This window comes from Helianthus annuus, chromosome 13, assembly GCF_002127325.2.
Source record: "Helianthus annuus cultivar XRQ/B chromosome 13, HanXRQr2.0-SUNRISE, whole genome shotgun sequence".
In the NCBI taxonomy this organism is placed as follows: Eukaryota; Viridiplantae; Streptophyta; class Magnoliopsida; order Asterales; family Asteraceae; genus Helianthus; species Helianthus annuus.
In genome coordinates this window covers 90687951-90760039 of record NC_035445.2, presented here as the reverse complement: position 1 = coordinate 90760039, position 72089 = coordinate 90687951, and the positions used below count along the sequence as shown (strand labels likewise).

Sequence of the window (72089 nt, the reverse complement as noted above, 5' to 3'; positions counted from 1 at the left end):
GTACTGAATCATCATCAACCGGATTTTGAACGGCATCCGTCATAATTTCTTCAATGCTTTGAACCTCATAACATTCATTATTTTCACCTGAGTAATCCAACAACTCATTCACATCCATTTTGTGCCGATAATGCATTCTCGTAATCAAGTTCTCAAGCTCATGAATGTCTTCTCCAGAATTTATATTGTTTAAATCATCTGAGCCGGTTGGATTAGCCGAACGAATTTTACAGTGTCGAAAGCAATTTGCTATGGACTCTTGTTTCACATTTCTCCAAGTCGAGACGGCCAAATTGATGGCATCTAATTTATTAATTTATCGATATAATAATATATCGCTAAATTAAAAAAATATCCCGGTCTCAACATTCTTAATTTATAGAGGTTTTACTGTATTTTGGATCGATGGTTTTCATAATGAAATAACAAATTTGTAAAATGTTTATTTTACATATTCATATAATTATATATATATATGGAACCCATTAAGTGGAAGTTACCTTTGAAATCAATCTCCACCGTCGGATCATGCTGAGATTAAATCTCAGCCACTTAAACTCACAAAATTAACCGCTATTGTGGCGGTTCAGAGCGGTTATTAGCGGTTTCCTTAATGGGTGGTTAGCTCCACATTTTCCTACCCATTATCTCCACAACTTTGGTGGTTATCTCCTAATGGGTGGTTAGCCCAACTTTTCAGCAAGTAGTGGGGATAGCGGTCTATGTAACTTCCAAGCATAATGTGTATAAAATACGTAGGGAGCATGAAAACGTATTTCATTTTGTTGGTCACATAACCAAGACAAACACTGCAGATTTCTCACAAGACATATTTCGTGCTATGCAGTACCTATTTTCAATAGCAGAGTTTGCATGCAAGGTAACTCTGATTTTCTACATGGTGCGGAATTTAAGTGTATGATCCAAAAGTGACAAAATACATATTATATATATTGTATTAGCAACTTAAGAAACTTTCCATTTCCGCTTTCTAACAATGATTCTGAAGCCAAGCAGGACTGGCTTATAGTTAGTCCGATCAGAGAAACACTCCCAAGCGTTGAGATCCTTTATTACGGCCAATGTTTCAGCCCTACAAATCTCAGTTTGAGAGAGATTAGCGAAGAGGTGACCTTTTTTTATGTAATTTTACAATACCAATGCATCAAATTATACGATTTTAGAGTTGCATGCATGCATGAGTGTATTTTTATTTTGTTGATTTTATTATATAATTGAAACCCCTCCACTTGATGTATCACATTTTAGCTTTCTAAAAAAGCTTTTGTAGCCAAGCAGGACCAACACATCAGCCTGATCAAGAAAGAACAAAAGGTTTGTTCTACTTTAACAATACTGGAAAATGTTTGTTTTACTTTTAACACTACGGGTAAAAGTTTAGACATGCTGAATATTTATATTTCTTTTCATAAGTTTCAGACTAACACTAACAGGAACAAAATGGGGCAACGAGGGAAGTTGGGGTTGCAACTGCCCTTTAGCATATCTATATAATACGCGAATAGTGTTTTAAAAAAATATTTTTTCTCAACAGAACTTGCGGAGCACTTCAACTTATAGAAGTGAAGAACATTTTCGAAGTTGACGATTACTAAAGCCAAGGTAAGATAAACTAAACAGTAGAGATGGAGACGTACATGTTTCATTGTTGTAATATAGTTATGCTTTTTTTTCATCTCATCCGAGTGACATGGAACAAAAGTAGCAAAGGATAAGTGGAAATGGATACATTTACATGGAGCAAAAGTAGATTCGAATGAAACCACAAACTAACTTGCCAAGGTAATTTATTTTATTAAATATTCTACTAACCTACTTCATTAAATGTAATCAACAATGAATTTTGTTTTCTTGTAGGATGTGTATTTTTATGTTTATTTTATTTTTTAGAAAGACAGTCTCATAGTTGAAAATTAGTTTTTTATGGACCAGTCGGGGTTAACATCAACATATAAACTTGACTAGGTAAATGACCCTATTACTTATTGTTTAATTTATATTATTAAGTAGTAATCAATTCTTTTACTTTTTTTTGGTTTCCATGTAAGATAAACAGGTTAAATCCAATGCACGATGAGCAACAGGTAAAGTTTATCTTTCATATAAATAAAGACACACTGTGACAGGGCTGAGATATCGACAATATTGATAATTTTGCATAATTTTTTTATCATTCCATTTTTTGTCTTTCATGCAAGATGATCGAGATTTTAAACACTAAGAATGCTGACATGATGGTAGAGTTATGTTTACTCAACTGGTCCTTATTAACCGAGTTAGTTATTTAGAGGTTGCTAGAAACATACCCACTACACCCACTTTCTCCTAAATTAGTTGAGTTAGTATTTGCAAGTAAAGAACCATTTTATTAAGAAAATTCAAAAACCTTCAAAAGTAAATAACTTTTTTAAAAGACACGCTCTATCTACATGTTTTCTAATGTAATAACAAAAACATTAAAAGTTATATGTATACTTAATAGTCTTATATAAAAGTTGCACTAATAAAAAAAGTATACTTAATACCAAAATGGCTTGCGAGTCAATCTGCAACTCCAAATTCTTCAACTTTATATCATAATCACCCACTAAATTCACATCTGATTCCATTTTTATTTCCATGCAGGGTTGGCATTGCTCAACGGCATAGATTTTGGTAAGATTAGAAAACCAATCATTTGAGTAAATTCAGAAGCACATTTGTCCTTTTTACAACTCATCCTATATTTGCCATGTATTTAAATACCCTCGTATAAAGACTTTTGAGAATGCTTCATCAAGGGTGAACTTATCTTGGCACGGTGGGATATATTATCACATAAGAACATTTAAACCATGCCACATGTTGCCCCCTTACTACCATATATTAGTGTTGATACTTTGACAAATGGGCACCATGCATCAAGTCAACAAGTCAAAAAAGGCCATCTTTGAGGTTAAAGAGGACGATCCAAAAGCCGAAAAAATTGAGGGAGTAAACCATGTTTGACTGTTACAAAACTTTCCCACATTGTTGCCTACCGTTTACTTTTGCATTAAAATGACATCATTTCATGTTTTTTCACTCTATCACTTTTATTTTATATTGTTGTGTGGTTGTACACTATTCACGTTCGTTTTCCTTTTATAAATTAAAAATGGTGCTTTTGTTTATAATGTTGTTTAGACTTGTGTCCACTTAATGTGGGTGTTTGGGATTCCTTATTTTGAGCTCCTTTTTGTAGTGTTTGGATAATGGGTTTTGAGAATGAGTTTTAGTGGTTTGAAAAGAAGAAAAGAAGAAAAGGAAAAGTTAGACGGTTGCAACCTTTTCAAAAAAGGATATGGAAAAGAAGAAAAGGAGAAGCGTTCCCAAACACTCTCAATATATATTAGCTTTGTTTGTTACGTTGTTAGCGTAAGCCGTCCAACAGACGGGTATTAAACTAGTTATTGATGTTTAAAGTTAAAATAATTCGCTTGAATGTTTAACTAATCATGAGAGATGTATGTTATCACATACAAAAATAATAAATAAATAAATAAATAAATAAGAGGACCCACTTTACCACTTTTACGTGAAAAAACATCTCCTCTAATGTTAGATTCATATAAGAGGATCCAATCTTAATGAAACATCAATCTTACAACAACAAACACAAAATAAAGGATAAAAAGGTAAAATTAGAAAACTGTTTATAAAATAAAAATAAGATCAAAGTAAACTAATTTAAAAAATATTTAAATTTGTGACTTTATTGAATAACCGGTAATAACATGGGCACGCACAGCGGCACAGATATAGATAGATTTTGTACATATTTTCAACCTTCTGCTCTTATGTCATGAACAAATCTAGCCATGATTGTCGGTCCAAATCATACAATTTAAACCGCGTACTGAGGCTCTATGTCTTAAAAAAGTTTCTAAATGAGACCATCCGTAATGTTTAGTGCTTTCTAAAAGACATTTTTTCACAACATTTCTTTAAAAAATGTGTAATGGTTAAACGTCCATTAATGTAGTGGTGAAGTATAGAAGGGGCGGGGAGGGGTGTTTAGGTTTTTGGTAGTGATGTAGTGGGTTTAGTTTTAGGTTATTAGACACTTGTCACTCTATAAATCCTTCTTACACTTCTTACAATTAGAAGACTTTGTAGAATAACTTGACCCTATACTAGAAATGTCTCTCCCTTTTTATGCCTTATAATGCCTAATGGCGCGGTATTGAAGGCGTTATCGAGTTAATTAACTTTTCTCTTTAACAATAATCTGATTTATTCTAACTCTACACCGTTGTCCACTGCAAGATCGGAATCCTTGACCAATTGAAGAGAAAACATTTTATATGCCTGAATACCGCTAGACTAAAGGATATTACATGAGAATAATCAAGTTTTGAATTAACTAATATAACTCATTTATTATAAAAAAAAAAAAAAAAAAAAAAAAAAAAAGCTAATCCAAACACAACCTATTAATTAAACCAATTTACATATATATATATAGTGTATAGAAACAAAGCACAAAACATTCTTATAATCATATTTGAACTCTTTTAATAAAAGATTAATCATATAATACAATAAATCAATTATTTTTTTATACTCGGTATAGGTTGACCTTTTCTCTCGGTTACACAAGATCTAACCTATAGGCCTCACAAACAGAAGCTCCAGAAAAAAAAAATGTGCTAATACTAATACAACTCATTAACAACAGTATTTACATAAATTTCGACTAACTTATTAAAAATGCATTCTAAAACATTTTATGCATGTTTTAGAAACACAATTTAAACGCAGTCCATCAAATTTTATGCAAAAACTGCTGTCGTGTTTGACTCTCCGTTTCAATAGCAGATAGGGTCTGGCTAAACGTACCCCTCTAGTGAACGCACCCCCACATGAGAGGGAAATTTATTTTTTAAAGGTGGTCCCCTCATATTTTGTGAGAGAGGGTACGTTTAGCAGCACCCTAGCAGATAGCATTTCCCGTGTTCAAGCGTTGAACTAGTCATGTGATTGGTCAATCGAACAAAATTCGATCGATCCATAGTGAAGCAACTCCTCGATCATTTGTTCGATGTGATGATCCTCGAGTTTCGCAAGAAACTGTTGCTGCTGCTGATGATGTTGATGATGAGGATGACAATGTTGATAATGTTGATGATGATGATGATGGGTGGTGTTAATATCCGCCTCAGGTTGTTGGTGTTGCATCAGCACCATTGGCTTTGTGTCGGGTGAAGACTCGACAACATGAGTCGAACACATTCGTTTCGAGTTCATCATTTGTTGTTGTTGGATTGAAGGTTTGGTCATTTGAAGTGAAGCCATGTAGCATCTATGCAGTTTTGCTGTCAAAGTTGCGGAGAGTAGTTTGGAAGAAGAAGATTGTGACATATTAGGATTGTATGGAAAGTTTGTTCGCGCACGTGGCCCGCACATGAGCCTCGCAGCCTCGTCATAGGCTCGGGCCGCGTCTTCAGCCGTCTCGAATGTCCCTAACCAAATTCTCGTTTTCCTGTTTTGGGAAAAAAAATTTGCCAATTAGTAAATGTTTGAATCTTTGATGTACAATTTATAATGTGTTAAGTACAATAGGAAAAACATTGTTTTGGGGGGGGGGGGGTGGGGGGGCTTACAACAAAGGATGGCGAATTTCGGACACCCAGGAACCCCAATGCCTTTGGCGGACGCCGCGGTACCGCTGTTGTGTTCTAGCCATTTGCGCGCTAAAGTGTTTGATAAAATGCCTCAAGAATTCAAAAAGGTTGAAATGAGAAAGATTGGAGATTTGGTTGTTCAACAAAAAGGGGGAAGGAGAATGAAGGCTGTGATGGGTGGTTTATAAGAGGGAAGTGAGGCTCAATCAAGCATTATATATATTTATACCAATTAATCAATTATGACACTCGAACAAAATTTATAGGCTGATAGGAATCTTTGCTTAGTAGTTACTAGTGTCACGCATTTATTCTCACCAAAGTGATACGGGTTCGAGTCTTTTAAAATAGACAATGAATAAATTTTAAAAGTAGATTTTAGATAGTGTCTCTTCGTCATTTAAAAAGTACAAAATTTATAACATTAATTATAAAGAATAGTGTCCATTTATAACATGAGGGAGACGAATTAATTAATGTAAAAAACATTGTTTTTCAAACTTACTTTTTAATTTTTTATGATAAGAAGTGTTTTTTATCCCATGATGGGTTATTGTTTTCATTTTTAACAATTAAACATGTCATAGTTTTTTTACAATTAAATAATGATAGTAATGTTTAATATCAACTTTTAAACATTGATTCAAAAGGATAAAAAAATATATTAGTTAATATCATAGGTTTACTCTATTTTTTTATAAAAAGTGTTTCTAAAATAAAAGGTGTTGATTTTTTTCTAAAAGGTCTGAATCATTTAATTACCTCATGGCCTCCTGGCAACCAAAGAGTGGGGCCATTTAGGAGTGTTGACAAGAAATTGGCAAATGACTTGGTTTACTTTATCTATTGTTTAACAGTTGGCTAATTGACATGATTAGTTGAATTTTTATATTACTACAAAAAGAAAACAAATCTAAAGTGGCTAAATTCAATTCACAGCATTTCTTTCTTTGTATAATTTTGCTAGAAGACAAAACTCAGAATGTGTCAAGATATATACTCTGCTCAAGAACATAAAACACTTTATTCAACACATATATTTCGAAAGTGAAAGGAAAATTAAAAAGATCAACATACTTTTATGCTGATCTATAAAACTAATGATTTATATATAAATTAACTAGGGTGTTTTTGTTATCTTTTTATCTTTCCGGGACTTTAATATTCGACTCCTCACACAATTGATTTTGCTTGTTTTACCCACTAAGAATTCACGGCTTTGTTTTTTCTTATCAAGATGAAAGCTTCACATAATGTCACTCATCCTTAGATCACTCCACTCGAGTATAATTAATTGTAGAGTTCTTCTTTCCATTAAAGGAAGGCATTCAAAATGTGTTGATGTTATTTAAGAGAGGTTAGAGAATTTGAGGTGTTGGACGTTATTGGGTAAATTTAAAAAAATATATATATATATATATATATATTTGTGTGGTGTAGTTAACTCACAACACCCGGTTAATGGACAATTTAGTTAATGGCACTGTGATCAATTGGCGCTGATGTGGCGGTAGTTTTTTCTCAGTTTATGGAAAAGTTGGTTAATCGATAACACATGGTCTTATGAATCAAGTATCTCATATGTTTAAGGCAGATGTGAGATTTGCCTAAAATGTTATATTTTTTTATATTTATTTGGTATATATAAAAGCATATATGTATTTAACTTATGAAATTTAATATATTGGGTTTCTTGATAAAAGAAGTTGAATACTTGTCTTTCAGACTTAATTACGTTTGATTTACTAAATTAGTTGAAATTGTAAAATACAATAACATACTTTTACAAATGTACCGATTTATATAACCTATCTTTTTGTAAACCCTATGTCATTGCATTTACACAAATATCCCACAACTTGATTGTAAAAGTGTTATAATCTAATGATTAAAGTTGTGTTTACCTCTAATCTCAGTTCATTACCTTTTAATTTGTTAAACACATATTGTAAATAATGAATACATAGATTTAAGACAACAAAAAAATGTTACATAAGCATTATGCTTATTAAAATGTTTTATAAGTATACATCATTTTCCTTTAGACCTTTTTTACATTGTCACGTCTACTATTTATATTTAATCTTGTATACAAATTATATTTTTGCAACTTTTGGTATTATATTCTCTTGAAAGAAACATATATATATATATATATATATATATATATATATATATATATATATATATATCACTACCAGAAGAAGGAACAATTTTCTACAGAAATTTCCTACACAATTTTTTTCGTCAAAGATTACTACACTTTTATGACGAATTTCCTACAAAAAAAAAAATCAAGATTTTGTTACAAATTTTCGATGCATCCATGACGGAAAATAAGAAAACCCTAATTAATTGACAGTTGCGTAACAAATCTATCGGAAATAACCTACAAAACCAAAAAATAAGGGAAATTGATATCGTTTCCTACACATTTATGACGAAAAATAAGAAAACCCCAATTAATTGACAGTTGCGTTATAAATCTGTAGGAAATAATATACAAAAGGTTAATTATTTTTTTTTCGAATAAATATTTATATGAGCCAAAAAAATAACGTACATCACGTACGACAGACAATTACGCACGTTCATTTAAAAATCACGCACGTTATAAACTAAAAAACCCAAATCACGCATGTTGGAAAACATTAATCACGCATGATGAAAACATTAATCACGCACGTTGTCGTACGTGATGTACGTTAAGCCGTAATGTATTTTACACTTTTCATATATATATATCTATACTATATTAATAAGCATATCTGAAGGGCAGAAATGGTCATTTGTCCATTTACAACACTTGGAAGCATATTGTACAATGCTGCAAAGCACAAATTAATTTCAACAAATTTCAAACATCCTGAAATCTCACTTGGGCGGGATTTAGATGAGCGGGCCTTTCAAATTCAAAATCAAAATGCTTCAGATCTATTAAATTCTCTTTTGCAAACCCTAGATTCCCAGACTTTCTTTTTCCCCTTTCATACACACACACCTTACAGAGTGAAAGAGAGCTCACAGAGAGAGATACGGGAGCCATTCAATGGTTCCGACGGTCTCTACAATTGCCATTCATAACCAAGTTTTGGTTCAAATTCACCCTTCTAACCTAAATCACAACCCCTGACCCTCATTTTCATCAAGCGCGGCTCTTCACCAAACCCTAACGTTCTTCACCAGAGCCACCGCCTACCTCACCCCGCTGCACAATTCTCTCCGTCATCATCATGACCACCGCCTCTCTCACCACCAAACACGAAGACAGCGGTGATTCACACGACTGGGTTCTGATTGGAGTTTCAAGGGTATGTTTTTGAGTTTTCTTTAGCCCTGTATTGATGTTTATCAGCTATAGTTTGATGTTTATTGTGATATTTTGCTTAGACAACATATATTGAACCGATTTGGAGTTGCTACGGTTTCGGTATGAAAAATCAAGAATCTCTTCTTAAAATCAAATCTATAGAAGCAAGAAGCTTCATGATTCTGGTCGAGGTAAGCCATGAAGCTTGATCTTGTAAAAACAAGGGTTCTAGGATTTAATGTGCTTTTATGTTTTTTGTGGTCTATTGGGTTCTGGGTAGGTTTTGTTTGATGTTGTTATCTAGGGTTTTTTTTTATATTTATGAATCTTTAAGTTGCTGATGAACATATGGTTCATAGTTCTTTAGTTATTTTTATCTTTTTGGAAGGTAGTTAATGTCTCTGATTTTTGTTTATAAGTTGTTTCTTTATAGTTTTCGTGGTTAATATTAACAATAGTTATGACTTTCACAATTGAGTGATTAACATTGTTTCTTGAATGGTAAGCTGATAATTTTTTTTGTCGTGTGCAATGAATCTCAAAATCACCTCTTGCTTGATTTTATGTTTGTTGGAAAAGGTGAACATTGCAACCATGGAGAGGTTATGGTTTTTGGTGTCAAGAAAGCTCGACATACCGGATTATTGGTGAGTAAAGAGCTATTTAGTATGGTATAGTTGTCAATCTCATAATTTTATTATTCTTAAATCTTAATGATGTTACCCTTGTAGGTATCTTTAAAGTCAGAGACGAGGGCTCTGGTATTGAAGAAATCAGTTCCCCTGCGACGATTGTTGTGGATAAATAATCAGTCAAGAGGTATGGTTTTCTTAACATTGTAATATTCGATTCTGATAAATGTAATCCCACTTTGCAAATTACCGCCGTGCGACACATATTCAATGATGACTTGACGTTGGGGCGCTGCTGCTACCAAAACGAAATATTTTAAAGGTTTATATCGCAACAAGTTAACCGTTAGTTTCATCAAATTTATTTTTAAAATTTATAATTTTATTTTACAGTTTTGGAATTGAGATAATTTGCATGAAATAGTTAGCTAGATAGAAGCAAAAGTTTGTCTGTACCCAAATCAGTTTTACAAGTAGTTAAGGTAAAAACAGGTTAACATAACTTGTTTTTGATTTGATGTTGAATAATTTTTATTTTTGTTTGTGCAAGGAGCCAAGGGGGTTTGGATTTGTGCAGTTTGTAGATCCCGCTGATGCTGCAGAAGCAAAATACCAGATGGATGGCCAGGTTTTTTGAGGGAGAGAATTGACAGTTGTTTTTGCTCTCGAAAGAAACCAACTGATATGAGAATGAGAGAGCGGAGGTAAGTTATTGACTGCAAAATTGAGATAATGGGTCAGAAGGGTTTCAGGTTGAAAAAAGTTTTTTTTTTGTGTGTGTGTGTGTTTGTGTGCAATGGGTCAGGTTGGGTTGACAGGTTAACATATTTTTAATTTAATTTCTATACATAGTTAACAAGGTTCGAACTCTACACAGTTTCGACAGACTGACCTGTTTTTTATAAATATTTCACACGGACGAACCAAACGGGTCAAAATCACATTTCCTTAAAAAAACTAAACCTACTGAAAAAAATTATAAGTTTTCAGGTAATATTTATGTTGATATGATCATGTTTATGTTGATATGATCGTGATATTTTTCTGTACGCCCTTCGCTTCCGGTCCCCAGCCCCTCTATAGGTAAACTGTGAACTCTTCATTTTTGTTATGTAACTAGAGAATTGAGTAGCCATATTGTAGCGAGTCATTCCCTTTTGCTGAATATTTACTCTACACTTCTAATTTGATTTTGTTCCAACTTATTTTGCTCCCAAATGTGTGGATTTTGAAATTTAACCTGACCCTTTGTTGTTGCTGGTTTAGAATCAACTGATAAGTTTAAATTGTTGAAATTTACATGTCTGGTGATGTTGATTATAAGTATCATTGATTCTTTGATTTGGTATCACAGCTCTTGAGGCTAGGGAAGATCAAGGATAGTCGAGATGGAGTAACAAGGAGGTAACCTGAAGTCGACCTTCATTAATAGAGTGAAGATGTATACGGTGGCGGGACCACTCGCTGGCCACTTGGCTACCACCGAATAAGCTTAGACCTCTTCGCAAAGGCAAAAGTACGGATTGTGTTGATTGTTTTCATTTTCTTTAGTAAAAATGAAAGGTTTACTAGATAAATATGCTTATATGTAAAACAGTTGAGAAAGATGCAGAAATAAAGCTTATTATTTTGTAGTACATTGACACGCACCTCACGTGCGTGATGGACGCCTTAGATTTTGGGACCAAAACGCCTTCCATTTATTGAAACCAAGCTCCATCCACATTAACTGTGGAACTACAATCTTTTACATAGTTCATGCTTCTACATATATAAAAATTATAAAGTATAGCATCATCATACAGATATGTTATTGCTGAGTATATATGATTTTTTTTTTAAAAAATCTGAATAGTATGGTTGGTCTGCAAAACCTATAAAACCAGGCAAAGTAGTGATCTTAGATCTGCACTTCTTCTAGATGTGACCATGGTATAAAACAGTCAGGAATCATTTTGTATGTGCGCCTCATAGGGCTGAGGCGTTATGAAAAGTTGCGCCTCAAGGGGTTTTGATGAAATTGATGATGAAATTAGTTCGTATTTTATTTTTATAAGATATATAATTTTTAGATTTATTTTTTTAATTCAGCCCGGGGCTTACGTCTCGGTGTGAGGTGAAGGCAAAACGCCTCGAGGCACGATTCCGTACTTGTAAACTTTGCTTGTGACCCATTTCATTTAGTTTTTTTTTAATTGACCCATTCGAGCTGTTAGCGATAAGCCATAAAGGTTCGTTTCATTGAGCTTTATACGATCACAATTTTCTTATATTTATGTAATGTGTTATGTGAATGCAGAGATGATGAGTTTGATCTTGATCCTGAAAACATAATGCTCATGGAAGCCATCTGGTTGTCTTTTCAGGTACTTAAAAAGAGTATAATTTACACGTTTGTTGTTGTTTAAAGTCGTAAATTTCTTAAATTGCCACATCTTGTTCATTTTAAGATTAGAGTTAATTACCAAAATCGTCCCTGAGGTTTGGGCAGGTTTGCCATTTTCGTCCAAAATGACACTTTTGTACCAAATTGCCCCCAATGTTTGTAACTTTTTGCCATTTTCATCCAAACCACTAACTTAGTTTATTTTTTCTGTTAAGTTGAGGATATTTGGATGATACTGACAAATATAAAACCACAGGGACGATTTTGGCAATTTTCTCAAACTCTTTTAAATTTCTTTTATTTAATTATTTTTGTTACATATATAATAAAAAAGAATATAGATGCAATTTTTATATGAAAAAAATAATAGTTTTGTCACATAATTTTTATAAATTTTCATCCAACCACTAACTAAGTTAATTTTTCTATTAAGGCGAAGGATGTTTATAAACTAAGACAGAAATTAATTTCCAATTTTTATATAGACCAGTTTTATAAAAATAAAATCTACTTAAACCTCTAGATTTTATAAAACTAAAATGCTGGTGACCTTATTGAAAAATTTCAAATAAAAAAAATCTTATCATATATACCAAGTTTGTAATTCATTTTCTACTCTTTTAAATTCGCTCCTAAGGAAAAACGAAAGCCAGTCCCCCCCCCCCCCCTATCAAACAACGTATGGTTACCAAAACTTGAAATTACCCACCAAATTGTAATTATAATGCTATGAACCAAAAGTTTCTTTACTCAAGCCACTCCGAATAAGTATTAGTTAGTTACTCTCATAATCTTAATTAAATAAATATTTTATTTTTACCAACATATTTCCTAGGTGCTCAACACATTTAAAAAGTATGTAACGTTTTACAATTTTTTTTCTATTTCTACAACTGATAAATACTAAAAGTTGTAATCGATTGTTATGTGTTGCACACCAATAACGTTTTCTCTTTATAAAACTGATTTATATAAAGAAGCTGTAAATTAATTTCTGTCTTATTTTATAAAGTTTAAAACATCCTTCACCTTAACAAAAGAAAATGAGTTAGTGATTTGGATGAAAAGTTATAAAAATTATGTGACAAAACTATTAATTTTTTTTCTTCTAAAAAGTCCATGTATATTCCTGTTTATTATATATGTAACAAAAATAATTAAATAAAAGAAATTAAAAAGGGTTTGTCTAAATTGCCAAAATCGTCCATGTGGTTTTATATTTGCAAGTTTCATCCAAATATTCTTAACTTAACAGAAAAAATAAACTAAGTTAGTGGTTTGGATGAAAATGGCAAAAAGTTACAAACGTTGGGGGCAATTTGGTACAAAAGTGTCATTTTGGGCGAAAATGGCAAACGTGTCCAAACCTCAGGGACGATTTTGGCAATTAACTCTTAAGATTATTATTTAAGTGTGTTCATGGTTGTAGGAGGATAACAAGCACAGACATGATAACCCTAATTACCGGTATTACATGCTACTATTCTTCGGCAGCAGTCCAGTACTCTCTTTTAAGAGCGATTGCCTTTTTTTACTATGCACGTGCATTTTGCCTAATACTACCATCATGTTTATATTTCCAGGTCATAAGAGGCTAATAGCGTTACCTTCGGTTTGCGGTTTTCCCATGGCCGGCCCATTGGCACCACGAGGGTCAAGGTTTATATACTCCATTGATTACCTATTGACTATTTTTGTGGTATATTGTGGTTCTTCTGCTGGTCGAAGACCTGGTCCCCCTATAATCATATGGATTTCGGTATCAAGGTGTTGTTGAAGGCCCAAATTTGGGTTTTCGTTTATCTGCAAATTGGTCGCACACCAGGGCCCGCCACGTCAACATAGGCCCTGGTTTATGGTGTCACTTGAAGGCCCATTATTAAGTAATGAAGTTCATTGTGAAGGTCTATACGAGTGTTATAAAATTCATTTTTGAAGGCCCATGTATGGGTAAAGCTGTTGTTTGAAGGCCCGGGCTCGGTTGGATCGGGTCAGCCTGTTGAATCGGGTCTTGATTCGCTGAGACACTCGGCTGGTTATCAGTATTTGCATTCAGTTTTATAAGTTTAGTGTTCACCTATGTTTCTTGGTCTATTTATAAGAAATATTTGTTGCAGGAAAATATAGAGCTCCTCAGAGATGGTTATGAAAGTAATGTCATTGGGGAACCCAACCCTGATGCTCCTGTAACTAAATTTCTAATTACTGGAGTTTCTTGTATAATTACTATAGTATTTTGACATCATTGTATATCTTATTTTTTTATAGATAATTAATTTGCATAAACTGCATAAGCACTTTTAATATAGTTTTTTGACATCATTATATATTAGTTTTAATTTTTTAGAACCAAATGAAATGGTCAATTTTAAATCACCTTGATTTTGATGGTGTAAATCATTTTTTGTCAGACATAAATAGAGTTAAATGAGGTGATGATTTCTAAAACTAACGTAAATTAAAGGAATGCATTTGCCATGGAAATGGATTAATAATGAATGCTCATTTTGGAAGTTGTTATCTTTTGTGCTGAATTGAACAAAGTAGATTATAGCTTTTGGTAGATATGATATGTGATTTGATGATCCTTGTGTTATAGTCTATTTAATTATGTTTTTCCTTGTTTTGATGATCATAAAAATTACTAACAATAATACTAATACACTACCAGTAACATAGAAGTCTGACACATTTGTATGTGTATTGTGTAGAAAAATTGAGACGAGGTAGAAGAAAGTGACACTTAATGAGATGAGATGTTTTTATAATCAAACAAGAATGTAATTCTTTTAATAAACTATGTTATATAGAATGTTTTATATCTAAGAAATTCTATGAATTTTTTTTTGAAACAATTCTTTGTTATGAGTTGATGAACCCGCATGTGGCAGTTATTGCACCTGAACCCATGTGTGGAATTTGGTTGATTCGTTTTTTAGTGCTGTAAAATAAAAAATCATCTCGCCTTTTGCGCCTGAACACTGGTTCGCCTCGCCGAAGCGCGCGCCTTTTTGCGCCTGGACAATGTTTTTTCAAAAAAAAAAAAAAAACCATTTGCGCAAGGCTACCACAGAACAGGTTCAAACCTTTGGTCGGGTCGCCGGGGTTTTGATAAATGGGTCTTTGGTTTTCATAAAGCAAGTCGCTGAAGTTGTGAGTTAATTTATTTTTATACTACATACTTTATTGTGTTTAGGAGCATGGAATTCAGATTCTAAATGGGTCACGTGTGAGCAGTTTGGTCAACGAGCCAACCCTTAAGAGTCCGGACACAATTAGTTTAGACTCAACCCAAAGAAACCACATCTGATATAATTAAGATAGTGCCTAATAAGAACAGTTACAATCATTGTAGATGTTGGCCAGATTGTCATGGCTAAACAAAGAAAAGGGATACCACCATTTTGTTTTGGTTCTTCAATACACGACTGTTGCAAGTCAACACTTGCATAAGAAAATTTTAACTTTTAGAATTTTGTAGTATATAACTTTGAATGTTAAATATAGTTCAGAAATTAAAGGCGGATTGGTTTGATTAGTTTTGAGCTTATGGTTGTGCTTTTGTTGGTTTGGCGCACTTTAGTTTGTTTATATTCTTTTAAACTCTTTAAATCTCCATGACCGGTTTTGAAGCAACTTAACTGAAAATTTAGATTTTAGTTATGACCCAACAAAACCGAATCTTCTCATGCACACCCTTAGAATTACTAACAAATGTTGTGTTTTCCTTTGCATCGTGAATTGGTTTTGGTTATGGCTCAAACCCGAACCACCCCGTACATAGCCCTAAACTCACCAACCTAAGTGATATGTTTCCCGCCGCATCGCGCGAGTAAACGACTAGTATATATATATATATATATATATATATATATATATATATATATATATTTAAAACAGTATTTTAGCTAACAAAAAACAATATTTTTGGTAGATAAAATATATAAATAATGTTATGGTTCGCTTAAGTTACTCTAGTGTTCAAAGGAAATCTAGGGTCATCATCTACTAGATCCTGCATGTGAGCATATCTCGTAGCATATAGATGTTCATGTTTCAAGCCCCCCATGAGTCTAAAAAACTCCCCAAAAACATCAAAAGTCAAGCAACTTGTTTTAACTTCATCTTCCATCCATTATTTAACTACTCCATTTTAATTCAATCGTTATTCAAGTTGGTTATTATATTATGAAATGTTGTTGCTACAAACTTACGGATATGTCTTTCAAACAATATTTAATTAAAAAACAAGTTATCATATAATTCAACATCAAAATAAAATCCAAAGTATCACAAGAAACCAGACTATATATAAATACAATTTTTTTAAATAGTATATTTTTCATTGTTTGGTAAAATATTGTCTCCAAATAGATTTAAATATAAGAAGACCGTGTAAGAAGTGAAGGGAATTTTTATTTTTTATTTTTTTTTTGAATTTTTTTTAAATATAAGATTTAAACCAGACGATATGTTATTATGTGTAAAGATCAAATACAAATGGATCTTAACATACAAAATATCCTTAATGTAAGAAGTGAAGGATTTTTTTTTTTTTTTGAAATTTCTTATCCCTACTACTTAAAAATGACGTTTAATTGCTAATGTAAAAAAAAATCATGATTTTACAGTAGTAGAGTAATTTTGTATATAATTACTCTACAAAATTACTCTACTGTTGTAAAATCATGATTTTTTTTTAATCTGGGATTAAAATACGTGATTAATAAGTAGGGAAATAAAATTTCAAAAAAAAAAAAAAGAATTCCTTCCTTTAGTTCTTACGCTAAGGATATTTTGTATGGTAAAACTCGTTGTACAATAACTTAACCCATGTTAATATAATGTAAACATGATTATTATCTCAGTATGTTCCCCCACACATTTAAGGGTGAGCAAAAAAACCGAATTAACCGACTCATAACCAACTTAACTGACAAATTCGAACCACAAAAACGAACCAAATTAAAAACAAGTGGGTCAGTTAATTGTTTTTTTAAACCGAAAGTAGTGGGTTGGTGATGGTTATAGATTATATTTTTTAATATGTAATATATTAATATATAGAAAGGTATAATAACAATTAATTATGTGGTAAAAAAAATAAGTTATTTTTAGCTAGACGTAACTTCATGGTTAACCGCCCATAACCGACCCATTATAATCTTCAAAACCGATAAACCAAAACCGCTATAACAGATCGATTATGGTTATGATTATCCATTGACTGACATCGTGGTTATGATTATGGTTTTTTTTTGCCATAACTGACTCAAACTGACCAATGCACACCCCTACCAAATTAACTGAATGGAATTTGGTTAACAAATTGGTATATAATCTGTCTACTACTAGCGATGAGTTTCTAACAAAATTTCTAAAACCTTAAACACTAGAGATTATCATTCACTTTTTAAAAACGAACTCTTGCTAATATGGTATATCCTAGAGGGTCAGGGGTTTTCCACTAGTGATTTGTTAAAAAAAGAAAAGAAAAAACGAACTCTTGAATATGTCAAGATCAATAAACCGACCTATTACTTTTTACATGTTTACTAATGAAGGGTTTTTGCTACTTTAAGAATTAGTTTTATTAAATATATTTAAAAAATAGTGTGGTTGTTGATCGAACTTCATTAGTTATTAGATCCCGCTGAAAAAACCTTTGGTTTCCTCTAAATAGGACGTATTTATATCTCAGCGTCTAGTGATGTATTGTTTTTGCAAAACTAATGCAAACCCGTTAAAAGGAATGTCCCAATCAAAGAATTGATATTTGCTTGTTTATGATTTGGTGTGATTTGATAAAAGAATTTATAATATGTTTTGGGAAGTTTTATGAACGGTAGAAACTACATCTTCATTGGTTTGTATCGTAGCTACAACTTTTATGTGTGGATGTCCTTGAAATTCCCTTATCAATACAAGTTTTTTGTCCCACCTTAATTTTGTTGTTCGCGTTACTATATTGTTTTGTCTTAAAAAAAAATTATCTACTTTAAAATCATATAGCATGTTATGATTTACTACTTTTTCTGTTTACCCTTAATTACTTTTATATGTTCACTTATATCCCCTAGAAAGTAAATAGAAAGATAGAATTAGTAAGAGAATAATTGTCTTATTTACATATATCTTTAGTTTACTTTTATTAAGGTGTACTAGTATTAAACCACTGCGTTGCAGCGATTGTTGTAAAACTGTGTCAAGTATTACCAACGCTATACCACTGTCAGCGACCATCAACACCGGAAAAGCTCGTAAAAAAATTAAATAAAAACGAAAAAAATAACGCCGAGCTAAAAGCAGACGTAAAATCTTTGAATCACAAACGCTCGTTGCAGAGAAATTAAACCGAAACGTAAAACATAAAAAAATAACTAAGTCAATCCAGGACCCGCGCGTTGGTCGAACTTGTTAAACGGAGAAAAATAGATGTGCTGCGACGGGCCAGTCAAATAGGAAAAATATACGAAAAAAATGTTGAACCCCACACGCACGTTGCGGTGCATTAACTTACAAAATTTAGAACGAAACGAAAAACTTGGGAAAGATGATAAGCATGATAGACCAAAATTGAAAATAAAAAAGAGTTGGGATTAAATTGCAAAATATGAAAAACTTTGGGTTCAAGGTAAAAAAAAAAAAAACAAAGGGTCTACATTGCAAAATTGAAGTTATTTATTAATCTTAGATAAAGATAAGGATAAAAATAAATGATATCTATATATTAGTTATTAATGTTAATATTAAAACAAATTTATTAAAGAATTATAAATATAATTTATGAGGTTGAAGGAGAGAATGACATGTGTTATTATTTGGAGTCTTTTTTTATTATAAGTTAGAAGATTAGATTGAACATAGAAAACTAAATATTGTGAGAAAAAGCAATATAAAATAAATCATTCATTTAATAATTAAAAAAATATAAACTTGATGTTTATTTATTTTAATAATTAAAAAATATATAAAATTGATATTTATTTATCTATCTTGAAATTAAAAAAAAAGTATATATGCGAACAAATTTTATTTTAGTTATGTATATATATGAACAGATTTTATTTATGTATATATAACCAAGGAATGTGTCATGTATATGTTATATTATATTATCTACACCTATATGTAAACCATTAAAAAAACAAATAAACGGAATGCTTTCTGGATTGAAAATAAGCATAGATTTTGGAGATTTCCGAATAGGTTTTGTAAATTCCTTTTTTATGTAAATAACATATGCATTTGCATGTAAGAAGTACACAAATTAACCAATTTAGGCTTTATTTTTTATGTAATGGTCTTTACAACTTATATTTTACACAGGTCCAATACAAAATTATTAGAAGAATAAAAGAATGCAGTTACTTGTGATTGAGAAGTAGAGCTAAAATGCAACATATGAATATAAAGAAATGGGTAAAACAAGGTATAGATGATATAGAGAGCTAGGAATATAATTGTACGAAAAGTATGTAAAATCATGTAAATTGTTAGCCTTTGGGCTGTAATATATTGGATCCCTTTTATGTTAAAAAAAATATATAATTTATTTTAGGAAATTATGCTGAAATAACAAAGGGATATTTATTGGTATATATATATATATATATATATATATATATATATATATATATATATATATAGGTAGAGGATCCTGTAAAAAAGGCCTAAAGTGTGAGAAAGGTAAGAAAGAATCTCAGCCATTAGATCTTTGATCTAATGGTTGAGATAATAGGGACCAAATTGTAAAATATTTTTATTAATTTGGACTGAATTGAAATATCTAGGGGCAACTGTGTCTTTTTATCCCCATTTTCTAAATCAAAATCCCTACAATTTCTCTCTCTCTCTCCAGATCTCTCTCTATCATACGTTCAGAATTTCTCTCTCCATTATCAACTCCAAGACCACCACGAATAGGAAGATTAAACATCAATCGGAAGCCGGTGTCGGAAGCGGTTGTTGAAGACGATCGTTGTTGATTTTGGATGACGGATGCGAGCCGGCGGTGGTGATTTTGTTGAAGACGATCGTTGTTGATTTTGGATGAGCGGATGCGAGCGGTTGTTGAAGACGATCGTTGTTGATTTTGGATGACGGATGCGAGCCGGCGGTGGTGGTGGTTTGAGCGGCGGCGGTTGTGGTGGTGCTGGATCGGCAGCGGTGGTGCCGGATGTGGCAGTGGTGGTGGTGCCGGAAGTGAAAAGATGATACAGAGGTGTTTTATTTTATTTTCTGAATGATGTTATTTTGTTTACTGAATGGTGTTATTTTGTTTGCTGAATGGTGTTTTTTTTGTACTGAATGGTGTTACATTCTTTGTACTGAATCGTTTTTTTATTTTTATTTTACTGATGAATTGTGTTATTTTTTGTACTGAATGGTGTTAGTTTTTTCTTTTCAGTAATGGTGTTTATTTTATTTTTCTGAATGGTGTTATTTTTTCTGAATGGTGTTATTTTGTTTATTGAATGATGTTATTTTGTTTGCTGAATGGTGTTATTTTTGTACTGAATGGTGTTATATTTTTTGTACTGAATGGTGTTTTTTTTTATTTACTGCTGAATGGTGTTATTTTTGTACTGAATTTTGTTATTTTTGTGCTGAATGGTGTTATATTTTCTGAATTGTGTTATATTTAAAACACCATGTATGAACATGATCTGAATGGTGTTATATTTATGGACGGTTATAATTCCTAAGATCCAGGTTTTTCTCTCTCCAAATCCTTAAATCAAGGATTACCATATTTGAATTTGTTAATTAATTTACAATCTTACCCTTTTCAATTAATTTAGATCTAATGGTTGAGATTATTTCTTACCTTTCTCACACTTTTGATCTTTTTTACAATAACTCCACCCTATATATATATATATATATATATATATAGGTAGAGGATCCTGTAAAAAGTGCTCAAAGTGTGAGAAGTGTAAGAAGTGTATTATAACACTATATATAATACTATATAACACCATATAAACACCGTATAACAATATGTAACAACATATAATACCATATAACACTATGTTACACTATATATCATTATATAACAAAGATAACACTATACATCTATCATAGAAATGCTATCAGACAACCTATAGTGTTATATTTGTTATATAATGATATATAGTGTTACATAGTGTTATATGGTATTATATGGTGTTACATATTGTTATACGGTGTTTATATGGTGTTATATAGTATTATATATAGTGTTATAATACACTTCTTACACTTCTCACACTTCAGGCCCTTTTTACACTATCCTTACCCTATATATATATATATATATATATATATATATATATATATATAAACATGAAAAGATGACCAATGATTGAGTCAATCCTAGGTTGAGACACAATGAGTAAAACGATCATGCTCAAACCCAAATTCATCAATATCATTTCAATACCTATAATTATTTCATTCTAATCAAAGCCTAGTTTTCGACAATATTTTTTGTAAAGCATCACTAGTTTTTAACATAAGCGGTACGTGGTTATGGTTTTTTTAGTAATTTGCTAATATAATAATTAATGGTTATAATTTGATCTAATTATTAATATTAATTGGTGCATCAATTATCATATATTGTAATTATTCTCGTCCATCTAACATATGACATCAGGTGATAGGGGCGGATTTAGCATGGTTTCATGGGTTCCCAGGAACCCATTCGATTCGGAGATAATGGAAAAAATTAATGTAAACCTTGTATGATTTGGGAAAAAATAACGAAAATTAGTGAAAAACTACCAAAAGAAACCCAGTAAAATCCGATCCTAGATCTGCCAGTGATACAAGTTCATAAGCTATAATAGCACGGATCTCGAGTTGTATTTAAGTTACAAAATGAGTTATTGAATTGAAGATTCTCGAAATAGTATGGGCATATGGGGATGATTGAATAGAATGTAGTTGAACTTGAATATGAACGTCATTTGAAAAAATAAATTAATAAGTGGGCTACATTGATCTCTCTCTCTATATATATAATTTATATGTATATTATATAATAGTAATGTTTGTTTGAAAATGAAAAATGTTGTAGGACTAACATGGCTCCCATCATGAGGCAACATAGCCATATGACAAGTACTTAGGAAAACTACAAAAGATGATTCCTACCCTTCGTATATAATGAAATATGAACTCACATGGATGGCGTTCGAACCTCATGTAATGTCTTTTGACTAAATTACGTATATACCCCTTATCTATCTCTTTGTCTTTTTACAATATTTCACGTAGACGTGACAACAATAGTCCGGGTATTCTTGGATAATGCATATCTACCGTCTGATAGGTCATAGCATGTTACTTACAAGGGTGAGGGGCACATGCGGATAACCCAAGCAAAAAAACATGCCACATCTGCACTTTTCAAACTACCCGAAACAAATGCCTTTAACATGGGGTGGAAGCCGATGAAACTGATGATCGGGTCAGCCATCTTTCTTCGCTTGCCGTGTCTAGGTTCTTTTAACTGTGGATTGAACCGGTGTCAATGGCAGATCCAGAATTTTTTTTCATCGGTTTCCTTTTGATAAATTCTCACTAATTTTTCTAAATCATACAAGGTTTCCATTAGTTTTTTCCATTTTTTGCCAAACCGAGAGGGTTCCTGGGAGTCCCCAAAACACCCCTGGATCCGCACCTGACCGGTGTAGCCTTGGATACCCGTGAAGCTGCAAGGGGTACCCAAGTGTGCCCCGAGCACCTTAATATATTATTGAGAGATAGATGATAAATAGGTGTTTTATGATGTTCATTTGAAGATAAAGACGTTATAACATATAAGATTATACGGAGAAAATGGTCTGAAGAATGTATTTTCTCTCTCCTTTCAATTAAATAATATTTTTTTATACTTTTATCATTACATTTTCTCTCTTCTACAATCATAGCCACTTTCAAAATATATTAGAAAATAATATAGGGTGAATAGTGTCCCATCAAATTTACAGATAAACAGTAACATTTTCTCTCTCATCTACTCACAACCACTTCCAACCACCTACAATCACTTTTCATAATATAAAAAGCTTCCTCACAGAATTTAGAGTACGAATTGTGAATGACATAAAGAATTGAACGAAATAAGAAAAGTAACATATACATAATCATAATTAAGTTTGAAAAACTTGTTTCTAGACAAACATTGTTTGTCAGGTTGCTAAATTTGCTTTCTTTGTCACGAGCAGAAAAATAGGCTTTTTTCTATTAATGTTTAAAAGCCCAACATTATGTTGTCGCAATCTATCTTCAAATTAATGTCCTTCGGATCAATAAGGAGCAAAACATAATGAAAATCACATTCAACTACTATGTATATGGCATAATCTTCTTGCATGTTAACTTGACTTGACTATATCATGTGTGTAAATGTCATGAGGCACTTTACGGCCATAAGCGTGCATCTCAAGCTGTGATTTCTAAGCCATCTACTTCTCTTTGTTACACTCGGACTCACTTAGTGTGTCTTTATACATCCTTATTGGTTTATTGTGGGGCTCCAGTCACTTGTTATGTGCTTGAACATGTTGCTAACATATTATTATGAGGTCACTAACCTTTGTGGCTGATTTGATTGGACGTTTACACTCATTTTTCGCTCAACAATTTGGGCCAGTTGAGTAATTTTTATAGGGATGCATGACACTTTCACTGATGATGTGATCCATCTCTCCAAGTAGCGATACTTGCCTGATCGCTTACACCGTACATGTCTCAATTAGTGCAGGCTATTATCTACTCATATTTTACATGGATGACAACTCTCTAAGTATTCTAGTGTGTCTTTTGTAATATCATTTTCTAAAAATCACATGTATCAACGAGTGAGTATGGATACTCACAATACATTCTTTAGATCAACTAAAGCTGAGGGACTAAAACTTTTGATATGGAAATAGTCCAAGGGCTGGGCTGAACATATCATTTCTGAAGAGTAGATTTTATTGATCGTAAAGGAATGTATGGGTGTTCCCATGTGGTCTGTGAAGTTGTGCCAAAGAAAAACATACCTTAGAGCTGTCACAGATCGTAAGAGGAAGGCTGCTTGAGGGTTAACGTCTGTGTCACACCCCGCCAAAGCTGAAACACAGGATACAACGTTTATGGTGATTCATATAATATGGATAAAGAAAACGACACACTAAATGAATTTTAAAACATGCATCACATAGTTATTACAAAAACTTATCTTAAAACAGTTACATTTATTTAAACAACACTTGACATAAAACATGGTACTAAGACCATTTGTCTAGCTGGACTCTTAATATGCATTTGCTACGACCCTTGACTTCCTTGAATTTTAATTACCTGAAAAGCATACTTAAAAATGTTAATGAAACCTTAGTGAGTTCACGGGTTTAGGACATTGAAAATTTAATTTGTATTTACCGAGCCAATGTGTTCATGTTATTGATTAAGATTAACATAGATATGTGTATTGTAATTACCATGAGCCTATACCCAAACTTTGACTGAATATAATGAATACCCACCAATTTTCCATCGCAAACATTGAAATGAATCTGGATAATATGCAATCGTTTGTCATTGCGAACTAATTGGCGCGACCAACCATGAAAAAAGGGTGTCAACCAAAATAGATCTACTCATATACACCATGGCTTAACCCAAAACTAATGATTATAGTATTGGGGATTTAGTGTCTGATGCTTGAATAACTCATGTAATACAATTGATCATGGGTCAAAATGTGTTTCTAAACACTAGTATGTGTTTCCCCCAAAGTTATAAAATAAGTAAAAAAGGGATGTGAAGACTTACCTGAGAGTGATGATACAACCTAAGTGATATGATTATCTGACTTGTGTTCTAACATATATATTTAGACACTTTAGGGATATGGTTTTAGCTATAATGTTGCTCTAGTAATCATACATGATACATCATCCAAGTGTTTAATATAGTCAGTTTGTTCTTCCAATATTTGATTTGGATGATCATATTCTCAAATATATTATTTTCATGCAACAATACATGTGTATGTATAATGTGTTACATATACTTGTGTCTAGTGTCATGTTTTACTTGGGCCTTGATAAACATTGACCCTCATGTATGAAAATTTAAATACATACAGGGCTTTCATCTAAATATGCCATATTTACACATGCGCTATGCTTAAGTCATAGACAACTAACTCGTATCGCATTCATGTATTTTCAGCTTTATTAGATTGTTAGGTTGTGTTTGTGACATGTTTCCATGAGGTAAGTAATCTTATTAAATTCCAGTATTTTCACCACATGAGAATATAAGTTTGGGATTTCTAAAACTGTAGGGCTCATCATTTTACCACAAGTTTAAGATTTTCAAAATCATTTTTCTCTACAGAAAGGTCAGTTTTGGTGTAGCTTGCGTAAAACGGTTTTTTTGAGGTTTTAGACTAAAAACTAAGACATGACCCCTTATGGATTTTAATGAACACCTATACAAGTTTCTGGTGAAAAATCATGTCTTTTGGTTCATTTATTTACAAGTTATGGCCTCTTAAAGTATCACAATTTTTTGTCCATATAAGGATAGATTGTGTACTTGTTCTTGCAAGTTGTATTTTGGGGTTCAAATTGTTGATAAAACCAATCACAACTCACACATAAACTTATGGGTCGTTTATGTAAATAAGTATTAGTATGCTTATGTCTAATAGTCTAATGTAATTAGGTATAAGGGTTAATAATGTTAATACTATATTATGTATATGTGTCTCGTTTCATCAAGTGACGTGTCCCCTCTTTTTGTATCGGTATAATATCGATGAACATGTACAAAACGAGGGTAACACACCCACATTTTTAATGCATACAAAATTTGTTTGATTATCTTTGTGTTTGATCTTAGTGACTTTGATTGTTTGTATCAAATAATTGATATTAGAGCACAAGGTTTTTACACAATCATCGAATCCTTACTCTTAAATCCATTCGAATTTTTCAGACTGAAATCACATCCCTGTCCCATCAATTTTTTCAATATGCTCACTGTTAGGCTGAATTTGAAGATTCAGTTTGCAATTCAAATTAATCAGATTCACTCTGAATCAATTAGTTCACTATTTTGGATTGCCAGTCTCGCTTCAAAATCATTCCAATTCAAATTAATACAGAAATTGTTATTGCAATTAGGGTTAATCCCCTATTATCAATTAATTTGTTGAAATTAATAGGAACCAGAAGCGTTGAAGGATAAAGAAATTTCCGACTCACCAGATTTTTTATTCAACATTGTTGTTTTTTAAGATTGAATCGGAATCAATATCTGAAAGCAGATTCAAGAGATTGCATTATGTTCATCCGTAATTGAAGATGAATCAATTATGAATCAACATAACTTCGATATCCAAGTTTATAATTCCAACTCAAAGTTAATTTATTTATAAATTTTTAGTTAGACATTAGAATTCAAAAATTCTTATTGGGTTGTTGTGAACCAATAGATTATACGAAGCTATAGAGATCATTAGGATCCCTTGTAAGAACCGTAAGAGTATAGAAAGCTGATATGGCAGACTCAGGACCAAATACTGGTGTTATTATACAATACAAGGAAGTGGCAACACTTTCAGATTTTCAATGACCCATATCGAAACCGACAAATTACATCATATGGGCAATACATATCAAAACAATATTAGAGCCAAATGGCCTTTGGGAGATGATTAAAACAACTTAAACAACTCAACCCAATATAAAGAAAGATAATACGGCTATGACTTATCTATTTCAATCACTATCCAAGGACTTAGTCTCGCATGTCACACCCCAACCGATGGCGGAATCATCGGGGCATGGCACTGAGCGAAACAGATTGTCCAGAAGTTTCCATAACAACCTTCATTACTATTCAGTTTAAATGACACGTCCCATACCATATCCCAAACAATAAAACAAGTTATTACAGACAAGCATCTAGTCAAATATTATGTTCCGACAACTCAGATTTTAAATAAAATAGAAATATTGTTCAAATGCTTCTAGAGACTCGATCTGCAAGATCTACAGACTACTATGCTCTAGACGCTTATTCCTAACTCGCCTTCCTAGCGGATAAGCATCCTAATTTCCTGTCACATACGTTGAAATAAAGTCAATACATATAATGTAAAGGTGAGCATACAAGTTTGATAATAGCATATAGAGTTCGAAATAGTTTACGCATAACCAGCACGTATACAGAAGAAAACGAAGCATGTTAATTATCGACATGGACCTATCGATACCAGTGACTGCGGGTTGACTGTCCGAGACAGTTCGCAATACATGATTACCACCGTAATCCATGCAAGTAATTGTCCTTAACAACCCCCGTGGGAACGGGTGCTGAGTCCAAACTATAGTACTACGTCGTTAAGGCAGGTAGACAGTATTCCACGTGTAAACACAATCAACAAGCATTCATTTAGTCACGCAATACATGCAATTCGGTTAGCGTTCAAACAATTGAGTAGTGTGATCGTTAGTGGTTTTGATAAGTAACGTATGTAACGCCCAAAAGTGCTAAAAGCAAAAACGGATCGAGTATACTCACAGCGATTGGTTGATGGATTGAAGGGAGCGCTTGGGAGTAGGGTTAGCCTGAACAGTTGATAGCATGACGATGAATAACACGTAAAGTGGAAACAAGTGTAAGTGGGTCGAACAGTCTGGTCGATCGAACAGTTGGTTCGATCGAGTGGGTTATTCGTTCGGCTGGACAATTCGTTCGGACAGCCTGTTCGATCGGCCGGTAGGCTCGATCGGCTGGACTGTTCGAGTGGATTGTTTCTTCCTTTGTGAAGGATGTGTTTGTGTATGATGGCTTGTCCTTTTGAAGTTTTTGTTGTAGCATTTGAGAACACTGAAGTGTTCTTACCTTTCAGGTCGATCGATCGAACGATCCGTTCGATTGGTCGGCATACCCGATCGGTTAGGAACTCCAGTAGTAGTCCTCATCAGGATGTCACTCGATCGAACAGCCTACTCGATCGAATAGCATGCTCGATCGGGTGGCATTCCTGTACAACAACGAATTGAAAATCGACTGAGTGTTGAAGCATAGTATCTCATGATCCGAGGAGTAATGTTGACGAACAGGTGTTCGATCGAACAGTACCTCGTTCAATACCATACTTCATGAAACTGTTAAGTTGTGGGGCCATATCCTAGTCGATCGGCTGGCCCGGTGGATCGGCTGGCATGTCTGATCGATTGGGCTGTTCGTTCGAACAGCCTAACCGTTCGGCCAGCATCCTGACCTAGTCGGCCTATTCGTCTAACACTTGGCTGTTCTGATTATTTGACGTTATATTGAGGTAGTTTGACAACAAGTTGGACCATGGAACCTTCGTTCTTACTTGTTTCCCTGTTCGGACAGGAATCACCCAAATCCTGGCCAGTGAACGGTTCGGAACGGTGGTTTAACGTTTAACCCGAAGTCGGTGAACCTCGTAGGTAGAATCCGAATCTTGAACCACTCAACCACTAGATTGATTGGCGAGCTGGCTCAAGCTTCGTTTATACCGGTTTGAAAGCATTGAGTGTAAAAGAGTTGAAAGAAAGTTGGAAATCTTCCTTTCAATCCTTTACATCATGTAAATGTTCAAATCTTTCACGGATCTTAGCTTGTTTATGTGGAAATCGGTTAGATCCAAGCTATTCATGGTGGATTGAAGTCAAAACATGGTGTTCTTGAAGAACACCATGATGACATCACCCAAGAATGCCTAGATCTTGGTGATTTCACGGTTAGAAATCAAAAATTGAAAGATAGAAAGGTGTAGGAGCATGATTTGATCAAGAAAGTACAAGATATAGGATGGAAACTTACCGAAATCAAAGAAAATCTGAGAAAAGAAGAGGAGCACGGGCTGGTCGGTCAGAGCTTTCCAAAAGTGGTAAAGAGTGACAATGACAGCCCTATTTATAGGCTCCAAAAGAGGAAACGGCTGGCTGATCGGCTGGCATCCCGATCGGACAGCCTGCCCGATCGAACAGTCTGTTCGATGGGCTGGGCTGTTCGATCGGCTGACAGCCTGATCGAATAGCAGCCTGGTTCAAGTGTTCGGTGCGACGATTTTCGATATTTCGATTTCGACTGAAGACGTTACGAGTACGATAGAGTTTTCTATTCAAATTACTTCCAGTCCCAACTACTATATCTAATATACAATCATCTATAATTCACCCTATCCTAACGTTACCATTTGTCGTAGTTCGATTTCGATTGCGTTCGACATGAGTTTCGAGTTTCGATTCGAGTTTCGATTGATCACCACACAAAGCACAAAACATAAAGTAAACACGCACAGAGAACACATAAGGCGCACACACACGTATATCAACAACCAAAGTTCGCGTAATTCCAGATTCGAGTTCGATGATAGTTAGATCGGTTTGATTACTGATTAGTTAACTTTATCGCATTGTTACTTCCTACTATTTACAGTCATAAATCGGTTCGCGTTAAAACATTCGATTCTTTCTGATTACAACACTTACTCCACATAATACAAATATAAAATAGACTATTTACAGTCAAAGAAAGTCAAAGTTGACTTGGACTTTGACTTTGACTGTGACATTCGAAAACACGGGGTGTTACAGCCTCCCCTTGTTTAGGGAATTTCTTCCCGAAATTAGGCTCAAAGCTGCACAACACCGTGAATTTCCAATTTGACACTTCAGATAGAATAACTGCGGGTACTTGGCCTTCATGTCGCTTTCGAGTTCCAAAGTGAACTCCGCGCCTCGTTTGCCTTCCCATCGGACTTTCACGATAAGGATGCGTGAGCGTCTGAGTTGCTTGGTTTGGCGATCCATGATTTCGACAGGCTTTTCCACGAAGTGTAGCGTTTCGTTGACCTGAAGATCATCGAGAGGTACAATCAGATCATGGTCAGCTAGGCATTTTCGGAGGTTCGACACATGGAAAGTTGGGTGGACGTTACTGAGTTCCTCCGGTAGTTCGAGTTTGTAGGCGACTTTTCTGATCCTTTCCAGAATCTTAAAAGGTCCAACATATCGAGGCGCTAGCTTCCCTTTTTTGCCGAATCTGACTACACCCTTCCAAGGTGATACCTTTAGGAGTACGTAGTCGCCAACGTCAAATTCAAGGGGCTTGCGTCTTCTATCGGCATAACTTTTCTGTCTATCCCTGGCCTTTGCCAAGTTGTCGCGAATCTGGAGAATTTTGTCAGTTGTTTCTTGTAGTAACTCGGGACCGGTTAATTGCGAATGACCGATCTCGTGCCATACAATAGGCGATCGACATCTTCTTCCGTATAAAGCCTCGAATGGTGCCATTTGTATGCTGGCATGATAACTGTTGTTGTACGAGAATTCAACTAATGGTAGGTATTTGTTCCAACTACCACCAAAGTCTATGACACAAGCGCGGAGCATGTCTTCAAGAGTACGGATCGTTCTCTCAGTCTGTCCGTCGGTTTGAGGGTGGAATGCAGTACTCAGGTTAAGCGACGTACCAAGGGCCGCTTGAAACGTTTCCCACAATCGCGAAGTAAACCGAGCGTCACGGTCTGAAATGATGTCACGAGGCGTACCATGATTACAAATAATCTCGTCGGTGTAGATTCAGGCTAGTCGTTCTACCTTGTAGTCTTCCCGTATAGGCAGAAAGTGGGCTGATTTAGTCAGACGATCTACTATAACCCAAATGTTGTCGTGACCTGATGGCATGGGTGGAAGTTTGGTTATGAAATCCATAGCTATACTCTCCCACTTCCATATGGGAATTGGGGGTTGTTCGAGTAAGCCGGAAGGTCGTTGATGTTCAGACTTAACTTTTGCACAAGTCAGGCAACTTCCAACATAGAGGGCGATATCCCGTTTCATACCCGGCCACCAGTACTTGTAACGAAGATCCTGGTACATTTTATCAGCACCGGGATGAATAGAGTATCGGGACTTGTGGGCTTTGTTCATTATAATCTTTCGCAAATCGATCCGCTTAGGGATCCAAATTCGGTCCAGATAATAGAAAATCCCATCTGCCTTGCTTACAAGCTGAGCTCCATCATGGTAGATTCTTTCCTTCTTCAAATCGCTAAAGCAGGCATGTTGGGCTTCGCGGATGAGAGCTTCGAGGTTGTGTTGAGCTTGGGTATTGCGAATACTAAGCAAATAACTCCGTCTGCTGAGTGCGTCGGCAACAACATTTGCCTTGCCTGGGTGATAACGAATCTCACAGTCGTAATCGTTAAGAAGTTCTACCCATCGGTGTTGACGCATGTTAAGTTCTTTCTGATTAAAGATGTGTTGTAAACTCCTGTGATCGGTGAAGATCGTATACTTGGTACCATACAGGTAGTGTCGCCAAATCTTCAATGCAAAAACAACTGCGCCTAGCTCGAGATCGTGGGTTGTATAGTTCTTCTCGTGGATTTTGAGCTGACGAGATGCGTAAGCTATAACCTTGTCTCGTTGCATGAGAACACAGCCAAGACCAAGGTTGGAAGCATCACAGTAGACAATGAAATCATCGTTTCCGTCCGGCAATGTGAGAACGGGAGCATTGCAGAGCTTGCGCTTAAGGGATTGAAAAGCAGATTCTTGTTCAGTTCCCCAAACAAAAGACCTGTCTTTATGAGTAAGAGCGGTAAGCGGCACCGCGATCTTAGAGAATCCTTCGATAAATCGTCGATAATAACCCGCTAATCCAAGAAATGATCGGACTTCAGACGGGTTCTTTGGCGTAATCCAGCTTTTAACTGCTTCAATCTTCACGGGATTGACATGAATACCCTGATTATTCACGATGTGACCCAGAAACTGAACCTCCTCCAACCAGAATTCGCACGGGGAGAACTTGGCGTAGAGTTGGTTTCCTTGGAGTAACTCGAGAACCAAACGTAGATGTTGCGCATGTTCGGCTTTCGACTTGGAATAAATCAGGACATCGTCAATGAATACGATGACGAAACAGTCAAGATAAGGCTTACACACGCGATTCATCAGATCTATAAAAACCGCGGGTGGGTTGGTTAAACCAAAAGGCATAACAACGAATTCATAATGGCCGTATCGAGTGCGAAAGGCTGTTTTAGGTATATCTTCCTCTTGTGTGCGCAACTGATGATAGCCTGAACGTAGATCGACCTTCAAGAAACACTTGGCACCTTGCAGCTGATCAAAGTCATTGATTCGAGGCAAAGGGTAACGGTTCTTGATGGTCAGCTTATTCAATTCCCGATAGTCGATGCACATCCTGAACGACCCATCCTTCTTTTTGACGAAAAGGATTGGTGCGCCCCAAGGAGAGGTGCTTGGGCGAATAAAGCCTTTTTCAAGTAACTCCTGGAGTTGGTTCGAGAGTTCCCTCATTTCGGATGGCGCGAGTCGATAAGGGGCTTTGGCAACAGGGTTAGCTCCAGGAATGAGGTCGATACGAAAGTCGATATCACGACTTGGCGGTAGTCCGGGAAGGTCATCAGGGAATACCTGAGAAAATTCACGAACCACTGGGACGTCTTTGACTTCAACCTTCTTTTTTTTTCCTTCTCCGCTACTACAATGTTGGCCAAGAAAGCGGTGTATTCCTTGCGGAGATACTTGCTAGCTTGGACGCATGACATAAGATTGAGACCCTTCGAAGCTGTTTCACCGTACACACACAATAGATCACCATTCGCAAGCGAGAATCAAATCATCTTCTCAAAGCACACAACTTCAGCATGGTTTTCGCGAAGAAAGTCCATGCCTACTATGACGTCAAAACTTCCGAGTTGCATCGGAATAAGATCGATTGGAAAGAGGTGATTGTTGAGCTCTAAGGTACAATCACGAAGAACAGAGTTAACAGCGACGGTTCTTCCAGTAGCAACTTCGACTTCGAATGACGAGGGGAAATAAGAACGCTTACGACTAAGGAGCTTCTCGAATTCAAACGACACAAAGCAGTTATCGGCTCCAGTATCAAACAAACATGATGCATAAATACCATTCACAAGGAACGTACCATTAACCACGTTGTTGTCAGCCTGAGCTTGACGAGCATTGATGTTAAAGGTTCTGGCGTGGGCTGCTTGCTGTTGCTGTTGTTGCTGCTGCTGCTGCTGCTGCTGCTGCTGTTGGGGTTCTTGTTTCACAACCCTGTTCGGGCACATGTTTGCAAAGTGGTTAGGATCACCACATGAAAAGCAGACTCGAGCATTGACCGTGGGTGCTTGAGCTGCAGGTTGGCCTTGAGGGGCTGGAAGTAGAGCTTGATGAGCGGCGGCTTGAACTGGGGCTTGACGGGGACCATAGCGACAGTTCGCAGTGAAATGCCCATAGAGGTTGCAGTGGGCGCAGAAACGACAGACGATTCCCACCGGATGATGGTATGAGCATGTCGGGCAGAGCGGGTGGGGACCTATGTAAGCGCGCTTAGCTGGCGGCGCATTGATCACTGGAGCTTGTCGATGGTGCGACTGCTGTTGAGCCGGTACGGCCTGCAGAGGGGCAGCAGTCGTTGTCACAGCACAGTTCTTGTTGCTGGATGTAACACCTGTTAGAAATAACCCGTTAATGTGGCCTAACGGATCATTTGAGTAACGTTGCCAATATGACATAATTATAAGTTCCTAACATTTACTTGATGGAAGTAATTGTTATAAGTTACAGGGACTTTACGATTTCCCTTTAGATGCCTTTAATAGAGAGAATACCAAGAGTTTATAACCAACCATGATTTATGATCATAATTATAGATCATTAGTGATAGTAGTCATGGTTTATACATAGTTATATAAAGAACTCTTTTTATGAACACCACTACTACACTTTCTCTTATCATCCCATCAAGACTAAGGCATCATAACGGGAATCATGGTTTCGTCATCATCGTCTGCGAAGATAGTCACTCCCACAAGTAAGTGCCTATAATTTCATGTTCATAATTATGTAAGTCTTGAATAAACATGATTAGGGTTCTATGTTTTTAACCCATGTTTAATGATATAATCAACATGTGGTATCAGAGTTATGTTGATTATATCAATCTGACCATGTTAATCGATCTGTTACTTTGTCGATTTTTTTGCTTTACATTCACGTGATATGCAAAAGCATATCTATGGATCTTATGGAATTGGAAGTTAAAATATATACAATAAATTTGTTCCAATATTCCATGAATCGTTATTCATGAAATGACCAGACTTTTCAAAATCCATTAAATTTTAGAAGTGTTATGTGAATGATATATTTGAATATCAATTGCACTCATGAATTAATTCATTTAATATTCATAAATTGTTTTACTATGAATTTTGTACATGAATATAATATTCATAAGATTTGGATCATGCCAATTTAATTATTTTATTTTTGTACATGAACGATGAACATTGACTCTTAAGTGGTGGGTTCATCTTTAAAGACTTTACCAAATATCTTCATTCACTTTTGTTTTGTATTTCTATGAAGTTAGTGGGGATATAATTTTGTGATTAAAAATCAGAGTAACGATGAGTTTAAATAAATAGGCTCTTAGTGAATTAATGGTTTATGAATTTTATATTAATGGTATATTAATTATTGCAATTCTTTATTCAATGTGATTAATTAGTGAATTAATGGTATATTAATTTTATATTAATGGTATATTAATTTTTAACTTTACGTAAATTTCCATGCCAACAAGAATCCATCAATTGGATTATTTCTTTGATCGGTTTAATTTTTTTTTTTGCATATCGTTTATATGACAATCGGTTTGCAAGCCTTATTTATTTATTTACTTATGGAACAACTTGTGAATGGTCCAACTTAAGTATGCAAGTTAAATGGCAAACTTCAATGATCGATGATTGAACCAACGGGATATCATTTGATTAAACATTGAAGCTTTAGTTATGCCATCTTATGTAATTATCTGTATTAGCATAATTTACATAAATATTTCATTTCTGTCCCAAAGGTGTTATGTTATATTTATGTGCTTTACCTTATTGTGTATGTATGTTCATCATGATACATGAATTTTTGTCAAAGCCAAAGCGAAGCCAAAGTTCATGTAGAACATTGAGACAGTCTATATTTATGTGTTCATAATATATGAATTTTGGTCAAAGCCAAAGCGAAGCCAGAATTCATGTAGAACACTAAAGACGGTCTATTATTTTATATCGTTCATTATGCCTAAAATTTGGTCAAAGCCAAAGCGAAGCCAAAGTTCAGGCAGAACATTAAGTTGGTTTTTATTTACGTAAGTTATTAACATGTTCATAATACATGAATTTTGGTCAAAGCCAAAGCGAAGCCAAAGTTCATGTAGAACAATAATTCAGTCTATTATGTATGTTCATAATGCATAAATTTTGGTCAAAGCCAAAGCGAAGCCAAATTTATTTAGAACATCAAGACAATCTGTCATTTATGTACGTTCATAATGTCTGAATTTTGGTCAAAGCCAAAGCGAAGCCAAAATTCAGGTAGAACCTTAAATTAGTCTGTTATTTTGGTGTTATAGTAGACTATATCTTCAATATAATAATTTGTGTTTGCCTTACTTGATTACCCCATAATGTAAATCACTCCAAGTTTCTTCTTAGGTTTGTATCTCATCTATTTTATCCACTCTAATTTCAAAATCTAAAATGTTTTGCTTACTAAAGAGTTTCTATAAAATTTCCTCTTATTGGATTGTTGATTATATCTTAAGATATGACAATCCTAGTGCTCTTTTCTGATAAAAGTATCACAGAAGAAAATTAGAGCATGACTAGTGGGATAAGTCAAACATTATATCTCTTATGATAATCAAGAACTAACTTAATTATTGCTATCATATGAGCTATTCTAGATTCTAAATTTCCTAAGATTAATTTGTTTTCTTTGGAAGAATCAAAATAACTCCTAAGGCGCATGCATTACTCTAGATTCTTACTATAAAGTTAGTGGCATATGTGAATACATCATGATGTACAATACCATGACCCATAATTTAAAGGTTTACATATGGAATTCAGTACATTTTCCCGGTACATTACATTTAACTTTTCCACTAATACCATAAGTTGCCTTAAGAATCAACTATACCACTCAAGAGTACCAAAGGAAAATGAGTGTGTTGATTAGCAGCATATGTACAGGAAAAGGAATGCATGAAACTGGAAAATTAGATGTTGTTCATCTCACCGCCACTAAACCTAAAAGGAGGATACTTTTATGATTTAGAGAAAGTGGACAAGTACTGCTTCTAGCTATAAGTTTCTTCAAAGGAAATTCTCACTGGAGCTTTATGCCATTAAACCAGGCATGAGCATCGAGACTATCCATAATTCAATGGAACAACTGGCTAAGATAAGTAGTTAGATATTTATGATATTTAAGTCTGCTAATGATAATATTCCAATTAACACATGATGGGTTAAGTCTAGTTCTATACGTTTACTTACCAGAAATCAACAAATAATTAATATGAGAGTTAGTGGCAAAATTTTATGTTAAGACTATAAGAACCATAATAAACTGTTTTATAATTGGGCTTTATGATACCTTATATATTCTGTAGATTATTCAGAATTTAGTATCAAAACGAAAGCTACATTATGACAGTTGTGAGGTTTGCATGGTCACGACAAAGTCACTCTTACCTTAAACTCTCATATTATTTGTCATCACAATCTGGATGGAAACCTTATAAGATAGAACTAGATGATACTAAATTTTTCACAACCTTTTGTTATCATGAAAATGAAAATTTAACAAAAGAAAAATGAGATCTAAAAACTTCATCCATTAAGACCAAATTGCATGCGAAATTTGGGCCAGGTTCATGAAAGGATGAAATATTATCAAATCTCATTTTTTGTGACTTACGAGCATGTGTTAAAAGCCTTAATATTTAAATGGCTAAGGGAATAAATTAAGTTCTATTAGAAATTATATTTCATTGGAACTTATCCCAAAATGGAATATTCAGACATAAGTCATTTATCATTTCAAATAATTTTTACTTGTATCTAATATATCTCATATGGATCAATTTATTAAAGAAATTAATTATATATACTATGATTCCTTCTAAATATGTCCCTCAAAATTTTTATAACATCTGGACATTAAGGAAATCAAGTCTAACATATATGACATGTTCCCACAGCACATACATCATTGAAACTTATCTTGTAGCATTCCTAGAGATCTAAAAGGTTAGTGGGAGCATTAAATGTCTTAATCTTAATTTGCAAGAGTTGCAAGAGGTAGGGGAGTGACAACTTGTTGTTATCTCAATTTGTACCTCCTGTACAAGACACTGCTCCTTAACAACTTTTCTCTTTAAGAATATACTCATACTTTAACAAGAGTTTCATTGTTGCTTAGATGTGGGCACACTCATATTTCTTGCCAAAGTTGTAATCCTCAAACAAGAAACTACAAGAAGTAAATTCATTAATTTGTTTCTTTATTAGAATTTATTGGTCTTTTAATGTTGACCATAAGCATGCTAAATTGTTAAAGACTTCTAAGTCAGTGGGAGCAGTAAAAGTCCTTATCAGGACTTGCCAGAAGTGCAAGAGGCGGGGGGGAAGAGACCTATTAAATTTTACTCCGATTACACCTCTTGCACACCATACTGCACCAACTCTTACACACTTAGAATTTTGAAAGTGATAGCAACTTAATCAAGAGTTAATCCATAAAACTGAAAACTCATAATACAACCCAATAATCAACTAAGGAGGTCATCTAGGTTTAACTTTGAGGATTATGTATCCTCCTTGACTTAAGTTGAAATGGATATTGGAAAGTTTACTGGTCCTACTTCCTCTAATTAAGCCATTAGCATCAATCAATTTTCTAAATGGAATAAGAATTATTATTAGCAAATTTGATTTTAACGTTTGGGATTTGGTTGAATTACCTAAGGTTGTTCATCACTAAACAAAATCTGAATGCAAACGTTAAGATGCTAGAAATATAATTGATTGTTAAAGGTTATGCTCAGAAGAGAATTATTTATCAAAGAATCACCTTATCTTTCTTACAAGATGTTTCTTTGAGGACCATTGTTGTTCTAGTGGCTCATAATCATTTAGAGCTACATTATATGAACATTAAAACAACTTTCCTTAAACAAAGACTTACATGTTCATAAAACAACCTGAAAGTTCTAAACTGTAGGTCAAGAACACTTACTTTGTATGTCAATTAATTCCATGTATGGGTTTAAGGCAAACATCAAAATGTTATGAAATCTTAATGCATTATATTCATCAAGAATTAAGTGGATTTATGTACCTACCTCAAGATGAGTGGGAGCAACTAATGTAAACTTATCCTTATATAGATAGCACTTTTTGGATAAGTATATGTTACACAAGTCAAATAATTTCTCACATATATTTTGATATAATGAATCTCGGAAATACCACTTACGTGAGTGATATCAAAATATACCGAGATAGACCTAATGGGACATTAGTTTCGTCCCATAAGCCTTACTCGAAAGCGTGCTCTTACATGTGTAACAAACAATATAGCTCTCCTTTAGAGGATAAAATAAGAAATGAGATTATTTCCTTATGCTTCATTAATTAGAAGTTTTACGAAGGTTCAAGTCTATACTCGTGTAGATATTGCTCACATTGATGAACATTAGACCACTCTAGATTATTGTGAAGCATCTTACGATATCTTTAAGAAACGAGAAAGACTATAAAGAAGAGGTTGATTATTCTTACCTTGATTTTGTAATATTCAAAAGAACCTAAAAGTCAATTTGGGGTAATCCTTATGTTTGCAGACAAATTTATCTTATGGAGGAGTCATAAGAAACTGTTAACAACAACCTAAATTATAATGACATAATATGTTGTTAATTAACAACGCAATTGTCACTAAATGTTGTTGAAATTTTATCAGTAGACTCATAAACTTATTAACTCCATATAAATACTATATTGAAGACTTACTGTGAAAAGTCAGCTACCTTATTTCCTTGAACAGTAACAGTTCGAGATGTGCTGCATTAAACTTCGATACAAAATTATTGTTCGTTTATGAACAAGAAGAGGAAACTAATTATTTGTATCGAATACATTACATTCATGATATGCTTGCGGATCCGATAACTAAGGTCTACACCCAAAGTCTTTTTAAGAGCTCATAATAAAGACGGGTTTTACTAAAGGCCTTACATAATAGCATATCGTACATATGAATGATTAATTATTATTTTTTCTTCAATTACACAATTTGTTTGTCTATAAATACGTATGTGCACCTGATGACGTATAGACAAAAATTATACAAATTAATTTCAAAGGGCTTACCTCAGTCATTTTGGTCTTAAATTTACGTATGTTTTGATTTGGGGTTGTAACATGATTAATGGGGGTCTTGAGTTGAAGATAACTCAATGACTGTATTTTTCTGTTACAGTTTTAATTTGAAACATTAATTAATGTTATAACTTGGCCAAACTTACTTATGCTTCTCACAAATGATCACTCGGCCAAGTGGGAGAATGTTAGAAATAACCCGTTAATGTGGCCTAACGGGTCATTTGAGTAACGTTGCCAATATGACATAATTATAAGTTCCTAACATTTACTTGATGGAAGTAATTGTTATAAGTTATAGGGACTTTACGATTTCCCTTTAGATGCCTTTAATAGAGAGAATACCAAGAGTTTATAACCAACCATGATTTATGATCATAATTATAGATCATTAGTGATAGTAGTCATGGTTTATACATAGTTATATAAAGAACTCTTTTTATGAACACCACTACTACACTTTCTCTTATCATCCCATCAAGACTAAGGTTCATAACGGGAATCATGGTTTCGTCATCATCGTCTGCGAAGATAGTCATTCCCACAAGTAAGTGCCTATAATTTCATGTTCATAATTATGTAAGTCTTGAATAAACATGATTAGGGTTCTATGTTTTTAACCCATGTTTAATGATATAATCAACAACACCCACCCCGTAACCCGAGTGATTATGCACAATTGATACACTTACAGCGGAAACAAACTAAACTTTCATTAAAACTTATAATAGTCTGAGTACAACACTTTATTTATTTGCAATCTTTTGGCAACTAAGAACTCCTTGATCTTCTAAAACTCCACAACTGTCAAGTATTTCCTATAGCTTTCCTCATGACTCACCTGAGATAAGTTATAAGTATACTCAAACCGACGTCAGATATATACTGGTGAGCTCATACTATACAATTTTTATATAGACAAACCACAGTTTACATTATATGCATACACAATATGGGCATGTGACCACATTATAGTCAGGTTGGGCCTCATTGAACCTTATAGGTCACATTTGACTTGTCACAAACCACCGTACAAGAGACATACTGGTCCTCCAGCTGTGTCCCCCTACGGCCGTCACATAGGTATGAGTGTGTGTCGCTGGACCTTATAAGCACGAAGTGCCTGTGGGTACAACACCTTATTACCCTTCCCAGAGTGACACACCTCATTGAGCATAATAGGATCCCATATACCCCTATTGGCACATGCATACTGCAGCATTGTCATTATTACCAGTTATGGACGAGTATACTATCACAGTTTAAAAGACAAGTATGATGACTCACCTGATTAGCAATTGCTTAACATTCGCTAGTAATACTGGGTTATGCCTCAAGGTCCTAACAAAATTACATAATCCTAGGTTAGGTAATGGTACACCTAACTAGTCATTATCATGGTTGGATATTGGTTAACCCTACCTTGTTTAAGAATGGGTGATCAGTCCATGCCTAACTAAGGCTAGGCTACCCAATACCCGCCCCTGACAATAACCCTAGTACCTAAAAATAATACTAACACTACTACTCCTAATATATTATTACTAATAATAAACTAATATTAACTACTAAAAATAAATAATAAATGACTAAACATAACTTAAACGAGAGTATACCTCAAAATTATCTACGGCACGTTGATGTAGAGTTTCCCTACTCCTGCTCCTACGCGTGCTCCAAAAACGACTACTAACAACACCCAACGGGGCATCGTATACTCAGGATTCTCTATACTAGAGCATTCCCGTTAAAGAAACTGGTACCTAAACAAACTACTGAGACTCCTATTTAAAGGAAGCAAGCAGGCTGCTAGCTTGCTTGCTTATATATATATATTAATTCAGCTGCTTAACTCGTTTTTCTCGTATAACTTTTAAAATATGATGTTTTATAAAACGACGAATATGTCATTAGAACGAGCATACTTTTATCTACGTTTTAACCAAAGTTTCATTAAAAACGGAGTAAGGTAGAAAAAATAATATATTTAATTATTAATATTAACGGTCTCCTATATTAGTCAAGGTTTGTCAAGATATTTCACCTTTCACACAATCATCTTACTCGTTTAACAATATATGAAATATAAGTTACATATTTCACACGTTTATAACCAGCATATTAAGGTTCGGGGTATTATATCCTTCTCTCCTTACAAAAATTTCGTCCTCGAAATTTGTCATTACTTAAAAAGACGTGGATACTTATCTTTCATTATGTTTTCTAGTTCCCATGTAAAGTTGGGTCCATGACGTGCGTTCCACTTGACTATGACTAACGAGATTTCCTTTTTGCGTAACTTTTTAACCTTCCTATCTTCGATTTGTAGTGGTTCTTCAATGAAGTTGAGTTTGTCGTCAACCTGTACGTCTTCCAGGGGTATTTGTTGGGCTTCGTCCACTAGGCACTTCCTTAAATTTGATACATGAAAAGTATTATGTATTCCTACCAGCTGTTCAGGAAGTTTTAGCCGATAAGCCACTGGTCCTACCTTGCTTGTTACTTCAAACGGCCCAATGTATCGGGGTTTCAACTTTCCCTTTTTCCAAACCGAATCACTCCTTTCAGAGGTGATACCTTAAGCATTACTTTATCCCCTATTTGGAACTCTAGGGGTTTACGCCTCTGATCTGTATAACTCTTTTGTCGATCTTGAGAACTTTTCATCCTTTCTTTGATTTGCTGGATCTTTTCTGTGGTCTCCACAATGATTTCTGGTCCTGATAGTTGACTTTCCCCTACTTCCGTCCAACAGATAGGAGTTCGGCACCTTCTTCCGTATAAAGCTTCATAAGGTGCAGCTTTGATGCTGGCGTGATAGCTATTATTGTAGGTGAATTCAATGAGTGGTAGATGAGTGTCCCAACTTCCACCAAAATCAATTACACAAGCCCAAAGCATATCTTCTAATGTCTGAATAGTCCGTTCACTCTGCCCATCCGTCTAAGGATGATATGCAGTGCTTAGATTAAGCTTGGTTCCCAACTCTTGTTGGAAACTTTGCCAGAATTTAGATGTGAAACGACTATCTCTGTCTGATATGATCGATACAGGCACCCCATGTCATGAGACTATTTCTTTGATGTAAATTTAAGCTAGCTTGTTTATCTTATAGTCCTCACGAATTGGCACGAAGTGTGCAGACTTGGTCAGTCTGTCCACTATTACCCAAATAGTATCATAACTGTGACTTGACCTTGGGAGCTTCGTGATAAAATCCATGGTGATTTTCTCCCATTTCCATTCTGGAATCTCTAGTTGTTGCAAGTATCCAGAGGGTTTTTGATGTTCTGCCTTCACCTTAAGGCATGTAGGGCACTTTTCCACATAATGGGCAATAGATCGCTTCATTCCCGGCCACCAATAATCTCTCCTTAAATCCTTATACATCTTGTCACTACCAGGGTGAATGGAATACTTAGACTTATGAGCTTCCTTTAAGATTGTATCCTGCAGTCCTCCAAAATTAGGAACCCATATCCTATTGTTGAACCTAAGGATATTATCATTTCTCATTGTCAGAGCTTCAGTCTCCCAATCATTCTTTCTTTTACAATATGATTCTCTTTTAAGGCTTCTTGTTGTATATTCTTAACTTGATCTAAGGGACTAGTTTTAACCACTATTCTGGTTGCACGAATTCTTATTGGTTGAGGTTTCTCTTTTCTACTTAGAGCATCTGCTACTATGTTTTCCTTACCTGGATGATATTGGATCTCGCAGTCATAATCACTTAATAACTCCATCCATCGTCTCTGACGCATATTGAGCTCCTTCTGCTCAAATATATGTTTTAAACTTTTATGGTCACTATAGATAGTGCACTTTGTACCATAAAGATAGTGCCTCCAAATTTTCAACGCGAACACTATGGCACCAAGTTCCAAATCATGGGTTGTGTAGTTCCGTTCATGAACCTTCAACTGTCTAGAGGCGTAGGCAATCACTTTGCCTCTTTGCATGAGTACACATCCCATACCATAGTGAGATGCATCACAGTAGACGGCAAAATCTTTTATTCCCTCAGGAAGTGACAGTATTGGGGCACTACATAACTTATGCTTTAACGTGTTAAAGGTTTCTTCTTGTTTAGGTCTCCAATTAAACTTAGAGGCTTTCTGGGTTAGTGTGGTTAATGGTGTTGCAATCTTTGAGAAGTCTTGAATAAACCTTCTATAGTATCCTGCTAACCCGAGAAATCTTCTGATTTCAGTGGGATTCTTCAGTACTTCCCATTTCTTGATGGCCTCGATCTTTGCAGGGTCAACTTGTATTCCACATTCATTTATCACATGGCCTAGGAATTGCACCTCACATATCCAAAATTCACACTTAGAGAACTTTGCATAGAGTTTTTCTTTCTTGAGCAATTCAAGGATTGCTCTCAGGTGTTGTTCATGTTCTACCTCGTTCTTAGAGTAGATAAGGATATCGTCAATAAAACGATCACAAACTTATCGAGGTAAGGTTTACAAACCCTATTCATGAGGTCTATGAACACTGCAGGTGCGTTGGTTAATCCAAATGGCATTACCAAAAATTCATAATGACCATACCTAGTCCTGAAGGCAGTCTTAGGTATGTCTTCTGGTGCAACTTTCACTTGGTGGTATCCAGACCTCAAGTCTATTTTAGAGAAATAGCTTGCCCCTTGTAATTGATCAAACAAGTCATCGATCCTGGGCAAAGGGTATTTATTCTTTATAGTGGCTTTATTCAAGTCTCTATAATCGATGCACATGCGCATCGTCCCATCTTTCTTCTTGACAAACAAGATGGGTGCTCCCCATGGCGACGAACTAGGTTGGATAGACCCCTTGTCAAGCAACTTTTGTAGTTGCTTCTTGAGTTCTTGCATTTCTGTCGGGGCTAGTCTGTACGGCGACTTAGCAATCGGTGATGTACCGGGAACTAGGTCAATGCGAAACTCAACCTGTCTATCCGATGGTAGTCCCGGGAGCTCGTCGGGAAACACTTCGGGGTATTCTCGTACTACTGGCACGTCCTTGACCTTCTGCTTTTCTGTAGTGTTTACGACATATGCGAAAAAGGCAACATACCCTTTCCTTAGGCATTTATGTGCTTGTGCTATCGTGATGAGGTTCTTAGTCTTGTCAGTGCGATCTCCCGATACAGTTAGCTGTTTGCCGTTGGGTAATCGGAGTCGGACGATCCTTTTGTCACATATAACTTCCGCATGATATGGTGTCAACCAGTCCATTCCTATGACTATGTCGACTTCTCCAAGTTCCATAGACATTAGGTCTATAGGGATAACATGGTTGTTTAAGCTTATTTTACAATTCTTAACAATGTCAACTATCTCTCTTTGACTTCCATCAGCCATTTCTACTGTTAAGGCATGATCTAGGTTTTGGGACGCCTGGTTCAAGTAAGGTCTAAAGGTAGTCGACACTAGACTTCTATTTGCACCGGTATCAAATAACACACGCGCATATACATCATTTACAAGATACGTACCCGTGATAATGTCTGTATTGGTCTTGGCTTCTTCCGTGGTGAGTACAAATGCCCGCCCTTTTGGCTGATTTGGTTGTGTCCTATCATTTCTTTTAAGTTCGGGACATTCAGATCTTATATGGTTAGGGTCTCCACATTTGAAACACTTTTTCTTTTCCTTGCATTCTTGAAGAACATGACCCGTCTTTTTACAATTTGGACAAGGAAAACGACATTCCCCTGTATGAAAGCGTTTGCAATTTTGACATTGAGGAAATGTTTTAGGCCTTTTAAAGTTGTTATTTCAGGTGTCCCCCTTTCTTTCTACCCACTTCCTTTTTGGTGCGGGAGATTCAGCCTGCCGCAGAATCATCTCGGCAGCCATGACGGCACCAGCCTCAACAGTTTCTGCAAAAGTCTTGAGGGATTTGGATTTGATAAACACCCTCATTTCAGAGGGTAGACCCCAAATAAACCTATTGATTAGTTGTTCCTCAGTTAATGCTAAATAAGAAACCAGTCGAGATATGTCGTTGAAATGAGAAACATACTCTCGATAGGTTTTATTTCCCATTTTTAACTGAAAGAATTCCACTTCCAGTTGCTCAATCTCACTGGGAGGACAATACTTAGCAAGAAACTTATGAATAAACTCCTCCCACTTCATCTCTTTAACCTTTTCTTTTCCCTCTGTTCGGACCACTATGTTCCACCAGTGAAGGGCTTCAGCTTCAAACATATGTACGGCAAACCGTACTTTGTTACGGTCATCACACTCACATATGTCTAATACTGACTCCATTCTGTTGAGCCAGTCTTGAGCTTCTAGTGCTCCCTTTCTTCCGTCAAAGGACTGAGGTTTACAGGACATGAAGTGCTTATAAGTAGATTCCTTTGATTTGGAATATTCACCTTTTCCTTCTAGTGGCATGGTTGCAATAGTGTTTTTCCTTTCGCCCATTCCTTCCCTTTGTACTGGCGTGGAGGCTGCTGAGCTTTCTTCATGTTGTTCTCCAGATTGGTTAACATTACCGGTTTGTGCATTCTTCATTACCTTAGCCACTTCCACAGCTATATTGTGGATATCCTCAGTATTTAGACGCATGCTTATACTAGACCGGGACCTGACACTATGAGAGGGAGTTCGAGTCCTATACGAATCTTCCTCTCTCCTTCTGTTATTCTGATTATTTCTAGACCCTTGTTCATTTCTATGTTCAGACATTGTCTCCTTCCTATAGGAATATGAGTATAAAGAGTTACTAGTACGTATGATACATCATTATAATATAACAACTATATACGTCACATAGAGATATATATATATATATATATATATATATATACACATATATATATATAGCACATAAAAAGGCACAACATATTTTACTTCTTCTAGCGTCACTCAATTGACTATGCAAGTACTTTTCCTGAGAACATGTTATTTGGCCTAGTGTAAGTGTGCTATTAATCTTTAGAGAACTACTAGTTAAAGCTTAGGCATTCCTGCAATACCTAATTTTCTAAAACCTCGGGCTCTGATACCAACTGTAACACCCACCCCGTAACCCGGGTGATTATGCACAATTGATACACTTACAACGGAAACAAACTAAACTTTCATTAAAACTTATAATAGTCTGAGTACAACACTTTATTTATTTGCAATCTTTTGGCAAATAAGAACTCCTTGATCTTCTAAAACTCCACAACTGTCAAGTATTTCCTATAGCTTTCCTCATGACTCACCTGAGATAAGTTATAAGTATACTCAAACCGACGTCAGATATATACTGGTGAGCTCATACTATACAATTTTTATAAAGACAGACCATAGTTTACATTATATGCATACACAATATGGGCATGTGACCACATTATAGTCAGGTTGGGCCTCATTGAACCTTATAGGTCACATTTGACTTGTCACAAACCACCGTACAAGAGACATACTGGTCCTCCAGCTGTGTCCCCCTACGGCCGTCACATAGGTATGAGTGTGTGTCGTTGGACCTTATAAGCACGAAGTGCCTGTGGGTACAACACCTTATTACCCTTCCCAGAGTAACACACCTCATTAAGCATAATAGGATCCCATATACCCCTATTGGCACGTGCATACTGCAGCATTCTCATTATTACCAGTTATGGACGAGTATACTATCACAGTTTAAAAGACAAGTATGATGACTCACTTGATTAGCAATTGCTTAACAGTCACTAGTAATACTGGGTTATGTCTCAAGGTCCTGACAAAATTACATAATCCTAGGTTAGGTAATGGTACACCTAACTAGTCATTATCATGGTTGGATATTGGTTAACCCTACCTTGTTTAAGCATGGGTGATCAGTCCATGCCTAACTAAGGCTAGGCTACCCAATACCCGCCCCTGACAATAACCCTAGTACCTAAAAATAATAATAACACTACTACTCCTAATATATTATTACTAATAATAAAACTAATATTAACTACTAAAAATAAATAATAAATGACTAAACATAACTTAAACGAGAGTATACCTCAAAACTATCTACGGCACGTTGATGTAGAGTTTCCCTACTCCTACTCCTACGCGTGCTCCAAAAACGACTACTAACAACACCCAACGGGGTATCGTATACTCAGGATTCTCTATACTAGAGCATTTCCGTTAAAGAAACTGGTACCTAAACAAACTACCAAGACTCTTATTTAAAGGAAGCAAGCAGGCACCTCAAATTATTTCTGAGGCGATGTGGGATAAAAGTGACGTGCCTACCTGCCTGCTTAACCTGCTAGCTTGCTTGCTTATATATATTAATTCAGCTGCTTAACTCGTTTTTTTCGTATAACTTTTAAAATATGAGGTTTTATAAAACGACGAATATGTCATTAGAATGAGCATATTTTTATCTACGTTTTAACCTAAGTTTCATTAAAAATGGAGTAAGGTAGAAAAAATAATATATTTAATTATTAATATTAACGGTCTCCTATATTAGTCAAGGTTTGTCAAGATATTTCACCTTTCACACAATCATCTTACTCGTTTAACAATATATGAAATATAAATTACATATTTCACACGTTTATAACCAGCATATTAAGGTTCGGGGTATTACACTGGAGCTGTTGTTGTTGTGCTTCTTCTTTCTTCTTGACGACTTGGAGGGTTGAGCAGTGGTGGTGTCGACGGTTGACGTGGCGGTGGCTTGGTGCAGAGACTTGGTATGCTTATCCCAGAAACCAGATTTTACCCGCTTGTCATTGATCTCAGCGGCAAGCAGGTAGGCCTCTTCAATCGATGATGGCTTGGCAGCATGAACGAAATCGGCAACACAATCGGGTAGAGCTCGAATATACTTCTTGATGGCCATGTCTGACGTCTTGACCCTATCGGGACAGATGATGCTGAGCTGTTTAAAGCGTGCAGTCAAGGCAGCGTTATCTCCATCCTTCTGCTTAATGTTCCAAAACTCGTCCTCCAACTTTTGGCGTTCATGAGGAGAGCAGAATTCGTCCATCATGATGGCTTTCAGCTCCTTCCATGTCAGCTCATAAGCTGCATCATTCCCGCGTTTGTTTTGTTCGGCCGTCCACCAGTCTAGAGCTCGGGACTGGAAGACGCCTGTAGCATTGAGGGTACGGAGATTCTCTGGACAGCCGCTTTGGCGCAGAGTGACTTCGATAGAATCGAACCATTGAAACATAGCTGTGGGGCCATCTTCTCCGGTGAATTCCTATGGTCCGCATGCCTTGAATTGTTTAATAGCTGAACCCAGTCTTGTTGGTATCCTTCGGAGCTTCGATTCTCGACTCTTCAGACGACTTGCTGGTGTTTTCAAAGACATCGCTCACAGCTTTTGCCACGCTCTTGGTGATGATAGTAGCGAGACGCCTGTCTCTCTTCTCTTGGCGAGTAAGTGGGGTTCGGTGTCCAGATGACGACATGGTCTGCAACAGACATCGCCGTATGTCTCAGACACAACAAATCGAATCTCACCTCACACGTCTAATACTTATTAAAGCTTAGAATCACTTCGCATCACACATCACATAAACATGTAGGCACATAACCACAGATTCACGTAATCACGGAAGCACATAAACACATAAAGCACAGAGACACATAATCACAGAAGCACATAGGCACTTAATCATAGATGCAGTCAGAATACAGAAACCTATTATTCACAGCTCGTGTGTCGTTCGTATATAGCGACCGCGTATAGTATATCGAATAATATCACATATTCGTATTGCATGTCGAGTACAGCATAGTATAGTGTATATCCTAGCATAGTATCGTCTAGAATGGCAGCGACTTGTTACCGTTTTGAGATAGAAGAGCAATGCGAGTCGTGTGCGTTGATCGAAGTGATAGCAAAAATCGAACGATTCATCAAAATAAAACACATAAATAGGTAACCACACATAAAACACATAAAATCAACGAATCATCAGAGTCTGCGGTTGCGGGCTCAGAATCAAAACACTTAAAATCAAGAAATAGATTGTCTGCGGCTACTAGAGATTGACTACCCAAAGCGATTCGACTATTCACAATGGACTTGTCGTCACTTTCCAACTTTCGGGATCGCGTTTCTGCCTCGATTCTTGGGCATTCAACCCGTATTCCCTAGGTCATACTTGTGAGTTCAGGTCGTTGGAGTCCATCGAGGCTTTGGTGAGATGAGTAAAAGTTGGAATAAATTGCCAAGGTTCGGGTTTCACCCCTGGCTTAGCAATTTCTTCCTTGTTTTAGTAAAATTTGAGGAGATTATTTATCAAAATATGGATTTTACTCCTGATTTGGTATAATTCTCCTCGTTCGTTATTGAAAATAATGAGGAGATCATTGATAAATTGATAAAATCAGCATTGATCAAGTAATTTAGTCGGGAGTTTGCGGTTTTCACACCTAATCCTGACCAAACCACTTGATTTTATTCGAAAATTCGAGTGCAGTGATAGCGAAGAATATCGGAATATAGCACACCTAAGCTTGGTCTGTTGGTTCCTAACTATAGTCTATGTGACAACCCGAAATCTAGAACTTTTCGTTGTGTCGTGATGTAACTTGTTTGTACATTATGTGACTAGTGACTGACTAAACTTAATGATAACGTGAATCCTTATGTGATATGTGCTTTGTTATGTGTGCATTGGTATGTATATATGTATGTGTTATATGTGAGCCGAGAACCCAACCCGAGAACAAGGAACCCGACTCGAGACCATGAGGTCTCGAGTGATTTGTGACCATGACTCGCAACCGGGCGGTTGCGAGTGGGCCTTTGGGCCGTAACCGGTTTGGGCCGAAACCCCAAGCCCAACCCGAAACATCCCTTGGTATATATATACCCCATCTTTCCCCACTTTCCCTCATTTCATACACAACACACAAACACACTTCTACTATTTTTCTCTCAACTAGAAACCCTCAACAACACACCCCAATCCCTTTCAATTTTCGGTTCAAGCAAGGATCCCGGACAAGGACTCGGTCAAGACCACTAACTCGGACACTTCACCTTCTCTCATTTTCTTCCTTTCTTTCGGCTCATCCTCCTTCTTCACAACCGGTTAGTGTTGTTACTATGTGCATGAGATTTATGTATGCTTATGAACTAAGAAATGCTTGGATAGTAGTTTTTGTATAATTTTTAGGATGAATTGTGGAACTTGACTATATGTGAAAACCCTTGTGAACAAAGCTTGATAACATGTTTAAATGACTAACAAATGGTAGTTCAAGAATGATTATGACTAACCATACTATGCTTCTTTATTCCTTGCAAATAATGATGTTAAACTTAAGATTCGGATATATAATGTATGTTTTGCATGTTGATCTTGCTAAAACATGTGATTTTGGTTCATAAATATATGATTATGTTGATATGAAAACCCTAGAAAATGATGAACATAAGATGAACTTGTTTGAATATGACTTGAAGATGTAAAAATGGCAAAGTTTGATCTATTTTCATTGCTGGTCAGTTTAGGAAAAGTGTTAGTGAAACATTATTGGTTGTTTCCTAATCTGGGTCTGAATACATGGTACAATTTCGGACTGTTGCATCTGCATCATCACGTGTACGTGAAAGGGACAGCTTACGACTCGCAACCGCGTCGTTGCGACTCGCAACCAAGGCAAGACAACTCGAGACCACGTAGTTGCGACTCGCAACCACAGCATGACTACTCGAAACCGCGAGATTGCGACTCGAAATCACGCCGTTGCGACTCGCAACCAAAACATGATGACTCGAGACCACACGGTTACGACTCGCAACCATAACGTGACAAGCCGAAACCACCTGGTTGCGACTCGAGACCAGCTGGTTGCGAGTGGGCTGTCCACTTTGGTTATTGGGCCATTATGTGTTATGGGCTATCTGTTGACTGGGTTATGTGTTACTGTTGACTGCTTAATTGTTTAGGCCGGCCCAATAACCCCATGACTGTTTACTTGTATGCATGTTACGTGCCAGTATGTGTTTTACGTGAATACTTGTATCTGACCTATACCGGTAACCATGTTAGGACATGGTGACCAGCGTGTTTGACCGAGTAACCTAAACCTACCGAGCAACCCAAGGTGAGTTCACAACTTAAAAGCATGCGTCCCGGTGGTTTGGGACACGAGACTAACAACCCTATCCCCTGGTAAAAGGGGATACCATTTACATACTTTCCCTGGTTATTGGGAACAAAACTTACTTTTCCTTCCCTGGTATTGGGAAACCTTTTGGACAATCCTATCCCCTGGTAAAAGGGGATACCATTTACATACTTTCCCTGGTTATTGGGAACACAACTTACTTTTCCTTCCCGGGTATTGGGAAACCTTTTGGTTAATTACTGTTTATACGGATTGCAACTAACGGCACTAAACGAAACTCTATCACTCAAGTCCCTACTACAAATACCGATTAGTCGCCAGGTTAGGCGAGCGGGTTATTAGTTGATAGCGCTATTTAGGTGTTTACCAGCCTCACACCGTGCCCTGGTTTGGGACGGGCGTGAACTAATGTACTCAGGAATCCGTCAATGATGATAGAACATTGACATCGGGGCATCCTGCGGATACGCAACGGTTACCTAGTGTTCGGTATTGGAAAAACAGTTTAGTCGCTAACTTTTGGGGTAGCTCCCCAGGGCATGTATAAACGGATAAATTAACCGGTGAAACAAAGTTTTTGGTAATTAAAACTGGACAACTAGTGAACTCACTCAGCATTATTGTTGACTCCTTACTGCATGCTTTGCAGGTAACCAATGATTCAGGAGCTGCTACTTGGGGAAGTGTAGTGTTCGTCAAACCCGTGTGTTGGGATAACTGTTTTGATCAATGAACTGTCTTTAAAACTATTTTGGTTTATGCTTCCGCTGTTTTGTTAAACTAATTACCGAATCTAAACTCTAATGTTGTTAATTACTTCGGATTTTAAATATTTCTTCTATTAATTAAATGCTCAGTATAATTGGTGGCTGGATCCTGGTCAGTCACGCCCTCGAAGCGGGTGTTATCCGCAGGTGGATTTTGGGGGTGTGACAGATTGGTATCAGAGCCATTGGTTATAGTGAACTTGGTTTTAAAAAGGGGAAAATCTTTTTGGAGAAAACCAGACTATAACCCGTGACTCGTGACGACACTACACTCCAAGTACAAGGCTCAACACTTTTAACCTCATAGCTCGGACCAGTGTTTACTTGTTTGCTTACTTTATGTTTCCTGTTTCGCTATACGTACTAGTATGCCTAACTAGTGAACGCCCACATACGATATTGCATGTGATTGCACGTTAGCACACCAATATGAATTCCTGAACACTTTCTCGTATCATGTGATTGATAGGGTGGTAATTCCCTAAACCTCCGTGACTTACACTACTTAATACTCTTTGAAATCTACTCGAGTGTGGGGAACCATTTGACATGAGTTAAGAGGAGCTGAGATGAACATGCAAATCACAATATTATTGTGGGTGCACACATAATAATATAGTGGGGTGGATGTAAGTCCCAGTGAGGCTTAACAAGTGAAAAAGGGGTTCCGTTTCGTTATCTGTATGTGAGAAAACACAACAGTCCATAGGAGCCGTAGCAGTGATTGTCTCCTACTCGAACACGATCTTTTCACTTCTCACTGCACCCCTTTCGAACCTCGATGCTATCGAGTATTACCTGAACACCCATATGAACGCCTAGCGAACTGTGTAGAACATTAGGTGCTTGTACGAGCATCCCCGGGATGGGTGTTGAAACGACAATGATTGGTCTATATCCTTCTCACCTTTCTTCACTTGCTGGAACGTAACGTGTTGACGTCTTAAATCCCGAAGTGCGATCACTTCTGCAACACTATCTCAACATACCGTGTAGTACTCAGTCAAGAGGGTAGACGTAGTACCTTACTGGCTTCAGCATTTGAACGACCCTAGTCACCGACAACGAGCATCAGCGAATTGACTCCAATCGAACCCTTAACCCTAGTCAGCGGCTCATAGGAGCCAGCCCTTACGAATCAGTCGGGCCATAAGCGATGACAATCGACAATGGTGCGGAAATGCGTAACGGCCAGCTCAATAAGTACACCTTGGGACGCGGCACGGAAACGCGACAAGATGGACTTGTCAGTGAAGGATCGTAGCGCACCATTTCAAGCAACGACGTCAGAAACAACAGTCGCGACAACATCAAGGTCAACAACCAGGGGAATGATGATAGTAATGGGAGTCCTCGCAACCGTAACAACAACATTGGAAATGATGCTCGTGGAAGGGCATTTAGGATTGGCGCAGGCGACGCCAGACATAGTATGAGTAGTTGTTTGCTTCATCTCTATTCTGCTTGACCCTGATACTTCTTGAAACCGAACCAGATGTGGAATCGACTGATGGCAAGTCAAATAGAATCTCAAAAGTTCGTTAGGATGTAAACCCGACCTTGTGGGACGAGTGTCCGATGTCGACCTTCCTTCTACCACACTCGATGGTTACAACGCAGTAGTTAGTGTGAATTGGTTACCCAGGAATCACGCGAATATACCCAGTGAGGAGAAAACTTTGTGTGGAGAATCGGCATTTGTTCTAAAGCATCAGAGTAGTTCAATAGTTAGCGCCATTTCAGCTGTGAAGGCCAGAAGTGTCTACAGAGGGATTACTCCGCTGTGTTAGCAACCGCTACGGATGTTAAGGCTAAGGAAAAGTGGATCGAGGATCCACCAGTTGTTCGTTGTTTCTCTCGGCATGCTATCCGAGGAACATTCAGTTTTTCTTCCGAAAATTTGTTAAGCGGAATCTCAGTTTGATCTCACGTCTGAGGCAGCCCTGATTACATGTACTTTTACCATTTTGCGCCAGGAAGGTCGCAAGATCTATCAAAGCAACTACAGGAACCGTTGGACAGGAGTTTTGTAAGGTCTAGTTCTTCGCTTTGGGGGAGCCCCACTTATCCTAGGGAAGATGGGCCTTTTCGTGTGTATACTGACTATTAAGAACTCATCAAGGTGACAGCCCATAACCATTTGTCTCGATCCCGTATTGGCAACCTGTTGACCAGTTACATGGGTCATGCTCCTATGTGAAGATTGAGTAGCGAACGAACTAACATCAGATGGAAGTCCAAATGGAGGATGTTCCTAAAACGGCATAGCGAACGCAATAAGGCCATTTCCAGGAAACACCGGATGAATTATTCCATGACCTTTTGGGATGAACAACCCACCAGCTGCTTTATGGATCACACTGCAACTGTGTTTATCTAGTACGTTTTGAATCACTTCTAGGAGAAAGGGGCACCTTGAACAACACTTGTATTCCATTGTAGAGCTTCTAGGGAGGAGCGTCTACGTGCGAAGTCTACCTAAGTATGACTTCAGGATTCGGGAAGTACACATTTTCTTTTTATCAAACAACGAAGTGGGAATACACATGGATCTCGCTAAGATCCATTTTGTTAGGAACTGATCAACATCAAAGATCCCTTCGAGGATACAGGAGTTTCTTGGTCCCACTAGATACTATCGCAGCTTAATCACAAGATTTTCGAAGGTCGCACAGCTTAAGTCTCGTTGGCACATCAGGGTGTTGTGTTCGTGAAAGACCAAAACAGGAGGACGTCTTTTCAGCTTTCGAATCCCAAACTTTGTAATGCACTGAGCATCATCTTCACCCTAGGGTACGGGTAATCTAGCGGTATACCATGATGCTTCGAATTAGGATCCCAGTTACACACGGATGCAACGCGAGAAGGTTATTGCTTACGCCTCTCGACAACTTAGGACGCACGAAAGGAACTACACAACGCTTGATTTGGAACTGGGAGCAGTGATCTTCGCACTTAAGTTATGACGGCATTACCTATACGGAACCAAGTACGCCATCTACACCGACCACGGAAGTTTAGAACACATATTCAAGCAGAAGGAACTAAATATGCGACAGCGACGATGGGTCGGACTGCTGAATGATTACGAGTGCCAGGTATCACCCGGGCAAGGCCAATGTAGTGGCAGACGACCTCAGTCGGAAGGACACTACGCCTAAGCGCGTAAGAGCTTTACAACTCACGATCCATTCTAGTCTACCTTCGCAAATACGAGCTGCTCAGATAGAAGCACTGAAACCAGAGAACGTTAGAGCTGAAGCCCTACGCGGGTCAAGGCAACACTTAGAACAGAAGGAAGACGGTGCTTATTATGTAACAGGACGCATTTGGGTCCCACTCTATGGCGACTTACGAGAACTTGCGATAAATGAAGCGCACAAATCTCGCTACTCAGTACACCCTGGTTCGGATAAGATGTACCACGATATTAAGACTACGTATTGGTGGCCTAGCATGAAGGCCCACATAGCAACTTACGTCAGCAAGTGTTTGACTTGTGCGCGAGTCAAGACGGAATATCAGAAACCCTCAGGCCTACTCCAACAACCAGAGATACCACAATGGAAATGGGAGCAAATTTCCATGGATTTCGTTACTGGCCTACCTAGATCACAGCGCGGAAACGATACTATCTGGGTGATCGTGGATCGACTCACGAAATCCGCACACTTCTTGGCGATCAAAGACAACAGATAAATTCTCCACTCTGGCGAAGATATACCTCAAGGAAGTTGTTTCGAGGCACGGGGTGCCCACCTCTATCATCTCTGATCGAGATGCACGTTTTACTTCGGAACTGTGGCAAGCAATGCACAAGTCTTTTGGCTCACGTTTAGATATGAGCACAGCATATCACCCACAGACGGACGGGCAGTCCGAACGCACTATTCAAACATTAAAAGACATGCTTCGCGCTTGTGTAAACGACTTTGGCAACAGCTGGGAAAACAGCTACCACAACAGCATTAAAGCTGCTCCGTTTGAGGCATTGTACGGACGTAAATGCCGGTCACCTCTTTGTTGGGCAGAGGTGGGGGATAGTCAAATCACTGGTCCAGAACATGTGGTAGACACTACTGAGCGGATTGCTCAAATACGACAACGCATGGCGGCCGCTCGTGACCGTCAGAAGGCTTACGCCGATAAGGGCAGGAAACCACTTGAGCTCCAGGTTGGGGAGCGGGTATTACTCAAAGTTTCACCCTGGAAGGGTGTGGTTCGTTTTGGTAAACGAGGCAAACTCAACCCACGGTACGTTGGACCTTTCGAAATCTTTGAGAAAATAGGCAAGGTGGCCTACAGACTGAACTTACCAGCAGAACTCGGTGCAGTTCACAACGTTTTCCATGTGTCGGATCTGAAGAAGTGTCTGTCAGATGAGACGCACGTAGTTCCTCTGAAGGAACTCACGATCGACGAACAGTTGAAATTCGTCGAAGAACCTGTCGAAATCACGGACCGGGATGTTAAGGTCCTCAAGAGCACTAGAATACCTCTTGTTCGAGTTCGTTGGAACTCACGTCGCGGCCCAGAGTTCACCTGGGAGCGCGAAGAATCGGATGAAACAAAAATATCCCCAACTGTTTGAGAACAGTACAAACGCTACTGAGGCTGAAGCTACGGAATTTCGGGACGAAATTCCAGATCAACGGGGGGTGGATGTGACACCCCAGGATAACCGGGAAAACCTTATAACTTGACTAGCTTCCTCAGTGAGTGCCATCAAATTTCGGGACGAAATTTCTTTCAACTTGGGGATGATGTGACAACCCGAAATCTAGAACTTTTCGTTGTGTCGTGATGTAACTTGTTTGTACATTATGTGACTAGTGACTGACTAAACTTAATGATAACGTGAATCCTTATGTGATATGTGCTTTGTTATGTGTGCATTGGTATGTATATATGTATGTGTTATATGTGAGCCGAGAACCCAACCCGAGAACAAGGAACCCGACTCGAGACCATGAGGTCTCGAGTGATTTGTGACCATGACTCGCAACCGGGCGGTTGCGAGTGGGCCTTTGGGCCGTAACCGGTTTGGGCCGAAACCCCAAGCCCAACCCGAAACATCCCTTGGTATATATATACCCCATCTTTCCCCACTTTCCCTCATTTCATACACAACACACAAACACACTTCTACTATTTTTCTCTCAACTAGAAACCCTCAACAACACACCCCAATCCCTTTCAATTTTCGGTTCAAGCAAGGATCCCGGACAAGGACTCGGTCAAGACCACTAACTCGGACACTTCACCTTCTCTCATTTTCTTCCTTTCTTTCGGCTCATCCTCCTTCTTCACAACCGGTTAGTGTTGTTACTATGTGCATGAGATTTATGTATGCTTATGAACTAAGAAATGCTTGGATAGTAGTTTTTGTATAATTTTTAGGATGAATTGTGGAACTTGACTATATGTGAAAACCCTTGTGAACAAAGCTTGATAACATGTTTAAATGACTAACAAATGGTAGTTCAAGAATGATTATGACTAACCATACTATGCTTCTTTATTCCTTGCAAATAATGATGTTAAACTTAAGATTCGGATATATAATGTATGTTTTGCATGTTGATCTTGCTAAAACATGTGATTTTGGTTCATAAATATATGATTATGTTGATATGAAAACCCTAGAAAATGATGAACATAAGATGAACTTGTTTGAATATGACTTGAAGATGTAAAAATGGCAAAGTTTGATCTATTTTCATTGCTGGTCAGTTTAGGAAAAGTGTTAGTGAAACATTATTGGTTGTTTCCTAATCTGGGTCTGAATACATGGTACAATTTCGGACTGTTGCATCTGCATCATCACGTGTACGTGAAAGGGACAGCTTACGACTCGCAACCGCGTCGTTGCGACTCGCAACCAAGGCAAGACAACTCGAGACCACGTAGTTGCGACTCGCAACCACAGCATGACTACTCGAAACCGCGAGATTGCGACTCGAAATCACGCCGTTGCGACTCGCAACCAAAACATGATGACTCGAGACCACACGGTTACGACTCGCAACCATAACGTGACAAGCCGAAACCACCTGGTTGCGACTCGAGACCAGCTGGTTGCGAGTGGGCTGTCCACTTTGGTTATTGGGCCATTATGTGTTATGGGCTATCTGTTGACTGGGTTATGTGTTACTGTTGACTGCTTAATTGTTTAGGCCGGCCCAATAACCCCATGACTGTTTACTTGTATGCATGTTACGTGCCAGTATGTGTTTTACGTGAATACTTGTATCTGACCTATACCGGTAACCATGTTAGGACATGGTGACCAGCGTGTTTGACCGAGTAACCTAAACCTACCGAGCAACCCAAGGTGAGTTCACAACTTAAAAGCATGCGTCCCGGTGGTTTGGGACACGAGACTAACAACCCTATCCCCTGGTAAAAGGGGATACCATTTACATACTTTCCCTGGTTATTGGGAACAAAACTTACTTTTCCTTCCCTGGTATTGGGAAACCTTTTGGACAATCCTATCCCCTGGTAAAAGGGGATACCATTTACATACTTTCCCTGGTTATTGGGAACACAACTTACTTTTCCTTCCCGGGTATTGGGAAACCTTTTGGTTAATTACTGTTTATACGGATTGCAACTAACGGCACTAAACGAAACTCTATCACTCAAGTCCCTACTACAAATACCGATTAGTCGCCAGGTTAGGCGAGCGGGTTATTAGTTGATAGCGCTATTTAGGTGTTTACCAGCCTCACACCGTGCCCTGGTTTGGGACGGGCGTGAACTAATGTACTCAGGAATCCGTCAATGATGATAGAACATTGACATCGGGGCATCCTGCGGATACGCAACGGTTACCTAGTGTTCGGTATTGGAAAAACAGTTTAGTCGCTAACTTTTGGGGTAGCTCCCCAGGGCATGTATAAACGGATAAATTAACCGGTGAAACAAAGTTTTTGGTAATTAAAACTGGACAACTAGTGAACTCACTCAGCATTATTGTTGACTCCTTACTGCATGCTTTGCAGGTAACCAATGATTCAGGAGCTGCTACTTGGGGAAGTGTAGTGTTCGTCAAACCCGTGTGTTGGGATAACTGTTTTGATCAATGAACTGTCTTTAAAACTATTTTGGTTTATGCTTCCGCTGTTTTGTTAAACTAATTACCGAATCTAAACTCTAATGTTGTTAATTACTTCGGATTTTAAATATTTCTTCTATTAATTAAATGCTCAGTATAATTGGTGGCTGGATCCTGGTCAGTCACGCCCTCGAAGCGGGTGTTATCCGCAGGTGGATTTTGGGGGTGTGACAGTCTAGGTCTCTAAGACAGCGACCCGGACTAGGTCGTGTCCTGCCTAATTCCCTGTAGTTATGGCTCTGATACCAATCTGTCACACCCCAACCGATGGCGGAATCATCGGGGCATGGCACTGAGCGAAACAGATTGTCCAGAAGTTTCCATAACAACCTTCATTACTATTCAGTTTAAATGATGCGTCCCATACCGTATCCCAAACAATAAAACAAGTTATTACAGACAAGCATCTAGTCAAATATTCTGTTCCGACAACTCAGATTTTAAATAAAATAGAAATATTGTTCAAATGCTTCTAGAGACTCAATCTGCAAGATCTACAGACTACTATGCTCTAGACGCTTATTCCTAGCTCGCCTTCCTAGCGGATAAGCATCCTAATTTCCTGTCACATACGTTGAAATAAAGTCAATACATATAATGTAAAGGTGAGCATACAAGTTTGATAATAGCATATAGAGTTCGAAATAGTTTACGAATAACCAGCACGTATACAGAAGAAAACGAAGCATGTTAATTATCGACATGGACCTATCGATACCAGTGACTGCGGGTTGACTGTCCGAGACAGTTCGCAATACATGATTACCACCGTAATCCATGCAAGTAATTGTCCTTAACAACCCCCGTGGTGAGTCCAAACTATAGTACTATGTCGTTAAGCAGGTAGACAATATTCCACGTGTAAACACAATCAACAAGCATTCATTTAGTCACACAATACATGCAATTCGGTTAGCGTTCAAACAATTGAGTAGTGTGATCGTTAGTGGTTTTGATAAGTAACGTATGTAACACCCAAAAGTGCTAAAAGCAAAAAAGGGATCGAGTATACTCACAGCGATTGGTTAATGGATTGAAGGGAGCGCTTGGGAGTAGGGTTAGCCTGAACAGTTGATAGCATGACGATGAATAACACGTAAAGTGGAAACAAGTGTAAGTGGATCGAACAGTCTGGTCGATCGAACAGTTGGTTCGATCGAGTGTGTTATTCGTTCGGCTGGATAATTCGTTCGGACAGCCTGTTCGATCGGCCGATAGGCTCGATCGGCTGGACTGTTCGAGTGTATTGTTTCTTCCTTTGTGAAGGATGTGTTTGTGTATGATAGCTTGTCCTTTTGAGGTTTTTGTTGTAGCATTTGAGAACACTGAAGTGTTCTTACCTTTCAGGTCGATCGATCGAACGATCCGTTCGATCGGTCGGCATACCCGATCGGTTAGGAACTCCAATAGTAGTCCTCATCAGGATGTCACTCGATCGAACAGCCTACTCGATCGAATAGCATGCTCAATCGGGTGGCATTCCTGTACAACAACGAATTGAAAATCGACTGAGTGTTGAAGCATAGTATCTCATGATCAGAGGAGTAATGTTGACGAACAGCTGTTCGATCGAACAGTACCTCGTTCAAGACCATACTTCATGAAACTGTTAAGTTGTGGGGCCATATGCTAGTCGATCGGCTGGCCCGGTGGATCAGCTGGCATGTCCGATCGGTTGGGCTGTTCGTTCGAACAGCCTAACCGTTCGGCCAGCATCCTGACCTGGTCGGCCTGTTCGTCTAACACTTGGCTGTTCTGATTATTTGACGTTATATTGAGGTAGTTTGACAACAAGCTGGACCATGTAACCTTCGTTCTTACTTATTTCCCTGTTCGGACAGGAATCACCCAAATCCTGGCCAGTGAACGGTTCGGAACGGTGGTTTAACGTTTAACCCGAAGTCGGTGAACCTCGTAGGTAGAATCCGAATCTTGAGCCACTCAACCACTAGATTGATTGGCGAGCCGGCTCAAGCTTCGTTTATACCGGTTTGAAGGCATTGAGTGTAAAAGAGTTGAAAGAAAGTTGGAAATCTTCCTTTCAATCCTTTACATCATGTAAATGTTCAGATCTTTCACGGATCTTAGCTTGTTTATGTGAAAATCGGTTAGATCCAAGCTATTCATGGTGGATTGAAGTCAAAACATGGTGTTCTTGAAGAACACCATGATGACATCACCCAAGAATGCCTAGATCTTGGTGATTTCATGGTTAGAAATCGAAAATTGAAAGATAGAAAGGTGTAGGAGCATGATTTGATCAAGAAAGTACAAGATTTAGGATAGAAACTTACCAGAATCGAAGGAAATCTGAGAAAAGAAGAGGAGCACGGGCTGGTCGGTCAGAGCTTTCCAAAAGTGGTAAAGAGTGACAATGACAACCCTATTTATAGGCTCCAAAAGAGGAAAGGGCTGGCTGATCGGCTGGCATCCTGATCGGACAGCTTGCCCGATCGAACAGTCTGTTCGATGGGCTGGGCTGTTCGATCGGCTGACAGCCTAATCGAATAGCAGCCTGGTTCGAGTGTTCGGTGCGACGATTTTCGATATTTCGATTTCGACTAAAGACGTTACGAGTACGATAGAGTTTCCTATTCGAATTACTTTCAGTCCCAACTACTATATCTAATATACAATCATCTATAATTCACCCTATCCTAACGTTACCATTTGTCGTAGTTCGATTTCGATTGCGTTCGACTTGAGTTTCGAGTTTCGATTCGAGTTTCGATTGATCACCACACAAAGCACAAAATATAAAGTAAACACGCACAGAGAACACATAAGGCGCACACACACGTATATCAACAACCAAAGTTCGCGTAATTCGAGATTCGAGTTCGATGATAGTTAGATCGGTTTGATTACTGATTAGTTAACTTTATCGCATTGTTACTTCCTACTATTCACAGTCGTAAGTCGGTTCGCGTTAAAACATTCTTCGATTCTTTCTGATTACAACACTTACTCCACATAATACAAATATAAAATAGACTATTTACAGTCAAAGAAAGACAAAGTTGACTTGGACTTTGACTTTGACATTCGAAAACACGGGGTGTTGCATCGCAAGTTTCAAAATGCAAAAATGCAAAAGTGTAAAAGACACATGGAACATGTTGAACACTAGATATGTAGGTGTGGATCGTGTGCAAAGGCACATCTCCAAATGCTGAAATATGAATTTGAGTCATTACAAATAAAGGATGATGAAACAATCGATTCATTTGCCGCCAAATTAAATAGTATTGCTAAAGCAAATGGACTAGGATCCACTTTTGATTAACCAACTCTAGTATAAAACTTACTAAACTTTTTACCTGATAAATTCATCCTGATAGTTGCATCAATAGAACAATAATTTGATATAGATCTTATGACTCTAGACGAAGCCATCGGAAGACTTATGACTTTCGAGGGACGAGTCAAATTAAAGAAAAGAAGTCTAGCTGAAAATCAAGATAATTTATTGTTTACGCGGCATGGCAACACATTCGGCAGTGGACAACTGAATGTAAGACGAGGACAAAGAAGATTTAATCCACGTGGTCGAGGCCGTGGAAGATTTACACCATCACCCAGGGAAGATTCCACACAAGACATGTCCAAGGACACTAACCTATATAGTGGAAGAAAGTTCACTAGTGACTTAAGCAATGTTAGATGTTATAAATGTAATAATCATGGACATTGCTCTTCACACTGCCCACAAAGGGGACCTACACAAGATCATGGCAATCTCGTGTAAGAGGATGAAGAGCTGACCCTTTTGATGGAAATCACTAAAGGCCATAGAGATCATTAAGTGGTTTTCTTAAATGAAAAGGAAATCAAACCTAACAAGTATAGGTTAACTGATGAAAGCATGCGGTATCTCGATAACGGTGCAAGCGACCATATGACTGGTTCATGAGAACATGTCATTAAATTAGATGAGAAGATTAGTTGAAATGTTCGGTTTGGTGATGGGTCATACGTAGAAATAAAAGGCATGGGCTCAATATTGTTATTGATGGAAGGTAAAAGCAGGGAACAACGACTTGTAACTCACGTGTATTACATTCCCAGTCTCAAAGCAATATATTGAGTCTAGGGCAACTAATAGAAATCGGATGTAAAGTGATGTGGTATGAAGCACACATCTTTTCCCTTGTATTTTGTACATTATTTTAATTAATTTGTATTTGTTTTTGTATGGTTTTGGCTTGAGGTGTTCGTGTTTAGATGGAGCAAAAACGAGCTAAAACATTAAAGAAACAAGCACACAAGAGAATGTTTGGGATTAGTGAAAGATTTTCATAGAATGCAAATGGATATTTAAGAATATGAGATGATAGAGAATTAAATTACGAAGACATAGGCAAATACGACGAAGAAAACAGAGTTGAAATGAAAAAGTTATGAAGAAAACTGTCGCGTGACACGAGGGGTGTCAGATCAGCGCGAAAACATACGTTTTAACCCTATTTAAGCTCCCCATTAACCCCAATACAAACAAAACTTATCCCAGACGAATTTTAGAGGTTCCATGGGTGATTTTGGGGGGAAAGAAGGTGTCGAGATCAATTTTGACATTGTGGGTTCATGATTTTCACTCTAGCAAACAGTTGGTTCATTATTTATCTTTAACTTTGTGTTTTTAATACGTTTAGACATGTTTTCTTTATGTTGATGAATTTGTTATTGTTTTGGATGATGATTCTTGGCTAAACATTGTTACTACCTAGTTTTTGAGATGAATATTTGTTGATGATTGGTTTTTGAATGGATTTGGTAACGAGTTGATGGTTTAATGCTTTAGTAAAGTATCTTTTTCATGAATTCAGATGTTTATGCATGCTTATTACTAATATAGACCTTTTCATAGTTCCACTTGTGTTTTTGTGATGGTCTGTCATGTGTGAATGCTAGTTAGGTTGCCTACTGTGTGTTTGCGATTAGTTTACGGTTAATTGTCGACAATTTTTGTAGGAATTGTGATTGAGGATTAGAGGTTACAAGTATTCTACCTAGTCCAAAAGCTATGAGGTGAAGATTAGTTAGGTTTGTCTTTGTCACTAGACGGTTTAGGTGTTGATTGTGTGTGTGCGGGTCTTCCTTAATTGTCTTATGATAGTTGCCTACTTAAGTCTGATGAATTGTTCTTAGATTACCCCTTTACACTTTAGGGTGCATTGAGATTGTCGCACTGTGAGGTAGACCGTCTTTTGGGTACTTTAGTATTGTTGGATTCGTTGTGAGGCTATTCGACTAACCGGTGAGTTTAACAACTTTTAGGGTTCTTTTAGGTGATACCTCGAGAAGGGTCGAGGATCCTTTAGAATTTCCTATTAGTTTAGTATCATAGATCCTGGTTCCATCTTAGTTACCATTACCGATATAAAACCATGATTCACAAATAGGATTCCAAACCTAGGTAGTGTTCCTTCCTCATGAGTTCAGATTCCTTAGTTGTTAAGTTTTAATTAGATTTCCGATTATTTCAGTAATAGGATAAAGAACTGGTAGACGTTTGGGTTCAGATTGCTAACTAAACCAACAGGATATCATAGGTATGAAGAGCTAAAGGAAACACGCCATACAACTTCTATTACACCGATGGTGCACTTATGTTTAGAAAATATAAGGTTTTAACGTATGTGAATGCAGCTAGATCCATAGTTTGGAAAAATAAAGTCGAAAATGAATCTCTTATGCAGTGAACATGCAATTCCCCTTTACATGTATCAGCCTAAAGGGGTGTTTAATTTTATATTTGTTTTAGAACGGCTAACCTACACACCCTCTAATCCTACTACTAGATCCACACATTTGTCCACCGTGGGAATAGAACTCTCAACCACTAGGAAGGAATATCATTAGTTACACAACTTGTTACCTCTAAGCTACAAGTCATTTGGTTAAACGGGGAGTATAAAGGACCAAGAAAACGATTTACCATCTAGAGTTGATAAACCCACCATAGTTTTTTTTTTTTTTTTTTTTTAATGTTGTTTTACTCTTGCAACAGAACTTTAATCCTTTGGTAACATATCCAATGAGCTGAACTTGTAGTGCTATATTACGACTTGAATCAAGCTGCAAACATAGTAAATCCACTAGAAAGGGTCCTTGAGTCGGAATCGGGAACCACCCTCTAACGATCAAGTTAGTACCGAAATGTAGGATCATATATTTTGTATATGCATACGATAATATGTACCAAAAGACTTGTAGGCTAGCGGTATAAAGGTGTTTCTCCCCTAGTGGCTAAGGGTTCTAGTCACATGGTTGACGTTGATGTAATTTAGAAGTCGGTTTAGAGAGTGTGCGGGTTAACCGTTCTAAACATATATATGACAATATGTACAATGGCATGCTCCTTCTTCATGACTTCACCTATAGTCAAAGTCAGGTTCTTCACTATTAAAGGATGGTATATTCCAAATTTTTGATTGTTCATTGGGTAACATATACATTCGAACTACTATACTCTTTACAATGGGGTACATATGATGGGCTAGAAAAACTAATATAAATTATAAAAGCATGTTACATACTTGCATGCACGTGCGCGCTCACAAAAACATTTACATTTCACATTTCCATAGTCGAAATGTGAGAGTCGAACATTCAAGTTGGAATGAAAATCGGTAGACGTCATGTCTTTTGGGTATGTCAATAAGTTGGATGGTACGTAAAAAAACAGAAACTAATCCACAACAACTAGTAATAAATTTCATTTTCAATATACTTAGTACATTGATAATGTAGTATGGTTGAGATATATTTCATAAGTTACTAATTTCACTTGGAAAATAGTACTTCGAAAAAAACATGATGAAATAACGTTGACCAAGTAGTGAAACTCAATCGACGGCGCATAATTATATGGATCATTGTTTTGGGCTAAATCTGTTTTCTAACATTAACCAAAACCAGAGCCAAGAGCCCATAGGTAGTACTTACAGTCCAGTTTCAAAGTGCTCAAAACATCAGCCCAAGAACTTGAGTATGCATTGGACCCGCCCACTTAATAGTACACCATAGAAGGCTTTGTACTTAGTGGAGCACTAAATCAAATATTTGTAATTGTACTAGTTTTTGACCCGCTCGCATTGTGAGGCACTAAATCAAATATTTCTCTCTCATAATATGTATATATGTGTTTCGGTTATTTGTACATACTACTCATAATATGATCTTAAAAAAAAAATTACATCAAGTCAACCAATTAAAACAAAACACTACCATACATTTGCCAAAAAAAAAAAAAAAAAAAAAAAACGATGGAAAGAGTGAAAGACTATACTTTTAAACTAGGGGCAAAAGTGTAATTTTTCAGGACAAATGAGCGTGTGCAAGGTAGCCGTCTGACATGAATAAAAATTACACCGAGCTAACTAATTAAAACAAACACTACCATAGTTTTGTGAAACAAAAAAAAAAAAAAAACTAAAACGATGGCATAACTATAATTTTACAGTGTGGCAAAATTGTAACTTGACAGGGAAAAAAACAAAAACGATGGCCAAGCTGTAAATTTGAACTGAGGGCAAAATCGTAATTTGACTGAGAGAAAGAAAAAAAAAACAATAGCAAAACTATAAATTTGAACAAGGCAAAATCGTAATTTAGCTGGACCAACGAAGAAGTGCCACTGTAGAGGAACATGAGATTTGTATTTAGTTAATTTTTTATTTGTTTTTGTCATCTAAATAAATTTTATGAAAAACATAAAACGTTTTATCTTCAATTAATTTTGTATTTAACTTATGTATTTGTTATTTTATTTTTTTTTAATATTTCTTTATAAACACTATAAAATCAGAAAAACATGTTTTATTGAAAATTATAAATACATTTTTGAATTTTGTTAATTTTATTGATGGTGGATTGATTGAAACCGAGTAGACAAAAAAAATCACATGTTAGATACGCGTGATGATTTAACTGATCTAAGATTGTGTATTAACTAAGATTTAAGTTAAGGGGTAGTTTTAAGTGGCTTGTTCGAAATCGGTTCGCTTATAAACGAGTTGAGCCAACCATGATTGAGTCAAGGTAAGCTCGCTAGTTTTGCTCTTTCAAGTTTAAGCCTAAATTTCACCATTCACAAATTATAACTTTGTTTCATGTGTATATAAGTCCACATAATATGGTCGGCGGACCTACTTAAAACAATTTTAATAATGTCTTTAATATCAGTTTAAATTTAACGGAACCTACTCCAACGTTTTACGAGCTGAGTTCGAGCTCAAATTTCAATATATCAAGAATAAATGAGTTCAAACTCCATCGTTAATTCGTTATCACTGACTTTGTTGTGTTTGCACAATCATAGCTCTAGTCACCATGCCGTCGTTGTGCCACCATAGCCGTAGCTCGTATCGCCGCGAGCATAGCTCTTGATAACATGTCCCCCGCGTCATGCCTCTTGCCACCACGGCTATGCCTTGTATACGTTGTCACTGGTTGCTGCCACAACCACAAATTGTGTGTTTTTATAGTTTGTTTTTCAAGATCGTATGTTCTTTATTACACTTACATAATAATTGTTTTCCGCCCTAGTCTGAGTGTTCGACTTCCTTCTGCTCCACTACGGGTTTTCTTTATATTCTTCATATTTGTCTCTTCACCATGCCACAAAACTTGGTTGATGACGACCCTCTTCACATCATTCCCACACATAACAATTTTCTTTATCTTTTTCCCTTCTCGAACCTGTAGCAAAAATACACTATAAATAATATATTGATTAGCTCTTTATTTGTGTTTTCTCCCTTCCCGTTACTGTGCCACTACTTCCGTGGCTTCTCTAACCATATATGTTGCAAATGTGATTGTTATGGCCTTGCATATGTTCCCATCGTCTAGAGCCATAAGGTTTTCTTACTTTTTGTTATAAATAGAAAGGATATTAGAGAAAAATCTCATTCAATCATTAGAGAGTATTAGACCCAAGTCCGGCTTGTAAGGTGTGCAAAGTGTGCCATCGAACAAGGGCCAATCCTTTTTGGGGCCCAAAATAAAATTTTCTCTTTTATATACATATATAATATTTACATAGCAGCTTAAAAGTATAAGTGATGATCTAGTCCGACCATCCTATTGCATCCCACGCCAACTCGTATGGAATACTAGATAAAATAAGGGTGTTAATAATCACACATGGTAAATTCGTATTTTAACATGGTGTATACGGACCGTATAAGATTATACGGCCCGTATAAAATAAGATAAACTGACAAAGCCTGTGGGCGCAGACTTTGTCAGTTTATTTTATTCTATATGGGCCGTATAACCTCATACGGCCCATATACACCATGTTAAAACAAACGTTGGTCGTATACAACATATACGATAGTTTTATACGGGTCTATAATGGTATACGACCCGTATAGATCGGATTTTTTTTGAGTTAATATTCACACATTAGGGTTTCGATCTGGCAGTCTATATAATGTTCAGAACCATCAAATCGAACGGCTTCTGCCGTTCGATCACATTACCCTACTTCATCGGATTTCCGATGAGGTAGGTAATGGTTCTGAACACCATATAGACTGCCAGATCACACATTAGAGAGAACTAGGCATTCTCATCTTTCACCAACAAGATCCAATTAGTCTATGTTCAACACCAAAATTTCATTTGACCAACAATCAAGATGGTGGACCGCAACATCGCAAAACCCGGGTTCCACCAATTTCTCTTGCGCCGACCGACGAAAGGCGACTTTTAACTACGAAGGAAAACTGGTTTCAGTTTTCTTTTTTACTTTGAAACAAATCCTATTTGATCAAAGAGAAAGAAAACTTAGACAAACGACCAGTTGATAAACATAAAACAAGCATGGAAGACTCAAGGAAAACTAGTTTCAGTTTTCTTTGTACTTTGAAACAAATCCCATTTCATCAAAGAGAAAGAAAACTCAGACAAACGACCAGTTGATAAACATAAAGCAAGCATGGAAGACTTTTAACTATCAAGGAAAACGCGTTTTAGTTTTTTTTTACTTTGAAACAAATCCCATTTCATCAAAGAGAAAGAAAACTCAGACAAACGACCATTTGTTTTCTTTTTTACTTTGAAACAAATCTCATTTCATCAATAGCAACAGTTGAATCATTACTTTGTATAGTTTCAACCTTTCTGAGCAGATTAGGCATGATTTACTAGAGTTGCATCTTTCTGAGGGTGTGGTCCAAGATAGGACTTCGTGGAGGCGTAGGATTAGGGTTAAGGACTTCTAGAGGATATTGCAGTAAGGTCTTAGGTGATATTTAGGGACGTATTCTTATTCGTTAAGTGACTTTACCGGTGATTGACTTCTTGTGTTTATGCCAAAATGATGTTGTATGCTATTATACATAATTTACATTATACTGTGTCACTCTGATCACTTTCTTGGTATAGGTGACTTCTTTTTTCTATATTCTATTTCTATATTCTTTAACTTGATGTGCTGGTATGCTGTTCGTTTTGGAGCCGAGGGTCTCTTCTGGAAGCAGCCCATCTATCCCTAGGGATAGAGGCAAGGTCTGTCTACATTGTCACACCCCCAAAATCCCACCTGCGGAGTACTACCGCTTGGAGGCGTGACTGACCAGGATCCAGCCACCAATCATACTGAACAAGCATATAAGTAGTTATAAAAGTTTAACCATCACGATTGGTGTTCCAAAACAAATAAGTTTAAGTTGCAAGCGGAAGCATAAGTTTAAAGTTATAACATAAGTTCCAAAAGTTTCAAGTTTATCATGGCCTTGTAGCAATCCATGTCCCACAACGATCCTCCTCCATGCAAGCTCCAGCTAAGTACCTATGGTCCTGCAAAGCATGTAGTAACGAGTCAACAACTAGTTGAGTGAGTTCACGGGTGGGCGTTCGTTTTAGTTGTTTCGAAAACAGTTTACTTTATCTGGCATCCAGCCGTGGGGGTTACCCCATAGTTTTAAAAACGTGACCAGTTCGTTCCCAGTTACTCCGGCACTCCGGCCGTGGGGGCTACCCCATGTAGTTATCAGGCATTTCGGCCGTGGGGGCTACCCCATGTACATCATCTGGCTCTCCAGCCGTGGGGGCTACCCCATGTGTATACTAGACTCGTTACCGTATCGATTGCTGACTGTAGTCATGTTTATGTGCCCTGAAAACATCAATGTCTATCATCATTGACGTGCCCCAGATCCATTAGTTCACGCCCGTCCTCTGCGGCACGGTGTGAGGCTTGTCAGACCTAAATAGCGCTATCTAACTAATGACCCGCTCGCCATTGGCCCGGCGATTAGTCGATACAAAAAGGAGGGACTTCGTGATAGAGTTTTAGTCTAGTACGTTTATCCGTCCATCCGGACGAGGAATCACATTCCTGAACCACTGACGTCCTACCCAAGGTAGACGAGGAATCCACGTTCCTTAACCCCGTTCCCAACCCAGGGAATCCCATGCTTTGTAAGGGTGTGAACTCACCTTGGTTTGCTCGGCAGTCAAACACAGAAAGTCAATCAAGTCGCAAGTAGTCAATAACGTCCTAACACGGATATCACGTATAATCAGATTCGAACCAAGTAGTGTACAAATGTTCAACACGTTTGGCAAGCACGTTTAGCAGTAACAGTTAACAGTCAATAGAAGCACATACGGTTCACAAGTTCAGCCCAACTACTTAGGCCCAAACACGTAAAAGCAGTTAACACAGAAGCCCATCAGTCTGGCCCATTAACTAAGGCCCAAAAGTGTGGTCTCGAGTCGCAACCGGACTCGCAAGCATGGTCTCGAGTCATGCTGTGTGTTGATCATGGATGGTTGCGAGTCGCAACTGGTGTCGCAACCATGGTTTCGATTCATCATGCTGAGGTCTCGAGTCGCAACGGGACTCGTAACCTGTGGTTTCGGCTTGTCCTGTTATGGTTGCGAGTCGCAACCGCGTAGTCTCGAGTTGTAACGCTGTGGTTGCGAGTCGCAACGGGTGATTGCGAGTCGGTAAGCTGTCGTTGTCAAGTTCACGTGTTGATGCAGATATGGTCAGATTAATGGTACATTATAATCAGGCCCAAATCCGGAAATAACCAATAGAATCCCACTAACATATTTCCTAATCAGGTTATTGGTCAAAGTGGATCAAAATCACAAGGGTTTTCATATTCTTAACTATCATTCAAAGTGTTCTTCAAATATTCATAACCATATTCATCAAGTATTCAACCTTTATTCAAACAAAACTATGAACAACCGTCAAGATACAATTTACTAGCATGCATCCTAACATGACAAACATATTCATTAGCCGATTTTCTTAGTATAAACACCCAAACTTTTCGGATCTAATCCAAGTGCAACCAATATCATCATTCACCCTTTTTAACATACAATGAACCCATTTTCATCATCAAATATTTATGTATAGTTCAACTAATAACAAGAAACATTCATGAACCGATTTCTTTTCAAAACATTATGTATAACTCATCTTAACATATTGTCACATAATCTCATCTTACAAACATAACATGAACACACTAACATTCAACAAAGCATTAAGAACACTAACCGGTTATGGGTTTCGAGGGTGTGTGAAAAGCTTCCAACCGGGTGTGTGTGTGAGCCGATCCAAGTCCAAAGATCCAAGAATGATGGAGTGTGTTTGTGTTCTAGAGTTTAGGTGAGAGAGAGAAGTAGGAGAGTGTGTGTTGTAATGTTCAACAAGTGGTAAAAACTAACTAAGGGTAGTTTATATAGTCAAGTTCCAAGTGTGTGCACCCTTAGTGGGTTTCGAGTGGGGGTTCACGGCCCAAAGGCCCAACCGGCCAAAGGTTCTCGGCCCAAGGCCCAAAACCG

At 37.1% G+C, this 72089-nt stretch overlaps 3 protein-coding genes across 3 annotated transcripts in view; all 3 read right to left on the bottom strand.

The window, feature by feature from the left end:
* Positions 1-118, bottom strand: part of LOC110901277 — a 309-nt gene extending 191 nt beyond the window's left edge. The window contains exon 1 of the mRNA XM_022148116.1: positions 1-118. This exon is cut by the window's left edge and continues 191 nt beyond it. Coding sequence (XP_022003808.1) covers positions 1-118 — 118 coding nt within the window.
* A 4419-nt stretch (positions 119-4537) lies between these two features.
* LOC110898603 (ethylene-responsive transcription factor ERF003) lies at positions 4538-5887 on the bottom strand. Its single transcript, XM_022145407.2, has 2 exons — positions 5646-5887; positions 4538-5524 (listed from the first exon to the last, which is right to left on the bottom strand). The coding sequence occupies exons 1-2, from the start codon at positions 5726-5728 to the stop codon at positions 5011-5013; spliced, it is 597 nt and encodes a 198-aa protein (XP_022001099.1). The 5' UTR covers positions 5729-5887; the 3' UTR covers positions 4538-5010.
* A 39184-nt stretch (positions 5888-45071) lies between these two features.
* LOC110901278 lies at positions 45072-45872 on the bottom strand. Its single transcript, XM_022148117.1, has one exon. The coding sequence runs from the start codon at positions 45870-45872 to the stop codon at positions 45072-45074; it is 801 nt and encodes a 266-aa protein (XP_022003809.1).
* Between the last annotated feature and the right edge of the window lie 26217 nt (positions 45873-72089).

Bases quoted from the DNA above. Each gene is read 5' to 3' on its own strand.
- LOC110901278 (XM_022148117.1), bottom strand. From the start codon at position 45,872: ATGCGTCTAAATACTGAGGATATCCACAATATAGCTGTGGAAGTGGCT.
- LOC110898603 (XM_022145407.2), bottom strand. From the start codon at position 5,728: ATGGCTAGAACACAACAGCGGTACCGCGGCGTCCGCCAAAGGCATTGG. The intron at 5,525-5,645 runs GTAAGCCCCCCC...TTCCCAAAACAG, and splicing joins GAAATTCGCCATCCTTTGTT to GAAAACGAGAATTTGGTTAG.